We start from the raw sequence: 72089 nt of genomic DNA on the forward strand, positions 1-72089 counted from the left end.
ATAATAATAATAATAATAAATACAAAAAAAAAACACCAAAGCAAGCCTGTGTAAAGTGAAACCCTCTGATAATATTTTCTGAAAGACTGAGTAAAAAAAACAAAAACAAAAACAAACAAAAACAAACAAAAAACAAGAAGAGAGATATGCCCTCTGTGTTTGCCTTAGTCCAGGTCTTTAAAAGATAATTTGTTGATGTAGAAAGAATACTATAAAATATGAATTAAATAACTGATCCATAATCCCTCTCCCATGCCTGTTTTGAAGAAATCATCTTGAACTGACATCCAAATATTTATTGAATGAAGAAATGCAGATTTGTAACTGAGGCGATATCCTTATGGCACAGGTTAGGAGGGATTCAAGAGGTCATTTCAGTGGTGGTTGTAATCAATCATTAAGAAATTAGTTGAATCCTGAATGGCTGATATAATCCAGCTAGCAAGATGATCAAATAAATAAGACAGCATAATTTTTAATTTAATAAGATGGCCTCTTTAGACTACTGTAATTTGATCAGTCAATTATTTAGTGGGAAATCAGCAAATGGCCTGTCAACAAAATCCGGTAGTCCCAACTTGTGCCACTAGTGGCCCAATCTGTGGATGCAGACATTAAGCAAAATCTGTGGATTTTTCAATTTACACCTAGTGTTAGAATGTGTTTCCTATATGTGAATTCAGAAGAGGTATAATAAAATAATTTTTACATCTAGTAAAAACTTAGCAAATAATGTAGCCCAATTAATATAAATACACACCACACACACACACACACACACACACACACATACACACACAGAGTAACTCACATATATAACCAAAAATTGGAATTCAGATGTCCCAAAATGTGTATTACATATGTACCACATTAGTGTGTGAATAGGAGTACCCAAATAAAATTAAATAAGATAATATATTGGATGAGTTATCAAGGAAAGTTTCTTGATGGTGAGCTACAAAGGCTGTAGTTTAGAAACACCATAGCTTCAGCATTTACATCTGGACTGGACAAAGCACTGGAAAATATGATCTGGAAAACAATACTATATTACAGTGGAGAGATGAAATGATCCCAAAGGAATTTTTCCATTTATTTATATACATCTCATTATCAATTTTAAAAACTTTTCAAAATCCTTGACTCTTTGATTGTGGATCTTAAGGTATTCATTATCTCTTATGATATCTTGGTGATTCATATAAAGGTACATATTATCTTTTGTAAATCAGAGAAATCTGAAGCAAAAAAGGAGAATTGATTTGCTTAAGGCCACACACCAAGGCAATGAGCAATCTGGGAATTGAACCCCCAGCTTTTGACTCAAGGTCCTATGTGCTAACCCCAAACACTTCATTCCCACCCATTAAAATGCACTCTGTCTGCATAAAGTCTATTCCCAACTTACTTTACTTTCCCATCTCTAACACAATGATAGCTTAATCTACAGAATGGTCACAAGATAACTTTGGCAGCAGAACTACCCAAGAGAGCAGCCATCTTTCCAAGAGTTTGCTGCAAATAAAGACCAGATGTGCTATAATCTTCATCTTAATGCTTGTGAGTAGTTTTAGATTTACCCTGAATTTGTAGTAAATCACTAAAATTATTAGTATAATTTAACTCAGTTTTGACAGTAAAGTTAGAATGCTGTAGTTTTGAAAGAATACACACACACACACACACACATTCAAACAGAAAGAGAAGAATCTAGGAACCTGAAGTTTGACCCTTATTTGAAAAGCAGGTTGAAACATCCATTCTCATTATATTGATTCATTGATTAGTTCTCAGTCTTTTAGCCAATTATGATGATTATTCTACTAAACTTACAAACCAAGTCTCCTGGTCTCAAAATACAGATACATATGTAAATCTACCCAAGTTAGTCAAATCTGCCCATACAATATATTAATAAAATATGTAAAGCCTAGATCAGGAATGGAAGATGAAATTTGAGAACAAGAGCAAATCCACCAAGAGGAAGTAATATAATGTAAAAACAATAATCTTATCCAGTTACTAGAATAGATATGGACATATTTTGGCATTGACCCATTTGTGATTAAAGGATTTCTGGAAAAGATTAGAGTACAAGGAAAAATGAAGTGTATTTATTTCTCATTGTACCTTTGTTATGAAGGAATAGAAATATGAATGTGATGTATAAGTCCATATATGTGTGTGTATGTGTGCATGTGTACATATATACATACATAAATATATATGTATATATATATATATTAATGTATGCACACTTTGATAGTTATTGGTGCTGATCTATGGCCTTCTAACCCCTATGGTGACATAATCCTAACATCTTAGATCAGAAATGAAGGAAATAGAAAATAGGAATCTGAGAAGCTATTTGGATTTCTTTGCCTCCAAAGCTCCCATGAGTGTGTATGCTTCTACTTGGACATATGGACAAAAGGGAACCATTAAATGATGAAAATTAATAAAAACAAACATTTTCTGATAGGATTATGGCATCAAACGAGCACATGTTACACATACTTTTATTTCTTTTGAAAATTAGAATGTATCTTTGCTTGGTGTATCCTGTAGGGCACTAAATCAGTGCTATTATACCATTTCTTGCTTCATAAAGAATTTCATTTGAACTATGAACCTTTTGATAGGTAATTATATGCAGGAAGCTGAGCACATATGAATTTTATATTTATGGTCTACACTGAGGTCACAATTTAAATTCCAAAAACTGCCTTCAGAAATACCAGTTAGCGTGTAGTTTTTATTTTAATTGCATTTCCTCCCCTCTGGTATGGCATGATCAACTAAAAAAGAGCAGAACACATGTTTTATGTAACATATTTAGAATACAGCAATAAAATCTGGTCATCCTGATTAACATGACATCTACTTATAATACTAAGGAAGGAAGAAGAAGAAGATATAGAGATAAGAAAGTATATTACCTACAGAACCTTTTTAGGTATATGTTATATACTTTCCCTTCCAATTCCCAGTTTTGCTCTGGATTGAGATTATCTGTTTCATTTTTTTAAAATGTAGTTATGAAAGTTTACAACATCTATTCAGAGTTATTATTAATATTCCAATAGAATCATTGGCATGTTAGCAGGTGAAGCCATTTATCCCCAAAAGTTCATCAAGAGAGAATATTTACTGTCTCTTCTTCCTCTAGTAATACTGATTTCCACCCTTACTCATGTCATCCCATGGAAATAACAGCTAACATTTATATAGTGCCAACTAACTATAGACTAGGCACTATGTTTGGTGCTTTACTATTATTTGAGCCTCATAACAACTCTTGGAAATAGATGCTATTATTATTTCCATTTTACAGATGAAAAAACTGAGGCAAAGAGAGATACATTAAGTCATTAAGTGAGGAGCATATAGCTAGAGTCTGAGGCTGGATTTGAATTTAGGTCTCCCAGATTATACACTTAGCATTCTATTTACTTCATCACCATGAAAATGTTGATTTCATTTCTCCCAATGAAAATCTCCTTTCTATTCCTAAGTGAAGTATATAGTCTGGAGATTAACTATACATTTTTTCCATAAATTTTGAGGGAATTCTACCCTATAGAGAGAATTTTTGGCATTCAAATTTGCACACTTGTATTTTTTAAGCCTTCCTATTTGAAGATGTCAAGTTTATACATATGTATAAATATGACAGAAACAGACCCATATTTGGCATTTGCCTTTATTTCCTATATGTAAAGGCTTCCCTAGTGTTTCTAGCTGGGGAATGGGATGCCTCTGTCCTACCACCTTTTGGGCTGGCAAGTCCTCTCCATTTCACAATAAATCACCCCATACCTGATTTCTTAACAGTAGGGTTTAAAATAAAAACAAGTTGAGCTAAGAAACTAATTCACTTCTTTTTAAACATCTTGAGACACAAATTAGCAGTTTTGCCACAAAAGACACTGTCCACTCTAAAACTATATCTCCTTTCTGTATAAAATAATACTACTCATGAATCTTTTCTCTTTCACCCCATTTCAGTGAGACCACTGAATTTTTTTCAAATCATTTCCTAGTTACCATGCATAGTTGGAACATGTCCATGAATCCCAATTTAAATTTTGCTCAACAAATAGCAATTGCTTTGCACTCAACTCACATTCTCTTTAATGAAGTTGAATTTCACAGTGAGCAAGAACAGAGAGAATTACTTTAGCCCAATGCTAAAGGTCCTATTTAGATGACTAATCTTGTTTTTAATGAATATTAAATAACGATGATTAATTATAAGGCATGATTTCTGTGTCAAGCCTAAATCAAATGTCATGTAAAAATTTGGTCAGGACTTCTGCTCTGTAGAAGTAAGCTGGTCTGGAATTTGATCCTACAATCTGTCTGCATGTCTTCTAAAAGAAAGCATGGGTTTCCTGATTCCATTTCCTATGTCATTACATTAGCTCATACCTGTTACTGTACTAAGGAAACCAAGATAGTTTTGTGAGGTAGCAATCAGCAGTTGTGATAATAACTGAGGACATTTTTAGAGTCTTTCTCAATCTGAGACTGCTGAAGATAGCAGGAATAAGCAAATAGCAGAAGTTCTGGTTGTATTTCTTAGGTTAGACTATCCCATAACTGTTGCAGAGATATTTGTCTTGCAAAGAAAAAGAATAATAAGTAGTTAAGGGGAGACCTCTTTGTGGGGGAGCAGTATCATGAGGCTGTTGATATTGGATAAGTATCTCCATATGTTATCATATTATTGTTCATTGTGTTTGATCTTGTGTACATCTTGCATGCTGTGCTATGTCAGGAACTACTCAGTGTTGTAGGCAACAACATCAGATAGAGTTTTAAGATTGTGTCTCTAGGTCAACAACATCTGGATCTTTCACAATACCTTTATAATAAACTGTTACCTATTTTATTGAATTGGTCTGTGTCAAGGAAGGGTTAGGGTTAGGGTTAGAGTTAGGAAAGTAAGAAGAAGAGATTGTGAGATACTGAGAGTACCCTTGCCTTGGACAATCTAAACATAGCTTATAAATTTCATTTCTCTGACACGACACATTATACTTGAAGGTTTTCCTTATGTAGGCTGTTCTTTTTCTATTTGGTCAGTGCTCTTCTGGTCTATTAAACTGTTTTTCCATTCCTTGAAACTCAGATTACAATAGTGGTTTCACTGAAAATTAAAGTCCATGCTTTCAATCTTACCATTTTCCTTTATTTAATGTCATCACCTTTTTTTCTCTAATTTACATGCTTTTAATAAACCTGTTTAATATTTTGATTATTTTATCCTTGAAGGGTGAGGCAGGCCCATGGGAGAGAAACAAACTAGATAATAGTATTCCCAAGGGAGACTTCTGGATGAAGACAATGAGCCATGGAAATTATTATGTGAGACAAATCACCAACATTGAGCCCAGAGGAAGGGGATCTAAGGGTCGCGTTATCATACATTCTGTTTTTAAAAACTATTAATCTTGGAGATCCAAATTCACCATCAAGTAATTATAATATGTTTGGAAAGACAATGATGTTTGGTTAATTAAAATATCTTTTTGCCATTACTTTATTAGGTAATGGGTCTATTTTTCCTCTTCTTTCCTTTCTTCCTTCCTTCCTTCTTCCCTTCCTTCCTTCCTTCCTTCCTTCCTCCCTTCCTTCCTTCCTTCCTTCCTTTTTCCTCCCTCCCTCCCACCCTTTCTTCCTTCCTTTTCTTTATTTCTTTCTCCCTCCCTTCTGTTTCCCTCCATCCCCCTCTGTCTCTCTCTTTCTCTCTCTTTTTTCTTTTTCTCCCTTTTCCCTTTCTCCCTTTTTCTCTTTCTCTCTCTTTTTCTTCCATTGCTTCTCTCTCTCTCTCTCCTTCTTTCTCTCTTTCTTGGCTTGCAAAAGAGAGTAAAATTAGAATCTGGCCTAGTGACGTTTATGTAATGGCATCTGCAAAAGAACTCCAATATCCTTTAAAAAGTGCACTTGGATATGATGGAATAAATGTACCACTATAATTGGAATTCTTTGAGAGCCCATTTAAACAGCATCAGCTGTTGGTAGGGGGAGGAGTAGTTAAAGCAATGACTATCAAAGGCTTCTGATTTAGTGTAATTTACCATGGAGCCATGGATTTGCCCAAAGGAATCAGTAATATAAGCAAGACAAAGAATCAAAGCCTGAAATGTGCTATATAACCCTGATGAGACTCCCTTCAATTACAAATTTGAGAACAAGATTATTGATCATTTACAGGCCAGCATAACTCCATATGTACAACTGGGACAACATAGACTACATTTATAAAGAGTAGGTTCCATACTCAATCTTGATGAACTAGACTGAGATAATTACTCATAATTCCTGGTTAAGTATAGAATACAATTAATAGTTTCTGAACTACTACTTTGAGAGGATGGGAGAAAATAGTGAGTGATTTTGATTTCTTCTCAGAAGTATCTTTTAAAACAATTCTTCCTTTTCTTGGCTCTGTTTGTGAAGCATGTTGACAAGCCCAGATGAAAACAGACTTTGAATGTTCCTTTAGGGGATTTGGGGCACTGATCATAGCCCTGAGGCAGCTATATTACTGGCAAACAGCATACTCAAGGGATGAAATGTGGGTGTTGTGGGGAGGCGTGGTCAAAGGAGGAGGGAGGCAGGGTAGTAGTAGAGCAAAAATGTAAATAGCAGAGACCTTTGGTCTTTCCAGATTTGACCACCTGCTCCTCTGGTCTGTGTAATATTTGTATTGTTTTTCTGTCTTTCTCTCCGAGACTGTGAGCCCCTGGGGTAGGGATAGTGTCTTCTTAATGTCATTGAGAGTCAAGCCTGTTGTCAATCCTCTATAAATAATAAAAATGATTAATTGTTGATTAATGTTTCTTTTTTCATATGTGCCCAAAGGCTTTAATTCTGAATATTTTTTTTATTATTAATCAAAATCTGATATTTAGGAAAGATGATTAGCCCCCAAATCACAAAACTTTACAAAAAGCAATTTTTGTTTTAGATTTTTATTCTAAATCTTAACAAATTCCAACAGAAAGAAAAGAAAAATAAATAATTTCATATTATTGAACAGATTGAAGCATATTTATGAAACCATGAGTTGCTATTACATAAATCTTACTATGGAGAAAAAGTACATAATGAATTCAAATGCCAATTTCAAGCCTTTACTGCTTATTTGTGTTTCCTCCGAACTTCTGTCTGTTTTCTTCTGTGAATTATTTAAATGTTTCAATGATCCCTTCTTTTGTTTTCTTTTTGACAGTAATATCACTGACTACATTTATTTCCTGAAAGTCTTTCCAAACTAGCAGGTGGGTGGTGCAGTTTCTAAAAAGTTTGGCTCGGAGTCAGAAATATCTGAATTCAAATTTGGTCTAGATTTTTACTAACTGTAAATGAATCAACCTCAGTTTCTGCAACTGTAAAATGAGTATCATAAACATCTACTTTTATCATATAAGTTCTTATGAGTATCAAAGTAGATATTATTTGTAAAGCTTAGCATATAGCAGGCATTATATAATTCACTTTTCTTATACTTTCTGCAAACTGAAGAGAAAGAAAACCCTTGTAACCAGGAATGATAGTTAAGCAAATAAATTTGTCTCTTTGAAAAAAGTTAATTTATTTAAAAAATTAGCATTGACCATAAATCTACCTAGCCAAATTTCCTTAGTAACTGGTTGCATTTAAATTAATTTCATTGTATAAATAATAATGAATATTTTTTCAGTCACTAAATTCTTATAATTTGGTGTTAACTCAATTGTTCTCACTTTGCCTCTTGTTTACAATTAATGGTTTCTTCATTCTGATGATCTGTCAGTTTATCAGCTCTTTTAAGCAACTGCTTTCAATATTTTTAACAATACTCTCCTGGTTTTTCATGATACTTTGTTCCTTTTTTTTGACCTGCTTTTTTTTCTCTCAATTGTTGGTTCCTATACCATATTCTTCTCCTAATTGTCATAACTCTGAGGAGTTCTGTCCCTCTTCTCTTACTATATTGTGTCTTCATAACTCATCACTTCTAAGCAAGTGATACACAGACCTACAGATGGTCACTGTCTCTCCCTTGAGATTTATTCCTACATCTCTTGTTGCCCATTGTTTGTTTCAAATGAAAATGTTCCAGAAATATCTCAAACTTAACATGTGCAAAACTGAATTTTCCTTCCAAAATATTCCTTTTTCCAGATTTCCCTATTTCAATTGAAGACATCATCTATTTTCCCCAGATTTGTAATCTTAGTGCTATTCACTTGCCCTCATTCAAAATATCTAATTAGTTGTTACATTGCTATTTCTATTTCCATATTTTTCACATGGTACCCTTTTTGATAAATAATTACTACTTTAGTTCTGACCCTCATCACCTATCATCTATTTTAATAAAAGAGTCTCTGAATTGAATTCTCTGCCTCAAATTTTTCACTACTACATCTCATTCTACAGGTTACTACTAAAGTGGTTTTTTTAAGCACAGATTTGACCACTCTATTCTAGTGGCTTTCTATAGTTCTCTGCTTAGCTTTTTACAAATAAGTTGTATAAAATGTTTTTATTGATATTTTCTGGGAATTTTATTTTGCATCCCTATAGTAATCTCAAATATCCCCCCTCTTCTCATATCACAAATAAAAGTTTTAGAGAAGAAAAACTTCAGCACAACTGATTGATATGTTTAAAAAGCATGAAAGCATTGCAATGTATAATGTGGAGTGTCTTTTCATATCTCTTTATTCTAGTTCTGTTTGATCTTTGTAATTTTGTTTCTTTTTTTGTGTGTGTGTGTGTGTGTGTGTGTGTGTGTTTTACCATGTAGTTTTCTTTCTTTTTATACTGATGAATGTATATTGTTTCCTTGGCTCTGGTTATTGTTATTTTGTTTCTGATGTTTAGCAATCACAAAAAAGTGTTACCATATTTTAGAGCACATGGAGACTTTCTTCTTATTGATGGCTTCCTTGGGATATAAATCCAGCAATGGACTTTCTAGTTCAAAAGTGTGCAAAATTTAATAATTTTATTTGAATAATTTTAAACTGCTTTCCAAAATGATTATGCCATTTCACAGCTCTATCAACAATCTAATAGTGTGCTATCTTTTTATAATTCCTCTCATTAATAATACATGAAACACTAAAACTTTCCTCATCCATTCAACTTAGGTGCCTTTTCAAATTACATTGAATTCACTTTTTTGCCTTTATTCTATATTTGTTATCTCTATCTCTCCTAATAGATTGCAAGATTGTTGAGGACAGGAACTATTTCATTCTATGCATGTCCAGAAGACAGTGCCAGGCACATGGGAGTGCTTAACAAATGCTTATTGATTAATTAAATCTGGTCCACCTTTGTGCCCTTTTGAATGATTTTGTTTAATTCTTATCAAGTTTCTTTAAATGTGAGTCTTACATGTTTTCTCAATTTCCACTACCTTAATAGGCAATTTTTATTTATGATTCCCTCTGTTTCTGGACATTTATATTAAGAAAAAATTATATACCTCAAACTATAAATCTGAGGTGTTCATCTAATACAATCGGTTTAGTCTCCACACACTAAACTTTAGAAGTCTAGTCCTTACTCATAATGTTGTTTTATGAGTCACCAAATTTTGCTTCAAGTATTTTCCATGCAAGAAAGAAACATTAACCTTATTGAACTCATCTTGTTTCAACTTTGAAACAAGGAAGACATAATTTTTTTGGCAGAAATATTTCTGTCAACCTTGATAAGAGAGTTTTGTACAATGTATTACTAGGTCTGCATATCAGATTTAACTAGTAAAATAATCTACATATGAGATCCATATTGAGATATCTGCTCCCTTTAGGGAGGGAAAGCTAAATGTATTTAGTATATGAGGTACAAAGGAATTGTAGGAGACGTTAAATTCTGGCAGAAAAGCTAATCAGAGAATTCCACAGGGATTGGTATAGGATGTAATGACTTCCATAATCTTAGTTACTGTTAACGGAATATTTTAAGAAATTCTCTCATCTGGATAGAACTATGTAGAATTAAATGTCCAAAATTCTTTGCCTCAGGGAATCAACATGTTAATCATTCCTCTAAGAGGAGTTTAGGGAAGTAGACAAATTGCAGTTTGGTGTCTGGTAACTTAATGTCCCTTCCTTCAAAGTTTGTCTCAGGTGTTAGCTTTCCCTGATATGCCTAACCATTACAGGTCTCTCATACTTATATTATTTTATATTGATACATGTTTATATATCACTCAATAAAATATAAGCTTCTTGAGGATAGAGTTTGTTTGATTTTTTAATTATTATTTTTATTTTTTATATCTATAACCAAGTGCTTTACATCATGTTAGGTAGTGGACCTATTTGTTAAATGAATTAAATTATACAATATAGTATAATATAGTTATTAAATGATTCAGGTTCTCTCTATGTTTTTCTTTGTCTTGTGTCTTTGTCTTTATCTCTCTGTGTTTGTGTCTGTCTCTCTGTCTCCTTCTGTTCTCTTTCTTCCTCTCCTTCTCTGTTTCTATATCTCTATTAATCCATCTATCTAAAAGCAGTTTTACCTCCCTTTTAAGCTGTATTCTATACAATCATAAAAAACTGAATAGAGGAATAAAAATAACATTCAACTCTCTTTTATACAGTTTGTGCAGGAATGACAGGTAGTACCAAACTCAACTGTTTTTTGTTTGTTTGTTTATTATTGTTTAAGTATTATTAGACTGGTAAATCAGGGACATTTTTCTTATATGTGATTCTTATAGATGAGATAGAAAGATTTGTAGGTTAATACCAACCTATTGTGGAGAGGGGAAGAGTATCTTTAGTTCAGATCTTTTTTTTTGGTGTTTTTCAAGGCTCTTGGATATCTATCCTTAAATCTGTACTCTTAACATGTTTGTCAATGAATTGAATAAAGTCATGACTATCAAATTTGCAAATGACATAAAGCTAAAAATGATTAATGGGTTGGGCCAGTATCACCTAGTCCATTGGTACCTTAGGTATGAAATCATAACAAAATTGATATTTATAATCAGTCTAATTTTTTAGAAAAGGAAGTTTGGGTAGCCATAGAAAGGGAAGAATATTCAGAGCTAAGAAGGATATTCATCCAAGAAAAAGCTGTGATTCAGTGGAGCAGTTTTTCCAGTGTTCATGTTCAATCTATGATCTGAAGTCTCAGGATGGGGGACCCCAGCTATTTATGTCTTAATCGTTTTGTATCCTGGTGAACATGAAGTGATCTCAATAGTTTGAATCTTAGTTTTCCAAGCCAAGTGGGTCTCAAAAATTTTTTTCAATATCTCTAAAATTTTAGCCTGTTACATGGAAGGCAAGGAATCTTACTCCCAACAGAGAAAGATAACTGACATATTAAATGATAAAATAATTATCTTAAAAGGTCCCAACAGCCTAAGAATTTATGCTAAACCTAACAAGATGAAATGGAGTAGGGATAAATGTAAAGTCTTAATTCTGAATTTTTAAATAAAGTCAGTTTTACAGAGATGTCTAACATTAAGCTACACAATATCTCAATGTGAAAAGAATGTGGAAATTTGAGGGATAAATAAGATCAATATAGGCTAGTTAGCTGATGCAGTGGAGCACACATGACTTGTGGCAAGAAGATTCATCTTCGTGAATTTAAATCTGAACTCAAATACTTGCTACCTGTGTGACCCTCAGCAAGTCACTTAATCCTGTTTACCTCAGTTTGCTCAAATGTAAAAAGAACTGGAGAAGGAAAGAATGAACCACTCCAATATCTTTGCCAAAAAAAAAAAAAGAGTTGGATATAATAGAAAAATGACTGAACAATAACCGAAAGATACATATGAGTCAAGAGCATGGCATGAGAGACAATGTCAAAGAAAAAAAGCTACAGTGATCTTTGCCTGCTTTAATAAAGCCATAGTGGTCAAAACAGGGAGTATTGGTAGTTCTGCTGTAATCACATCATGAACAACAACAACAACAACAATAACAAACAGAAGTATTTTCTTCAATTATGAGGATGATATTTTAGGAAAATCATTCAGACATATTCAGACATTAGAACATATTTAGAGGTATGTGACTAATGAAGCCAGGATAGTGAGAGAATTGGCAATGTCAAACCTAAAGAAGAGAAATTTGGAACTAGGGAAGAGTTCATAGATTGTCATCTCAAGTATGTGTAAAGCTCTCATATAGAAAAGCAAAAGATAACATTTTCTGACCCCAATTGACAAAACTAGCACCAATGCGTGGAATTTACTGCTTTGTTGGGTTTTTGTTTTTGTTTTTGTTTTTGTTTTTGTTTTGTTTTATTTTTGGCTTGCTATACGAAAAATCTAAAAGTAGCTAGGTGGTATAGGTTTGGAATTAGGAAGATGTGAGTTGAAATCTCATCTCAGACACTTATTAGTAAGTCATTTAACCTTGTTGGCTTAAGTTTTTTCATCTATAAAAATGATTTTTATAGAAGGAAATGTCAAACCACTCCAGTATCTTTACTAAGAAAACCCCAAATCATGAAGAATCCAGGAACAACAAAAAGATTGAACAGCAACAAAAGGAAAAACTGATAGAATTATCTATCAGAGGAATAAATAAGCTTGTCTGCAAAAATAAAGTATCTCCCATCACTGGAGACAAATAGACATTTAGAAAGTACTAACAATTAGGAAATAAAATTGATTGAAGGTTGTTATCTAATTGCTAGTATCTAGTTTGTCAGTCTACTACATCCTTCTCAACTTTTCTGTGGCCTCCTCGCTTCCATCTGAAAATCTCTAGCTTATTTCAGAATTCAATTCAAGTGCCACCTTCTCTATGAGGTCTTTCTTGATCCTTTCAGCTATAATTCCATTATTTAATTATTTTGTATATAATTTATATTTATTTGTACACACATATATTTTGATCCTGTTAGAATGCAAGCTCCTTCAGAGAAAGGATTGTTCTACTTTTGTCTTGATATTCTTAATACCAGCTACAGTACCTGGCACAAGATGGTGGTGTATTCTCCAGACATTCAAGGATTTAGAAAGGAAAAAGGAAAAAGCCCAATGACAATTAAGCTTTGGAGCAGAAAGGTTTTCTAGGATTTAGGTTTTCTAAAGGATTCTAGGAGTACAGATTTCCATAAAGAAATTGCTTAAACTAATTAACTGTTGAGTGAGCCAGAAGAAAGGGAGGGTATCCTTGACAAATAAGACACCTTGACATCATAATGAACTACTTAAATGCTGAAATCTGCTTTTTTTATTATAATACCTTGTTGTCAATAATCTGCTAGATGCCCTATCTTCATCCAAAGATAATCTCTCAAATCCAAATCTCTCCTGTCCTAGTTGAATATCAATATAATTCATTGGAGACAATCATAAAATTGAGCTGATTTTACTCCTTACAATATCATGATACATAACTTTAGATGAGACTTCTCTACTATCAAGTAAAAATTATATTTTATTCTCCCCAACAAAAGGAAGCAACCATATAAAAACCTTATTTTTTGTATTCTCAAGCTGCCAAATCTACACCACTCCCTGCCACACTGCCCCAAAGAAAACATGTGAATCCCACATGATCTCCCTTTAGTTCCCTACTTTAGTCTTTAAAATTTCTCAGAATCATTTCCCACATTTTTCTTCTTCTCTCTGGCTATTGACATAGTTATTTGTACCTCCCACTGAGAGTAATCCTTCTATTTGTGCCTTTCTTCCTATTTATTACCTGACTCTTCCCTCAGGATTTTGGACCATTTATCATGCTCCCTTTCACATGCATCTTAGACCTCTTCTACATTCCCTCCTTACCCATGTGCTTATAGATATTCTCAGGTCTCCATGATTTAAAAAATGCCTTTCAGTCATTATACTATCTTTCTCTTTTATTTTTCCTAAATTTCTCATAAAACATTTTTATACCTAATTTTTTAAATTTCTACTTCCTCCTTACTTTTAGTCTAGCACTTAGTAAGTATATATTAAGTGTCTCAATTATTTTGCATTACATAAATCTTTACAATAACTCTTGTTCTTTCAGAGAAACCTTCTAAAATTACCTAATGCTTATAAATCATTTTTTTCATCCCCTCTTACTGAACTGTAAGGACTAGATTTAATATTTAATTAGATATATAGTTTTTGTTACCAAAATACCTTTCTATAATCTTTCTTGTACATCATCACAAATAATTAAACAAAATGCAGAATAAAAGAGGAAGATAAGAACAATTTTAGCGAAACCAATGAAAAACATTAAAAAATGTTTGACATTATGTGAAGTATTCCACATCCATGAACTCTTCAAATTCAGAAAAGTAGTAGAGATGTCATCTCATATCTCTTCTTTAGAGTCAGTGTTCTTTGTACCTTTGCAACATTCATTTTCAATTCTTTTAAAAGCTTCTCTTCTTTCACCAGATTTCATATAGCTAGATAATTTTTCTTTATATGTGTACAAGAAAGTTTGTTTAAGCATTTCACAGTTGATGGACATCTACTTTTTTTCAGTAGCTTTCTACAACAAATGCTGCTAAAATATTTTGGTTTATATAGAGCATGTCTTTCTTTCTTCCTTTCCTCCATCCCTTATTACCTCATTCCCTTCCTCCCTAGTTCCCTCTCTCCTTCCTTTTTCCTTTACTTCTTCCCTCCTTTTGACCCTCCCTGCTCTCTTCCTTCCCTCTATTCCATCCTTCCTTCTTTCTTCTTTCCTTCCTTCCTTCCTTCCTTCTTGCCTTCCTTCCTTCCTTCCTTCCTTTTTTCCTCCCTCCTTTCCTCCCTCCCTCCCTCCATCCCTTCCTTCTTTCCTCCTCCCTTCCTTCTTTCCTCCCTCCCTTCCTTCTTTCTTCCCTTCTTTTCTCCCTTCCTCCCTCTCTCCCTTCCTCCCTCCTTCCCTCCCCCCTTTCTCTCTTTTGTTAGAATTATTACAAGGTGCTAAGTCAATGGAATTGATAGAGACAATGGTTGTTTAGAAGGGTGCTTAACAGTTTTCTAGAAGTGCTTAGTACTTATTAGACTTCAAACCTTTAAGAGAGCATATATAATCTAGGAGCCTCAACCAGGATGCACTTCGGGAGATTCACAAGGCAGGATTCAGTCGAGGAGATTCACAAATCAGAGAAGGCAGTCGGGCAGAACGAAGGAAGACAGAGACATGGTGGCAGGCTGTCCTGTGGAGAACACTGAAACCAAGATCTGGAAGGCTTCCAGAAAACTAGCCCAGCCCCAAGTGAAGGAGATAAGATTGTGGAAGAGACAATAAAGGATTTGGACTTTAACTCCTAGCTGCGTTTGGGGTGATTATTACACTGAACTGAAAGGAAGGCTGCCTCCAGAAGACCGCCAAGAAACCTACTCCCAGAGAACATTATATTTTAGAAAAGAACATTACACTCTTTCACATTAATTTAGTGAAATATTACACAGCAATCAAGATTGATAAACATGAGAAACATCAGAGATCTAGATAGACTTTTCTGAAATAATGCATAGCAACAAAAGTTAGTTGGGGGGGAAAGTAAATAAAAGAGTAAGAGAAATAAAAGAATGAATGAATCAAAAAAGAATTCTGGTTGAGATTTAGAGGGATAGACTGAAAATTCTGATACATTATACTTTGAAATTAATCACTTTAATAGTAGTACATACTGCGTTAACTTCCCATTAAGCTGCAGGTTCTTGTTTTCTTTCCTGAACTTGCATATCTTCACGTCCCAAATAAAATATGGAAGACATAGTAGTACCAGGTTCAAATATCTTAAAAGAGAATGGTTAGGGAGGAGAATCTATTGTAAAGTAAAGCAAAATTTAAAACAAACACAAACAAAACAAAACTTTTTCTCCCTCCCTCCCTTCCTCCTCCCCTCCTATTCTCTGTCTCTCTGTTTGATTCTGTCTCTGTCTCTATTTCTGTCTCTCTGTCTTTGCTTTTCGGCTTTCTCTTTGTCTCTCTGTATGTCACTTTCTTTCTTTCTTTTTTTTTTTTAATTTAATAGCCTTTTATTTACAGGTTATATGCATGGGTAACTTTACAGCATTAACAATTGCCAAACCTCTTGTTCTAATTTTTCACCTCTTACCCCCCACCCCCCCCAGATGGCAGGATGACCAGTAGATGTTAAATATATTAAAATATAAATTAGATACACAATAAATATACATGACCAAACTGTTATTTTGCTGTATAAAAAGAATCTGACTCTGAAATATTGTACAATTAGCTTGTGAAGGAAATCAAAATGCATGTGTGCATAAATATAGGGATTGGGAATTCAATGTAATGATTTTAGTCATCTTTCAGAGTTCTTTCTCTGGCTAGCTGTTCAGTTCATTACTGCTCCATTGGAAATGATTTGGTTGATCTCATTGCTGAGGATGGCCAGGACCATCAGAACTGGTCATCATATAGTATTGTTGTTGAAGTATATAATGATCTCCTGGTCCTGCTCATTTCACTCAGCATCAGTTTGTGTAAGTCTCTCCAGGCCTTTCTGAAATCATCCTGTTGGTCATTTCTTACAGAACAATAATATTCCATAATATTCATATACCACAATTTATTCAGCCATTCTCCAACTGATGGACATCCATTCAGTTTCCAGTTTCTAGCCACTACAAGAGGGCTGCCACAAACATTCGATGAACATACAGGTCCCTTTCCTTCTTTATAATCTCTTTGGGATATAAGCCCAGTAGTAACACTGCTGGATCAAAGGGTATGCACAGTTTGATAACTTTTTGAGCATAGTTCCAAACTACTCTCCAAAATGGTTGGATTTGTTCACAACTCCACCAACAATGCATCAATGTCCCAGTTTTCCGCATCCCTCCAACAATCATCATTATTTTTCCTGTCATCTTAGCCAATCTGACAGGTGTGTAGTGGTATCTTAGAGTTGTCTTAATTTGCATTTCTCTGATTAATAATGACTTGGAGCATCTTTTCATATGACTAGAAATAGTTTCAATTTCTTCATCTGAGAATTGTCTGTTCATATCCTTTGACCATTTTTCAATAGGAGAATGAGCTTGATTTTTATAAATTAGAGTTAATTATATATTTTGGAAATGAGGCCTTTATCAGAACCTTTGACTGTAAAAATATTTTCCCAGTTTATTGCTTCCTTCTAATCTTGTCTGCATTAGTTTTGTTTGTACAAAAACTTTTCAGTTTGGTATAATCGAAATTTTCTATTTTGTGATCAGTAATGATCTCTAGTTCTTCTTTGGTCATAAAGTCCTTCCCTTCCACAGGTCTGAGAGGTAAACTATCCTGTGTTCCTCTAATTTATTAATAATTTCATTCTTTATGCCTAGGTCATGAACCCATTTTGACCTTATCTTGGTGATGCGGTGTTAAGTGTGGATCAATGCCTAGTTTCTGCCATATTAGTTTCCAATTTTCCCAGCAATTTTTATCAAACAGTAAGTTCTTATCCCAAAAGCTGGGGTCTTTGGGTTTGTCAAAGACTAGGTTGCTATAGTTGTTGTGTATGTCACTTTCTATCTCTGTGTCTCTCACTCTGTCTTTCTTTGTCTCTCCTTAGCTTTCTCTGTCTCTTTGTCTGTGTGTGTGTGTGTGTGTGTGTGTCTGTCTGTCTGTCTTGCTCTCTCAGTTTCACTCACTCTCTGGATTGGGCCTATAGTCTGTGCTCAATGGGTGGCTCCTCTTTGACTAGTGAAATTTTTCTAATGATATAATTTATTCAAAAGTAGATGTTGCCATCATGTAACACACTATACCATTAAGTATAAATTTGTTCTTTTCTTTGTATCTTTAGTACTTAGGAAAATGTCTTGTAGGCTCTTAAGCAGTTCATAGTTATTTGGTTTTTACATAAGAACTGTACTTAAAAATTAAATATAATTTATTTTAGGACTTGGAGTTTAAATTTCACTAGTGAAGTTTTCCTAATGCCCTAATTTATTTAAAAGTAAATGTTGCCATTATGTAACACACTATGCCATTAAGTATAAATTAGTGCCTTTCTTTGCATCTTTAATACTTAGGAAAGTGACTAGTAGGTTGTTAAGCATTTCATAGTCACTTAGTTTGGTACATAAGAATATGTACTTAAGAATTAAATATGATTTATTTTAGGACTTGGGGTTTAAATTTGACTGGTGAAGTTTTTCTAATGCCCTAATTTATTTAAAAGTAGATGTTGCCATTATGTAATACAGTATATCATTAAATATAAATTTGTGCCTTTCTTTGTATCTAGTACTTAGGAAAGTAACTAGTAGGTTCTTAAGCATTTCATACTCACTTGGTTTTTATGTAAGAATATATACGTAAGAATTAAATATGATTTATTTTAGGACTTGATATTTTACTTTGATATTCTAAGGGATCCATAATTTCACTGATGTGAGTCTTCTCTCCCCCAAGGATGCATAACTAAAAACCTGTCCTCCCTTTATGATCTATTCATCTCCTGTTCATGCTATAATAAACTAGATTTTCCATAGAGAATTAACTATGAGTTAGAGACTTTCTTCTTTCCTTTTAGCCCATGTATCAGTCAAACTATTCATCAATTGTGTTTCATTCTTGGTGTATAATCAATCTATCATCTTTTCCAATCTGTGGAATATATATATAATCTGTGCTATACACAAATATGTTTGGATGTGGGTATGGGTGTGTATATGTATACATTTAAGACAACTTGCACATGAAGCTCATCATTGGCAATTTGTTGTAGGTGTCACAGTCCAGAAATAGAGTTAATGTGGCTAATGTGAACTTAATTCAATGTAAATCAAGGCATTTGCTAAAGATTATATCCATTTCATCTTTTATATTCTATACCTGACCTACCAAATTAAACATTTTTGTAAAGGTTGAGATGATTCAGCAACCTTTGGGAATACTTCCTGCCATGTAAAATGATTTTTTTCGTAAAAAATATTTTTAATTTATTTTCAAAGATGACAATTTTCCTCAGGAATACTTAATTTTAGTATCCTGCAGTGTTTGAAATTTCTCACTTGGGCCCCTTAGGTAGCTCAGATACCTAGCAGCTCTGAGATGATGAAGATAAAAGCACAATATATGTTGCAATCTTCTGTTTGACATAATTACCCCATGGGTATACTTTAAGTTTTATCAAGGACACATTAATTTTTTATGCTTTTTAGTACTTTCTGTACAGTAAAAGCCACTGAAATCATAATTTACAAGGTTTAGCCTGTCAGTACAAGAGAGGTAACATTCTGTTGGAAGTGCTTCATTTCTGGTTAAGATTCCCTTTGTCTCATTATCCTCATGTTAAACACAAACTAACTCTACTTGATCTATTTAAGGCATTCTCTGATGCTCTGATTCTCTAGACTTATCAGTAAAAAATTAATAGTGTATATGTAGTTCCAAATTTCCCAAAATAATGTAACATCTAATATATCCATGGCAAAAGCAACAAACAATACAAGACCAAAAACAGTAAACAAGCATAAACCCTGCCTGCCCTCCAAAATAAAGTAAGAGAAAACTTGATCATCCTAAGTAGTAAGTATTCCAGTTTCGTAGGTAAAAAACCTTGATTCTGAACCCAAGTCAAAATGTTCAGGGCTGCTAGACTTAAAACTATCTATTGTCAATTTGTTTTTTTCTGAGTTTCTAGAACTCTCATAGACAGTATGGAAGAAAATGAGATAACATATGTAAAGACAAAGTGTGCTTAGCACAGTGTCTGGCACATATTAGGTATTATATAAATGCATATGCCCTTCCTCTTTCTTCCTTTCCTGTGATGAACAATGAACCCAGTGGAATTAGAATGAGATTATAGACTGATTAAGTTAGAAAGGTCCTACTGTATCTAGGCCATCTTTTTTTCTTTTTTTTTTCTTTAGATAAAGAAATTGAGGCCCAAAGAAGTTAAATATCTTACTCAAGATCATAAGGCTAATAAGTGGTCAAATTAGAATTTGAATCCAGGTCCTTTGATCTCACTGCAGAACTATTTCCCCCATATGTACAATGTTGTTTTGAAGGTGAAGTTCTAGCAAGGTGACTTTAAATTAATCCCTTCACTTTTTGGGGCTTCAATTTTCTCATCTTTTAGTAAAAAGTATTGTAATAACTATTCTTTAAGGTTCTTTCCAACTTTATATTTTATGCTTCTGAATTTTAGCACATTTTTTTTTTTTTACAAATAATTGATTGTCTATATTTTTGATGTTGAGAGTCCAAACATAATCTCACGTAGATAAATAGAAAGTCACAAAATTCTACTTTTACATGTACAAATAGTTTTTGTTGAGATTGTAAACATTTGCTCTGGATTAGAAGCAGTCTTCAACTTTTTCAGCATTTGCAATAGTCCTGAGTAAATTTTTTTAGTATTTCACTGGATCTGTAATCCCATAGGTTATGATATTTACTTTCTGAGAGCTCATATTATTATTGCCCAAGTCTTCTCTTCTTCAGTCAATAATGTGTATGTCCTTCCACAAATCTTCCATCAGATTACCTGTATAAAAAAGTAAGTAAACTTTCTTTTTGTGGCTCATTTTAAAATTTTCTCCCAATTTAATAGAATTCTAAATATAATGTTTCATATGTTTCCAGGTTTCTGTGTTATATAATTACAAGGAATCTTCAAATTAGGAATGTAGATGTAAACAATGAATTAAGCCTGATCTCATTTCTCCATAGGCCATCTGATAAATGTAAGCCATGATATGGATCACTTTTGCCAGACATTTGATTCTTTTCTTTTAATTTTGTAAAAATCAGTTTGTAAGTATTTATCAGCTTTTCATTGTAGATGTCTTCTGTGTATTTTTAATCTCATTTCAGTTCATAATTTTTCAATTTTCAGTTGATTTGAAAGATAGATATTTAAATCTAGTTCGCAAATACATTACAACTGTATTTTCTTTGGTCCAATTAAATGCTGCAAACAGACTATTTTCATTCAAATTTTGTACAACATCAGTAAACTGAAAAGGGGGAGGGGGAGAAGAAAAGATCATCCTAGGATATCTTGAGTGCTTCCACAGAAGACTCAAGCTATACTAACACATATATGTGTATCTATTTATACATATGTATTATGTGTGTATATGTGTATATAAACATCTAAACACACACATCTAAAAAGAGAATGAAGGTTGGAAACAACACATATATGTGCATAAATATGTATAGGTACTTTTTGGGGTACTGTATAAGGGAATAAGGAAATAAAGTTTGACACATCATGAAGTCAGAAGGCTTTGAAAACAGTGGGAGAAGTAGAGGGGCAAAGTATTTTATCTGTTAAATATCTACAAATATTCTCTCAACATAAGGACTAATGAAATAATGCTGTTTGATTTCAAAGGTGGTACCGCCATTGCCATTTTTTGTAAATAAAGGAGAGAAAGTTGCTGTGTCAGTTACTGAGCATTCTTTCTGCCTTTCATCACTGGCAAGATCCTGACATAAATCCTTTTAAATGTTATTATCTACACTAAGCTCCATGATCACCATGGGATTTAGATCACTATGTAGTACAATAACAAATGATCTCTGATATCTGTCAGATACAACAAGAATTAAGGAACAACATAAAGCTATCTGTTGTGCATTCAATGATTTTATAAAACCATTAGTTACTTAAGTAAAATAAGGTTATTGTGATTACTAAGCAAACTAATTATTCACAAAAATTCTCATCTGAAGACTACATCATAAATAGATGTCAGCTTTCCCTCTTAACAATGGAGTAATGCAAGATTATATACTATCTTTTGTGTTAGTCAGCTTCTGTGCATAGTAAAGCTAAAGAGAAACCTAGAAATTAGAGTTGATTTTTTTTAATCCCAGAAAATATTCTAATCCTACAACCAATGAAACTCAATAAAAGCCCTGAGAAGATTATCATGTGTCACAGATTTAGAAACAGAATAAATCTCAGAGGTAATCCATTCCAACCCCTTCATTTGATAAATGAGAAATTGAGGCCCAAGGAAGTTGGGACATCTCTAAACTCCCACAGATTGTAAGTAACTGCATTAGAAAGGAAACCCAGATTACTCTGATGAAAAACCCTATTCTCAAGAATTGCTCATTACTTTAATAAGCATGTTCTTGAAGCACATGTGCAAGAATGAATAATAATGAATAAAGATTTATTAAAACATTTATTATATGCAAAGCAAGCATGGATACAAAGAGAAAAGGCAAGAGACACTTTCTACTCTCCCTGTTCTCACACTTGTTGAAAGGAACCTTCCCAAGGCCATGAGCTAATTTGTATTATCAAAATAATGCCATCATAGCTTAGGGGTTAGCAAACTGTATTTAAAGGCCAAATTTAACTTGCTGCCTGTTTTTGTGCAGCCTGCAAACTAAGAATGCCTTTAACATTTTTTTTTTTAAATACACAAGTTTATTTAAAAATATAAAAAGCATTCCTGGTTCCTTGCCTATATGTTGTAGTTTACTGACTGTCATAGACCAATATGATTCTGAAGATAAGTTGGATTTCAATTATACAATGGCAGCAAGCAGCTTGAGAAGTGAAAGAATGTAAGAGGTGGTAATGATATTAGTACCATTTGCCTAATATGTACCTATACAAAGATCCTTGTCACAGGGCTCCTAACAAGAGTTCATCCCCATATGAGTTTAATAATGGGAAACCTGTTACCAGCCTATAAAGTCCATTCCAACTTTGGACAGTTTTTTATTCTTTTTTTTATTGGGATTTTTTTTTTTTCAACTAAACATACCTATCTCTATTGTCCTTTTATTGTTCTTAGTCTTGTTTCTGGAGGCCAGTAAAATAAACTTAATCCTTCTTGCTGTCATGAATCAACCTAACTACAATTATTAGTTTTTTTCTTATCTATAAGGATAGCAAGAGACTTTGCCAATTGCTTTGCTAATATAGAATATATATGATATATACATATATAATGTGTATAATATAGCATATGTAATTGTATATATATCTATATATATACACACACAAACATACACATGCACATTTCCATACACACTTATACATTCACATGCACATATACATATATATATATATATCATATATATATATATATATATATATACACATACACATATACCTACATGTGAAAATCGCGTATCTTAAAATCAGCCGGAGTCAGTAATTCAGGTTAGGGGAAAATCGTCAGTCTTTATTCTCAGTGAAGAAGGATTGGAGGTGGAAGAGAATGGGCAATAGCAATGTGTGTAGCTGAGTCAAGAAGCTAGCTAGACCAGCAGCCACACAACCAGCAGCTAGGAGTATGGAACCCAGGCCAATCTCTCCCAGATTCTCTTCCTGTCTCTCTCTGCCTCCACCCACCCAAATCGTCATTTCCTATACAACACATCAGGACTTGCACAGAGAGTGGGCAGGGACCATTCTTTATCCAATCATGTATATTAATAGAGTATAGACCAATTACTATTTAGTCTCACGTACTTGAGACCTCAGTGCATCAACTCAAACCTCAGCCCATTACACCTACATGTATCTAATCCCATTCTCCACACTAGTGTACACTATTTTTTTTAGAAATGAGGTTAGTCTGGCATGACATATTTTGGGCCAAATCCACTAGCAAGAACAGGAGTTTATAAAAGCTTTAGAGCTCAGAGAACCATAGACTTTGAGCATGAATCTGTTCCATGATTATTTCTTATTCTTTAAAGTCTGTTTTGTATTTCTCTCCACCTACTCTCTAAAAATCATAGTTAGCCTAATATGTTAATGATCTTTATGTATTTCATTTGCTCAAAAGCAGCTCAGAGGGAGGTTATGGTTGGTTACACAGAGAAAGAGCTTTTCTTTCTAATTTGTTGAAATTACCAGCTGGGATCTCAAGAAAAACCAAAGAGAGTTCATTGATATATATCATTCAGCTCTTAAAAAGCATCAGACAGATTAAAATAATTTGTTCCAAAAAGAAACCTAGACATCATCAGAGCAAACAATGTTCTGGTATGAGAAGTCTTAGTTAAAAAAAAAAAAAAAAAGAAAGAAATGTAGTCCTTTGACCCCATGGCAGTGGTCTCCTGGGACTCCTTATCCTGTTTTTTTCAACTGAAGCATGTTTAAACATACCTCTGGTCCAATGGAGGAAAAGGAAGCAGGAGACTGAAGGTGGTTACTAGAAAGAAAAAAAAGAGAAGAATAGGAAAAAGAATGGGTTTGCCCACAGGAGGGTGGGATCTATCCTGGGAGTAGCTAGTCCTTAACTGTTAGTTCCCTCAAATTCAACTAAATTGACTTGCATTAGTCCATGCTGACTTTTAATGATCACACTTTCTCTTTCTAAAGGATCAGAAATCAGCTCTTTAGTAGCATGTTCCAGAGTTTTGCCAGAATTAGAAGTCAAATTTTTTGACTCATAGTTTGCAGTCTGAAACGTCTTCCTTAAAAATAAATAAATAAATATAAATGAATAAACAAGTAGGTAGATAGATTAAAAAAAAAAACTCAACATTTTCAAGGCCTATGGAAATTCTTTAAGCATCATTATTCTTTCACATATCTCCAAGGACACCTTAGCAATTTCATCTTTTAGCTCTTTCAATACTTTTGAAATTTATTCCTCTGGGACCAGGTGGTCTTCTTGCTTCACCTCTCCCCTCCCCAATCCACACCCTTACTGTACCTCCACCTCCCCTCCCCCCCAACTTCTGCCAAAGGAATATTTTTAAAGAACAAGTCTGATCTTATTGCATGCTACTCTGAAAAGCCCTTTCCAATCTGATTCCAGCTACCCTTTCAGGCTTACTGTATATGCATGCACACTCACATACACACACATCACATATCATATCACATATACCATTAAAGTCACATATGTTATATAAGCATACATGTAAGTGCATGTACATGTATATATTAGTGCAATTTTAAGCTACTAAAGTTATAGAGGATGGACATTACACAGAAAGACAGACAACCAAAGACAGAGACAAAGACAACAAGATAGAGATGATGAGACAGAGATAATGAGAGACAGAGAATTAAAGAAGAAAATGGAGGGGAAAGAGAGAAATACAGACAAAGAGACAGATAGGAGATAGATAGAAAGAGACAGTGACAGAAAAAGAGATAATGAGTGGTGAAGAGACAGAGAGAGAAATAGCCACAAAAAGAGAAATATTGAGTCTGTCTCCTGAGCTCTTTACTAGTATAACGTTACTAACTGCCTATTGGACATTTCAAAACTGATGTCCTAGAGACATCTCAAATTTGCGACATCCAAAAAGAACTCAATAACTATGTTTGTCTCCAAACGCACCCTTATATAGAACTTCCCTCCTTCTTTTGAAGGTACCATGTTCTTCCAGTCAAACTTCAGCATTCTCCCTGGACTCTCACTCATCCCACTGATCTAATCAGTTGCTGGATTTTAGCTCTTCTACCATCTACAACTCTGCTCACATCAGATCCTTTATTTTTGCTAACTTAACCATTTTCATAGTTTAGGTCTGAAGATCTCTCAGTTGGACTATGCATCAAACAATCTCTGTGCTTCAAGCCATCTCCTACTCAAGCCCTTCTTCATACATTTGCTAAAATGATGTTCCTTACCTTTGATCTATTTCACTTCTTTATTCAGTAAAATCTGTTGGTTCCAAATGCCTTTAGGACAACATATAAACTCCCTAATTTAGGCTTTTATAACCCTTCCCAATCTATCATTCCATCCTCTCCATCTCCTGTGGTCTAGCCAAACTGTTTTCCTTTGTTCCTCTCATGTGGAACTTCATTCCTGGTCTTTGTCCTTTGTTCCTCTGTCCTCAGTAAGGTTATAAGAGAAAATTTCTGCAGATTGCCAGCCTTTGAATTAGTATTAGAAAGAAGATTTTACTCTTGATTCTACTATTTACCAGTTACTCTTTACTATTTAGTCACCCCCTACAAACTTATACTGTCATCCTGTAACACTTGTCTGCTTGTTCCTCATACTCCATCTCCTGACTCAGACAGCTTTTACTACCTGTCCCTTAGTTTTGGAATTCTTTCCCCCTTAATCTCTTTCTCTTGGCTTTCCTGGTTTTCTCCAGTTCTCAACTAAAACCTTTTCTGCAAAACATTTCCCAGTTCTTCTTAATGTTAATGCTTTCCATCCTGATTATCTCCAGTTTATCCATGTTTATGCATAATTGCTTGTATGTTGTTTCTCTCACAGAGGTCCTAGAGAGAAGAGACTTCCCTCCTCTCATCTTTCTTTCTTTCTTCTCTTTCCTTCCCTCTCCCTTCCTTGCTCTCTTCCTGTTTCCTTCCTTCCTTCTTCCTTCCTTCCTTCCTTCCTTCCTTCCTTCCTTCCTTCCTTCCTTCCTTCCTTCCTTCCTTCCTTCCTTCCTTCCTTCCTTCTCCTCTTCCTCCTCCTCCTCCTCCTCCTCCTCCTCCTCCTCCTCCTCCTCCTCCTCCTCCTCCTCCTCCTCCTCCTCTTCTTCTTCTTCTTCTTCTTCTTCTTCTTCTTCTTCTTCTCTCTCTCTCTCTCTCTCTCTCTTTCTTTCTTAGAACATGGAAGGTTCTAGCCCAGGTTGAGTACAAAGAATCTGTATGATCATTTGGAGTGGAAACATTTCCAAATTTGCATGTCTCACGTTTCTTTTGAGCTGCTGCAAGTCTACTTGGTTCATAAAGAACAATTTCTTCTTTGATATAAACACACTATACTGAATAGTCCTATGCCAATATCACCCAGGTACCACAATTACAAAATGCTTCAGAGAGACCTTGAGAATGTTCTTATATTGTCTGACACAGTAAACAGGTAAGTAGGCATATAATAAATGATTGACTAAGTATGAAATATACTGTCTAGTGAAAAACAGTGTGGTTTAGTAGAAAGAAAATGAAATTTGGAGTCAGGACTTCACAGTTCCAGAGTATAAAAGTACTTACATGCTATGTGACCATGGCCAAAGTCAAAGTGAAAAATGTAAATGATGTAAAAGCAAAAGGTCTCAATGAGAATTTATTTAAAAAAAAAATGAAAGGGCCAGATTAGATGATGTATAAGGTCTCTTTTAATATAAACATTATGCAACTCTGTGAACTGATGTCTTTTTATGCACCTATTATATAGAGAATTTTAAAAACACACCTACTCTATGGAGAGAATAGGAAATCTAAATGGCACAGGAGATAGACTACTGGGTTTGAAGTCAGGAACTCTCTTCCTTGTGAGTTCAAATCCAATCTTAAATATTATGTGACCCTGTCCAAGTCACTTAATTCTCTTTATCTCAGTTTCCTCATCTGTAAAATGAGTGAGGAAGGAATAGCAAAATATTCTGGGATCCTTAAGAAAACTTCAAATGGAGTCATGAAGAATTAGACATGACTAAAAAATGATTCGACAACAAGAATAATATAGAAAATACTATGCTTAAAAAGCCAAATCCTAAATATCCAAAAGTGAAAGGAGCAACTTGGGAAAATTTTTGGTTCCTCTTTCCTGGAGCTCTTCAAGCAAAGGCTAAGAAATGATTACATTGTTGGACTATAGAGGGAATCGGTCAATTTTTCAAGTAAAGCTTATATTAGATAGTTTCATAGGTCCCTCCCCATTTTGAAATTCTTTGATCTTAGATTATACACAAAGATTACTAAAATGTGAACCTTTGTCCTCTAATTTTATCATTTAAGATTTTGTTTCCTACTAGATTCAGATTGTAATCCCTTAGTTTCAGTAGTGACTATCTACTAGCTTTTATAATTCTCAATCACAAATTACATTTTTACAAACTTCCTCTTTAATCTTGTAATTCTATTTTTGATTTCACAGAAGCAATAATCATCGAGTCGAAATTTATTTCTCTCTCCATTCATGATACATAATAATAAGCATTCCCATCCTTAGACAGAAGCAAATGAGTTTGGCTCTTTTAGTATGGTTTCAGGCTTGTTCACTTTCTACCAAGTCAAACCATATAAGCGTTGCTACTACAGCAGCCTCCTTCTGCTCAAGTTGTAAGATTAGTAACAAAGTGAGCCCGTTTCTTTTAAGGAAGGGAAGCCATAATCCCTGTGGGCTTGCTCTGAAAGAGGTGCTGCTTATAAATAATACAGACTTCACAATATTAAAAGCTACAAAACAACAATATCGCCGAACTTAATAGAATCTGGAGAACATTTTGATATATAATTTATATAAGTAAATTATTTAGTCTTTATGTAGATTAGCCCATTATGAAGAGCCCCTGTGTTGTGAATGGCACTTCAACCCCCTGTACCCTTCAACAGCTTCTAAAATAAATATTGAAATAAAATGTTTCTAGTACAGATTTATGTATAGAGAAGGCATCAAGCTTCAGAGAAAGTATGAAGGCCCACTACGGGTTTTCCCTGAAGAGGTTTTTCAACCAGACATCACTGAAAAGAGAGCTGGCATTATGAACAATCAAAGCATGAGGTTTTTTAATTCAAAAAGTTGAAAATAAGAAGAGGTCTCCAACTTTGTTCTGCTTCTTTCAGTATTGCTTTTCTTAACTCCTTTTTCTGAGCCTCAAAGGCCTATCAGGGTTTGCTCTTCAATAAAGCGTCCCAACAGAACATGGTTTCCAGAGTACATATGGACCATTCACCTTTCCCTCTCTTACCTTTAGCCAGAGTACTTTCTTAATCCTCTCAGACAAGAATAATTTTTTAATATTTAGCCATTACCCAAGATTCTTCAGTATTCCTTGATAATATAATTCAGAGATCAATGATCATTTCCAGCCTGGAAGATACTCATCCTTAGGCACCTGGTTCATAGTTTATATGAGCAAAGAGTAAAAAAAGAAGAGACAGCTATTACTTCTGAATTTTCAGTTCCTGTTTATTTGTAGCAAGACCTAGTTAAATCAGAGGCAGTTTAGAAGTAAAATGGATAGAATACTGGAGTGGGAACTAGAAAGACTTGGGTTCAAATAATTCCTAGATATTTATCCCTAGATAAGACACTTAACCCATCTCAGCTTCAGTTTCTTTATTTTTATGATGGGGTAAATAACAGTACCTATCTCACAAGGTGTGATGAGAATAAGATGTGAAAATATTTGTAAAGTGCTTAACAAATCCTAAAATATTTCTCTCTCTCTCTCTCTCCCCCCTCCTTTCTCTTTCTCTCTAGATAGATGTTTATATATATGAAAGCTTTTATTAACTATTGAAATTTTAATAATAATGTGTTACAAGAAGAAAAATCAAGCCCTCCTTTCTGCTTTATGAAACCTTGAAAAATCCTGAGAGATAGGGAAATTGTCTCTACTGAAGAGATATATTGTCACCACCACTGCTGTATTATATAGCAATAGAAGCTGATAGAAATTTGTACTATGTTCTTGATTCTCTGAGTTATTCTGCATGATCTTGAATCTTTCTGGTAGAATATAAATTTCTCAAGCAGGAACAATTTTATTTTTTGACATGTACCATCAATGAAAATTTGTCGAATTGAAATTTACAATTATATCATAATTTACAAGATGGGGGCCAAAGAAAGATGCTTCAATTTCTATTAAATATGTACCTCTATCAAAAACTTCAAGAAAAGAAGGGAAATATAGGAAAAACAGGCTCCATTAATAGTGCTATAATGTCTAAGAGAGCTTGCATTTTGCTGAGTCCTCATGTCTACAGAGATGGAGAACTGAGTTGGAGAGGTCTTATATCAGCAGATACACTTTTTCAGTCTACACTTTGCCTCATCATGGTGTGTGTGTGTGTGTGTGTGTGTGTGTGCGAGAGAGAGAGAGAGAGACAGACAGAGACAGAGAGACACAGAGAGAAATAGAGATAGAGAGACAAAGAGAGACAGAGATAGTGACAGAGAGACAGAGGCAGAGAAACAGAGAGATACAGAGACAGAGAGATAGAGACAGAGATAAGCAGACAGAGACAGACAGAGACAGACACAAGACAGAGAGATAGAGAGACATGAAGAGAGACACAGAGAGAGAGAGAGAGATGGACACACAAATGGACAGATAGACACCAGATAGAGATAAAAAGACATACAAACAGACAAAAAGACAGAGTCAGAAAGAATGTTATACAAGGAGAAAGACAAAGAAACAATTTATCCAGATATCTTCTTTTTCTACTATTTTTGTTCCTTTTCTCAAAACCACTGGATTCAGGCAGATAAGAAAAAGCTGAGGCCTCCCTTTCACCAGGGAGAACTATGGAACAATTATTTCTCTTCTTTCTAACACATCTTTAGCCCATTTCTCTGGCTTATACCCTTTAGTTTCAAATGATAAATCCAACTAACCCTTTCCCCCCACTTTAAATAATTGTGCCTAGGCTCCTGCTCAGCCATCACAACTCTTCTAGCCTAAATTTAGGTCCTATTATGTCTCAGCAGAGATTGCCTCTTAATCTCAGCACAAGGCTCAACACCAGTCTGACTTTTCTACTAGTGTTGCCCTTAACTCCTTCTAGGGCCAACATTAGCACTCTCCCAATCCCAGCATTAACTACTACTAGGGTCAACATATCTGCCCCATCCACTAAACCTAACAAACATCATCATAACCTTCTTCCCTCTTCTCACAAATACAGCCACATTTCCTATAATATTATCTACATTTTGGCTCAATGCCCATTATTAAACTTGGCCTGTACAAAGAATAGGGAGATATTAAAGCTACAACTCTATAATTGGAGGGAAGGGGGCTGAAAGGATATCAAAGGCAATAGCATCATTTCACAGATAAGGAAACTGAGATAAAGGGATTGGGGCACCCACCCAGTCAGTAGAAGGAAGTAGAAATCTGATTCTGAGACATCTTCTTTTACCTCTTGTGTTCACATCTCAATCATGATCTCCCCTAATCCCCATTATTTAAAAAAAAAAAAAGGGATGGCATCTCTCAGTTCTTACTCACTCAGCATTTATGAAGCACCCGCTGTTGCTAGACCCTTCAGAAGATCCAGGTTGTTGTTCTTATGGAACTCTCAGGCACTGATGCAACAAAGTCTTGTTTGGTCCCTAGGCTTCCTTCTCAGAAGAAGAGCCTTGTGGGCTAAATGCTCTCTGTAGGCCCTCTTAGGACCCCAAGATCTTAAAACTCTCTTAAGTGAAGAATAAAATTCTTGGGGAATTCAGAAGGAGGAAGGACTCAATCCAGGAAGTCTTTATGGAAGAAGAGTTCCCTAAGGCTGGGTAGTGAGGAGTAAGTAATTATAGCCGCAGGGATGCCATCATTCTCATTAGAATTCATTACCAGGCCTTTAAGAAACCTGTAGAATTGTCCTATGTCTTGGAGTACAGTGGGGATTCCTTGGAGGCAAGAACAAACATGATTTCATTTGATCTTCATAACCACCCAGTAAACTTGCTGGTGTTATTATTCTTACTTTATGGATGGGAAACTGAGGCAGACAACAATTAAAGACATGGCTACTAAGTGTCTGAGACCATATTTGAACCCAGGTCTTAGGTCTCATGTTCCATCCACTGAGCTCCCAGTTGTGTATATTTTTAGCTATATATTCTGAATGACTCAGATTAAATTTCTACTTTGGCTAGAAACACTGAGGGTCTTCCCTTTACACATTTAGTTAGTTAATTAGTGTTTTTGTTGTTGTTGTTTGTTTGTTTGTTTTGTTTTGTTTTTGACTGGGTGAAAGAGAAAAAAATTTTCCCTCAATGGCTACCTAGCCTTTATCACTGAATGGGTGGGGACTCATTCAAACTAAGATCTGTTAAAGATGTGAGGTTAAAAAGGTCAAAGTCTCCTACAGCATCCAAGTCCATTTCCAGTTGTCCTGACCTATATCTGCCCACTGGACCCAGATGGCTCTAGAGGGGAAAATGAAGCAGATGATTTGGCTCAGTTCTTCCTCACTTAAATTCACTTGCATGTCATGATATCATGGTACTCTTTGAGAATGAAGAACAAATAATATTTTGGTCTATTTTTTTCATGATGTTAAAAATATGTAAATATTTTACATGATTGCACTATATTAGGGGGAAAAGAGAGGAAAGGGGAAGAAGGGAGGAAGAGAATTTAGAACTCAAAATTTAAAAAATTGTTAAGCTTGTTTTTACATGAAATTAGGAAAATAAAAATTATTCACAGAACAAAAAATTAGAATTCTAAATAAATTAATACAGAGTTGTCAGATTTATGCTATATAAAAATATTATATGAACAAGATAGAGGTAAGGTTAATAAATTAACAAATCAATAGTAATATAAGTGTGTGTGTGTGTGTGTGTGTGTGTGTGTGTGTGTGTGGAGAGGGAGAGAAAGAGATTTCAATTAAAAATACACACCCTAAAAAAGAAATAGAAAAAAAATCTTGCTTATTACTCAATTGATTGATTTATAGAATTAATCTTAATTTTAGTTTAAAGCTTGATAGTCATAAATATGAATGGATATAGAACCCATTATAATAAGGCTATAGGATTTATTTATTCTTGCTTCATTTGAGTTATTAGGATTAATAGAATTGTCTGTATAATAGTACACTGAAAGAAATATGAATCTAAAATCTCATGGACTTGTAATTTTGTTGGTTTTCAAACAAAATGATGTCTATTTTAGTAGTATTCATAAAATATGATTTGTGTGAAATAAGGTTTTTTGCTATGGCTATCATAAAGATCTTGATTAGTGGTTATAATAATTATAAATAATGATGTTATTAGTAATAGTTAAGTAATAATCTAATAGCTATAAATATGTATACCAAGTATATATAAGTACATAAATACATATATATGTTTATATTTATACTTGTAAATATATATAATAGTTTTAAGTAATTATGTGACCAACAAAATGGAAGTCTAGACATTTTACTGATCCTCACAAACTCTCAAAACTTTCCATTATAAAAATGCTTCATACAAAATAAACTAATTGCTGATTATTCAACATAAAAATATGTCAAGAATACTAATAACATAAAATCTAATGAAGTAATAGCAGGGAAAGCTAATCCCTGATCCCTGTTAGCCTTTACATCATAATAGCAACAAGAAAATTGCTTCCAGGATCCCAGAACACAAGTCCATCTCTGTCAGCAAATCCTTCCCTGACATTCATCCCACCATTCAATGAAAATAATCAGTAGCATTTTACTTCTCCTCCCTATCTCCTATGAGAAAAAGTTAGAGGTATGGGAAAGTGGAAGTAAGATTTCTTTGCAGCAGAGTTATCCATCCTGTGCAGCAGCAGTTCTCAGCAAGAAAATTTAAAACAGAAAGAACAGGAGGAGGGCACCAGCATGTGTATGTGGCTTCACTAGTCCTGAAGAAAAGAGGACTGGTATCAGCTGAGGTCTGTTCTATCCTTAGAAGTCACTTGGGACTTCTGAAAAATTAATTCCTCTGGAGAGAAGAAGATCGATATAGTTTTTAAAATCTAGTCTTCAGTGTATCCTCCATGAAGGAGTAAGAAAGTAATTAATTAGGAATTATTTTTTAAAGACTCAAATTGTCAAAGATCTAAGGTTGAAGGAAACTCGGCAAACAATGGCTTTCAAAACATTGAAACAAGTCAAAATATCTCTAAATAAATACTCCAAAATAAAGGATCCACTTCTTTCACATCTAAGATCCTAGGATTTTATGACTCATTTAGAATCTCCTCTATGACTTTATGGATTTCTATAAAACTGTCAGTAATAAAGCACTATAATTTCTGTGGAAGAAGGTGAATAACACAAAGGGCATCAGAAAGAACCCTGATAAGCATGTTTCCAGTGGTGATCTGCACAAGGTAACAAGGACATCTTATGAGAAATAAATGATCTGCAAAGTAGTAATCTGCCCACACAATCTGTTAGCAAGGTTAACAGATGGGCATTTTGAGTACCACTCAGGTACTCCTGAAATGTCAAAAAAGATCTAGAAAAAAGTCATTATTTTTGATAGATCCTTTACAAGAAATGGGGTTCAACCAGTTTGATAGGGCAGTAATTCCACTAACTACAACATACCCTGGCAAAAAAATGGAGAGAAATGATTATACTGGAAGTTAGATCTATGTTACACTACCTAGAATTTTCACTTTTTAATGGAAACCAGGTAGTTTTAAGTCTGAAAATAAAATGTGGCCTTAGTGGCAATGCTACCAACAAGACAAGGAAGTACTTAGGATCATTTACCTTTCTCTGCCTTTGGTGGCTCCACCCTACTCTGTTGCAAGCTGGATACCGCAGAAATAAAACCAGAGAATGATTATCTTTCCACTATGACTTAGGACTTGCTCTGGATTTAATAAATTCTGACTCACCCACCCTCCTCCTACAGTTGTTTTCTCACCTTCCCCTTCTTGTCCCTGACTACCTCTAAAAAGGCAGAGGGATTTTTTGTTGTTTTTTTTTTTTTTTTGATGTTGTTTGTTTTGTTTTCTAAATAATTATGTAGAAGTGCTAGGCTCTCTCCTGCAAAGTTTTACTAAGGAAAATTCTCCCTCTTTGTTTCTTTTCTACTCCTTCAAACAATGACAAGAAGAATGGCAATTAATTCTTTATTACAAAGTGAAAGTGGATCCATTGACTAAACATATTCTCTGTCTGGGTAATATTAAAATGGTAACCTTTAGAGCTTTGCCTGTGGATCTCAAGATTGCATCAAAAACATATAATTTGGAATCACGACAGGTTCAAATTTTAGCTGCTCTTCTTGCCATCTGCATGACCTTGTACAAGTCAATTTTTCTCTATGAATTTCAGTTTCTTTTGCTGTAAAATGAGAGGATTGACCTATATGGTCTTTAAAGTACTTTCCATCTATTACTTTTTTTGATTCTATGATCTTTGGAGGGACTATAGTAATAAAATCACCTGGCATAAAGATACCAAAATAGATATAACTTATTACAAATTCTGCTTTACAACAAATATAGCTATAGTGAGCTTGAGTATAGTTGCCTACAACAAAGAAAAGAATTACCATTCCAACCATATCTTTTGCTGATACAGATATTTGCCAACAATAACATGTGCTTCCCTGGGACTCTTATACTGGTCTAGACATAATCAGGGCAAGGAGGACTATGAGTTTCTAATCTATTTTCCTGATCACCTACATGATTGCCTTCAATATTGTATAACCTTCAAAGTAGATTTCTTCTTTATGTGGTGAAGAGATTCAAATAGGAAGTAGTTATGGGACTTGAATAAACCACACAGACTCCATCTTGTAACTCAATTCTGGAGCTAGCTCAGTTATCTTTCTATTTAATTATGAGTCTATCCACTTTCTGTGTTTTTAGAAAGCTTTATCAGTTGTGGGTATTGAGAGAAAAACTTATTGCTTTGTTTGAACCTCACCCTGTGTGTCGGGGAAACAAGACAACCTCTACCTGCTTCTTAAAGACCCTTACCTAAAGATGTAAGTTTTGTGACTAGAAACTCAATTAGATCCAAAGATAAGCATGAGGACTTTTCTCACAATTTACCACTCATTTCATCTTTCACAAGATATAGTATTTAGCCACATTAACTGCTCTTCCTGATTTTAAAGTTCTAAAAGTCATTGAAACTTCTACTTAGACTACACAGAGTACTGATAGTAGAGTCCAAATGTGGTAGTCCTACTGCCATTGATGACAATAAGAATTGCCTCAAAAGTTCACAGATATGTTCACTTTCCTAGTTTATGTAGGGATTTGGAAGGCTCTCCTTTATATTCCTTCTGTTGTTGTTATTATTGCTCATGCTTCTCTACCTCCATATTTCATTGGATGTATTCAAATAAGCCATGTGGTATTGCTTTGAACACACTAAATAATGTTTAAGTTAAACCTTGGTTGACAAAATTCCTGTGAATCCTGCTATTGAATATCAAACTTCTTTTTGATAATACAAATTCCTCAAGCTGTTGGAAATCAAGGATGCTCACTTTGTATCTCTAAAGTTACTGAGCCTCTGTTATTAGGGTAGAGAAAACAGGGTTGAGGAAAACTTGTTTAGTAGAGAAAGAATCAGGTAAAAATAAATATAAGAATTCCAACAAATTTAACCAGCAAAATTCTGCTTCGAAAATTGACTTCTGTGGACTAGTTAAGAGGGCACTGGGAAAGGCCATTGTAAAAACTCAATGTAAATACATTTTCCAGCTGAAACCTAAAAGCACACAATGGAAAAAATGATAAATATTAAATAAAATTATTGTAAGCTTTTCAATAAAGTCCAGAATCTTACAACATTACATTCTAAAACCTATGGAAACTGGGAAGAGACTCATCAAGGAAAGTACGTTTGAGGACTAAATCCTAACTAGAGACATCTGCCAAGAGATATTCTCCATAGGGCTAGATGCCACATTTTTAGAAGTGAGCATCCATGAGTGTGGAACATTTTGTGTAATACCAGATTTTGTCAATGTTTTGCTTAGTTTTACTGATTTAAATTTTTTATTTCTCTTTTTTGTAAGTGATATTTTTTGGGGGAGTGGGACAGATTGTTATAAGGGAACATATCAGATAATTATTTTATAAAAATATCAAAATTTAGGAATATGTTGTTTACAAGAAATGTATTTGAAACTTAAACTCAGTAGAACCGTGAGGAAATGGAAAAAATATACTATGTTTCAGCTACTTTAAAAATAAAAAATGTGCCACTGGACCCAGATGAGGGAAGACCTTGTAATCCCTTGCACACTTAAATCCGTTTCATTTGCATGTCATGGTTTCACCTCCCTGATGTCAAGGTCCTTTTTGAGAACAAAAGACAAACAAACAATAAAATTAGACATTGTGACATAAACAGGAAAACCACAATATGCTTAAAGGCAACATAGATAAAAAAAAAAAGTATCAATATTTCATGTGAAGGTACCAAAGGGCATAGTATCTAAATATTTTAAGGAAAAGATAATCAAATTACATAAAGCAATAGATCATTAGGCTATGATAATTGGGGACCTCAACATGATCCTTTCAGAACTATACAAACCTGAAAAAAAAAAAGAAAAATGGCAAGTCAATAAGTTAGTCATATAAATAAAAATAGACAGGCAATAAATTTAGAAAGAACAAAAGAGAAAATAAAAATCTAAAATCAAAGAAATAAGCAAAAATGTTAGCAAAATGAAAAATAGTCCATTGAGTAAGCTAGAAGCATTTAAATGTCTAAGGAAGGAAGGAAGGAAGGAAGGAAGGAAGGAAGGAAGGAAGGAAGGAAGGAAGGAAGGAAGGAAGAGAGAGAGGAAAGGAAGAAGAAGGCAAGTCATTGCAGGAGTTTTGGAAGATACAATAAGACATTGTTGATAGAATAATGACTTGGTCCCCTCATTCTGGAAGCAATTTGAAACTGTATAATAAAACAACCACAACAATGACAATGATACAGCTAAAATTCATATATTGTTTCAAAATTTGTGAAGCACTTTATATATATATATATATATATATATATATATACACACATATATATGTATATGTATGTATGTATACATAAAATGTGTATATGTATATTCAAATGGCTATATTTATAAATATCTGTATATATATATGTATATACATATATACAAAAATAAGCAAACATAGATATATAGTCATTTGATTCTCAAAATAACCCTTTGAGATAGATACTATTTTTATTTCCAATTTGGAGTGTGTCTATCTTTGATTCACTTATCCTTCTATAAAGCATTTATCCCATAGAGATCAAAGAAAGAAGGGAAAATACATGCACGTACAGAAACACTTATAGAAAGATCGTTTTTTATAATAACAGCAGCAGCAACAGCAACAACAACAAATCTGGGGCAAGATGGAGTACCCATCAGTTTGGGGATAGAAAAATCATTTAATATATGGATCCAATAGAATATTTAAAAAACTAAGTAAAATCTAGAAGATTTTTATGGATTGATGTAACCTGACAAGAGCAGCTCCAGGAGAACAATTTAAACAATCAATAAAACATTGTTAATTCTTGGAAGATCCAACAAATTTGAGAAATGTAATGAAAAATGCAACTACATAGCTCCTGTTTCCCATTTCTTAACATAGAGGGGGCAGACTGTCTCTCTCTGTCTCTGTCTCTCCCTCTGTTTCTTTCTCTCTCTCTCTCTCTCTCTCTCTCTCTCTCTCTCTCTCTGTCTCTCTCTCCACACACACCACACACACACACACACACACACACACACACACATATTCATTCTAGTTGTTATTTTAGTTTATAATTTTAAATTGCTGCCCAAATTAGGTGGCCAAGTCACTATTTCATCAACAGTGTCTTACTGTACCTTCCAAAGTTCCTCCAGTTGTTTACCTCCTCCTTTCTTCCTTTTTTTCTTCCTTCCTTCTTTTTCTTGATTATATACATTTATTACAAACATGGACTTGTAATTCATTGTGAAGCTGGGGGTAGAGGGAAAGAGAAGGGCAAAGGTAAGTAGTAACAGTGATGCCAAAAAAGAAAAAAATATTTAAAAGTACACAGAAAAGTGCAAAATAAAGCTGAGGTAAAGACTAGAAGAACTTTGAACTACCATTGAATTGCTTATATACTAAGAAGAAAGCTCAGAATCTCAGTAAAACTTTTCAAATACTTTGTACAATCTTCTGCTCTTCTTTGCAGGTTGGAATTATTGTGTTTATTGATATTTTTCAATCTCACAATAAAAAATAAAATTTTATTAAAAAAAGAAATTAAGTTCATGCCTATTTGCTACAACAAAATATCACTGGAATGGTAAAAGAAGTTGTGTCATGTCAAATATTTTAAAGAAATAAGTAAGGCAGGGTTTCTTTATGGGGCTGGCAGTAAACACACACACACACACACACACACACACACACACACACACACACATACACATATCTGTGAGAAACTGAGCAAACTAAGCATTGCAGTTTATGACTAGCCTAAAGCAGAATGGCCTGCTTTCTCCAAGGAAAGTCTAGATGAATACTTAACAGTGATATTGAATAGGATTTTCTTGTTCAGAATCTGATTGGACCAAAGAGCAACTAAGATTCTATGAGTTTATGTGATCTTTGTGCAGACCTCTGGCCCTATCTCTTATTCCACTAGTAAATCTATGAGCTTGACCCTCTAATTTGACCTTCAGAAGATAATAACTCTAATTACTCATCAAACTCTACCTCTGTGGGATCTCAGCACCAATTCCTGTTTATGATCTAAAGAGCTGTTTTTGGTTCTTGAGTTTGGCAACCTAATTACTGGCTCAAGCTCTGCATAAATAATCCTTTCTTTTTTCTAATACTAAAGGTTAAGTGTTTTATGATGATAGTGATAAGTTCATTGATTATTACAAAAATATTACTTACTGGTGTATGTATATAATTGTACATAATTCAGCATTTAACAAAATGGAGATATTTGGCAAGTTTTGATTCAAAGGGTTACTAATAAATAATAGCCAATTTTTGACAACTCCAATGTCATTATTTGCTTTAGCTATATTTCATTATTTACATGCTATTCTAAGTATATTAAAATGAAACCGTTGGATTACGAGATGTAAATTTTATTATTTATACACAATAAATGCATTCATTAATAATTGACTGAATTACAAATACAGCATACAAATAAATATTATGAATTATAAATTTATAACACTGTAGGGATTTATAAAATTCTGGTAAATACTGTATTTAATAAACTATAAGACTAAAAAAAACTTTATATTAGGATACAAATCTTGTTTATCTTTATTCTCTAATTGAATAATAATATAATTTATGAATCAGTAGACATAAGATAAAAATGTTTTGAAATTGAGAATTAGATATAATTTATTCCCAACAAAGAGAAAATATTAACTGCCTACTGAATACAAACCACTGTACAAGTAGTGGGGTGAGATAAAAATTTAAATGAAACATGCCTCTTATCACATGCAGTTTATAGTGTAGAAAAAAATAAAATTAAATAATACAACAAGAAGAGGTTGATAAATGAAAAAGATTTAGCAAGACTTCAACAAAAATACTATTTTTGTCATCTGTAAGATTGGAACTGCTATCAAATCACGGTCTCCAATATAAAGGAATAGAAATGGCACTAGTAAACACTAATAAAAAAAAGCTGGATAAAACCAAGGATATACAGAGGAGGTCTGTGCTGTAAGTGACTCATTTTGAGTGCATTGTGGGATTGAATGTTGATTTGTGACAGAAAAAGGAATTTGTTGAATTATTGTGAAAATTATGTTATTATTACAAAAACGGCATGGAAAATAAATAACAATTGACCCACTATCAGTAAAATTGGAACTACTACATTTAGACTATTAAATCACTGTCTCCAACATCAGGGACTAGAAATTGCATTGATTAACACTAATAAGAAAAGCTGAATAAAACTAAGGATATACAGAAGAGGTCCATGTTGTCAGTGACTCATTCTGAGTGTATCATGGGATCGAATGCTAAGATTTGTGATAGAAAAGGGAATTTGTCCAATTATTGTGAAAATTATACTGTTATTACAAAAAAGGCATGGAAAATAAATGAATTAACAATTGAGTTCTATGTCTCATGTCTATAAAATGTAAGTCTTTAGACTATCTTTGACTCTTTAGCTATTAGATTCTGATTCTGTCATATTTCTTCTGGAGAGTACACTCTGACTTCCAAGATTTCTCAACCCCATGATTTTTCTTCCTGGGTGACCTATCTTAAACTTAACTCCCTTAGACAGACTCTAATATTTGAATGCCCTTGATGGTCACTGGCACTTTGATAAGAGGTATGTAGCAATTAATATTTACAGCTGAGCATATTAGATGAGAATATAAAATAGGAAAATCCATATACTCCCTTCGAAATCTCTCTAAGGTCTGGATTTCTTCATCATCATTAAACTGAAACTACTCTCTTCAAAGTTTCCTATGATCTTTTAATTGCCTATTCTATAGGTCTTTCCTCAGTCTCCATCTTGATCTTACTGTAACCTCTGACATAGTCAATATATTGACTCTCCTCTTTCCTAAATTTCATATCATTTTTTGTTTGTTTGTTTGTTTTCTTCTGACTTCTCAATCTATTTTTCTATATTTTCCTCTAGGTTACACAAACTATATGAGGGTGTCCTTTGGTTCTCTCCTGGAGTCTCTTCTGTTTCCCTCCTCTTTATTTTTTGCAGGGCTTCCTTTTTCCACTTATAATCCCTTTTCAATAACCTCAAATATATAGTTATATAAAATAGGTATACAAATCAAACATTTACTACTAATAAATCATAATTTTGTGAACCCTACATTCAGTTGCATAACCCCATATGGGATCACAAGCCACAATTTAAGAAAATTTGCATACTTCAGTGATCATCCCTATGCATTATAATTCGCAGATCCACTCATTCATCCCTAACCTCTCTTTTAACATCCAATTTCTCATTAGACTACTCAAAATGGATGTCCAGTTGACATCACCAACTCCAACAGAACTCATTATCTCCTCCCCCACACAACCTCTGAACTCCTCTCTTTGTCCAGATTTATAATCTTAGTCTCATCCTCAGTTCTTCATTTATACTCAGTCCATTTATTTAATCTGTTACTAAATTCCATTATTTGTATATCCTCAACACTTCCTACATCTTCCCACCCCTAACTCACATAACCACTAAACTTGGTGGAGACCCTTATCATCTTAAGCCTTCACTGATACAGAAGCTTAAGATGATCTCAAGTCTTATCTCACTACAGCCTATTTTCTGTTTAGAAAACAACAAATATCCAGAAGTTCAGTTTTCACCTAAGGAACTAGAAATTCCTTTGCATGGCTCTTGTCCTGACAAAGGAAAGAATATTAGCCATCAATAATTAGAGGACTTCTGATGTTTAGAAAACTCCAGAAAGTGTAACAATTTTTTTTTTCTTTCCAGAACACATTGACTGAGGGGAAAATGCTCTCTTCCCACCCCAATCTTGGAATAATCATTGAGAGAGTGTCTTACCCATCTTTCTTCCCTATTCCTCTGCACCCCCAACTCTTGTATGTATAATTTTTAAAGTAGGAAAATTTGCTTTTTTTATTTTTTTAAATACCTACCACAGTACCTGGCACACAATAGATTCTTAACAAAAGCTTGTTGGATAAATGAAAGAAGGAAGTCAAGACTATTAAAAAGTATTAATATTAATCAGTATTTAGCATTTGTTCCCTTCAGGCACTGTGTTCTGGAAGTGAAAGAATAGGCAGGTTTTCTGGATTTTGCTAGACACAGCAAAGATTTTTTTTTTTAAGAGGTCTAGTTCCTTGTAGTTAACATTGGAAAACTTGGATTCACTTTGTATGTATGTGTGTTGAGGCAATTGGAGTTAAGTCACTTGCCCAGAGTTACACAGCCAGAAGTGTTAAATATCTAAGATCAGATTTGAACTCAGGTCCTCCTGATTTAAGGACTGGTGCTCTATCTATTGTACCACCTAGCTGCCCCTGGATTCACTCTTAATGTCAACACTGTATGCTCTTTAAGGGTGAGAACTGCATTGTTTCTCATCTTTACATCTGTACCACCTAAGACAGCATATTTCCCATAACAGATAGTTAAACTACTGCATAATGTATTATTTTTTAAGCTTATAACTCTTCTTAGTTTATTTTTAGAGCAGTAAACCTAAAGGAACAAAACTTGAAAATGACTCTCTACTATTGTTAGGAAATCTGACTAGGAAAAAAAACGAAAGGACCTTTTCTCCCACTCTAGTTAGTGCAAGGTCCAGAACCCAGAGAGGAGAGGTAGTAGCAATGAAAAAATCCAGTAGGGGGAGACAACTAGCTAAGACCTGAAATATTTGGGTTTTGGTTTTTTTTTTTTTTTTTTTTTTTTGGGGGGGGGGGAGTTTGGATGGAAGAAAAAAAAGGACATCCCAAAGGGTCCTTGAATCATGACATCAAAAAAGGGTTAATTACCTTACCTGGACACAAAGTTCTCCTTCCAAAAAGTATTCATTTCAGTTCACCACAAAATCAAGCTTAACAAGAATTTATGAAGCTTTTATGTGAGAGGCAGAAGCTTGTTAAAATTCAGATCACAGGAGACATCACATCATCACATTATGGACTGCTGCATTTATAATAAATTGCTCCAACACACCATGACACGCTCATGGTTCTTACTCTGTGGGCAGGGGTGGGGGTAGAATCTAAGAGGGGCTGGGTCTCTTTAGTGAGGCTTCCTCTCCTTACAAAATGATTGCTTGTCACTAGGACACATCACAGAATTATCAGTCTACTGTCCACAATCTGATAACAAGAAAGGCTCTGCTTCACTTTAACATTTGCAAAGAGTTAGTTTAAAATGAAATTTAATATAACTGCATGTGAAGGTTAAAGGAAATTTAGTCCTTAGAACTTAATCCCCCCCTTTTTTTCAGATGATAAGAATTTAACCAGTAACGAACAACCCAGAAATATGTATCTGTCAAGAAATGATGACTTCATAGAGTTATTAAGGAACAGCTGATATCTCTCATACTTTTTATTAGTAAAGACATTTCCATGAAAACTAGTTCTAGGTTAAGTGTTTCCCTGTGTTCTGTTTACAGGCTTTACAGTGAAATATGCTCTCCAAAGACCTATTTATATATCCTGATTCACCAAGAATTATTAATGGGGATATTTCCCTTTCTCCTGCCCTCTCTCTGCCTCTGTGTCTCTGTCTCTCTCTGTTTCCTCTCTGTTCCCTCTCTGTTTTTTTCTATTTAATTACATATTTAAATAATAATCACAATTACAAGAAGTGTATCATCTAGCTCATGGTAGACTTTTTTTTTTTTTGACTGAAGCAATCCGGGTTAAGTGACTTGCCCAGGGTCACACAGCTAGGAAGTGTTAAGATCAGATTGACCTCAGATCATCCTGACTTTAGGGCTGGTGCTCTATACACTGTGCCACCTAGCTGCCCCTCATGGTAAACTCTTAATAAATATTTATTCAAGAATTCTTATTGATTTATTGATTGATATTAAAATGATCATATCAAAAATATTTTTTCAAAATGATAACACTGTAATATTAATATTAAATAGTGGAATAAAAATTTTCATATTAATCATATTTACTTTTTAAAAACTAATCCGAGCACAGAAAAAGAAGTGTCCTAAAATGGAAAGAGGACTCATTTAAAAAAAAAAAAAAAAAGAAGAAGAAAATGGATTTTTATCTTGGAAAAAGATCATAGTTCATAGTCAGGAAAACACTAAACCAGACAGCTAAATTCTTTAAAGTTTCACACTTGCTCAGGTTTCTTTAGCCTCAAGCTCATAAATGTTCAAGACAGCTCTCTTTTCCCATTATCCCCTCTAGTTCCCAAGTGAACTTTTTTACCTGGGTAGCATTAATTCCATCCAGGAATAACTTTTTTTTTTTTTTCTGGGAAAAAAGTGTTGTGATTCCATTGCCATAAGAAAATTTTCAGTGTGAAAATCCTTTGACTGATGTAAATCCACAGCTAATTGTTTTACCTGTTCTTACATGCAATTTCAGGTACCATTCAAATGTGAATTCTTTGTGAATAAGGATTGTTTCAGGGGCAGCTAGACAGTACAGTGTAAAGAATACTATGCCAAAAATTAAGAAGATCTTAGTTCACATTTGGCCTCAGATAGTTTTTAATTGAGTGATCCTGGGGAAGGATTAATTTAACCTTTGACTGTATGAGCATCCCCATCTGTAAAGTGAAGATAATAATATTACCTACCTTCCAGAATTGCTTAATCAAATGAGAAAATATTTTTAAAGTATTTAGCACAATGCTTCTTAAGAATTTAATAAATGGTTATTTCCTTCCTTCATTATTTTTTTTCTAATGCATAGCACTATTACTGCCTCATATAAGTTGTTTAATAAATGCTTGTTGATTGTCTTATATCATGAGACTTATTTTCCCCATTTGTCAAGCTTCCTCTTTTCTTCTCATTCAAAATCTTTATCTCGTCACCACTATTTCATAAACACACACACACACACACACACACACACACACACACACGGATCAAATCAAAAACAAATGTCATTGAATATCTGCAGCTTTTATGTAGACTCCAGGACTTAAATGAGATGTTAAAAAAAAAAAAAAAGACCAATAAAAACCCTTTAAAAATGGAATTTAAATAGTGGCTAACAAGCAGCAGCTTCTATATGCAAATTGGTCTGAAGTTATCAGAAAGAAGGCCTTTGATTTGTAAAATTGTTCAGATTGATGTTAGTAAACAGACATTTAAGAGAAAATCAGGCTGCCTACTTTATGTGTCTACAAAGATAGATAAAGATCCTCTCTGGGCAGAAAGTGCTGATCAGAGGTTAGAGGAAACTATTCTGTGTCAGGTATACAGGTATCTAGTCATTAAATGATCTCATTTAATTTATGCTCTCTGAGCTTCTCCTACTCATTCATCAATAAAAGTATGCCATTTCTGAATAATTAATGTCATCAAGAAAAGCTTTCCACTGGGCCTAGTTTCTTTCTAAGTATCACTTGGATGATATATTGAGCTTTTATATGAAGTTACATCTGTCAGTTTACTACTCTACTTTTGTATTACTGGAAGTTTATCAGTTTTTAAAAGTTTATAAATTCTGCCTTTTCTCACTTGTAGGGCTAATGACATTCAAAATTTATGTTTCTTTTACAAAGTTCTCATCATGTTGACATTCTAATGGGATATCAATGGAAGAGAGTCAAACATTTAGAATTTTAAGGCATTAGAGAAATTTACAATCCAACTACTTAATTTTATAGATGAAGAAAGTAAGTCCCCAAGAGATGAAATCTAATATAATTTTCCTAAAGTTACATAGTAGAAAAGTCAGGATTCTAACCTAGGTCATCAGACTAAAATCCATTGTTTTTAACACTACATTATCCTATTATCCTATCTTTCAAGATTTTATTGCCTTTTAGACAAAACTTAGTTATCATTCTAAAGACTATCATAGAGAAACCCAATCATTGTTTCACTTTTTGCATCAACAAAGATGATATTTCCACATTTCTAAATTCATGCTTCTATATTTTTAAATTCAAACCTTTTTTTTTTGCCATATCAAAATCAAAGTTTAGAAGATATCAATGACACCTCATGCAATTTCAATTTGAAAATAAATATTTTTTTTACTTTAGATAATAGAAGAAATTCTGGTTTCATAATCAGAGACTATAAATTTCAATTTCACCTCTCATTTATTATCAGTGTGATCTTGGAAAATAACTTTCTGGTATCTATAAAATAAGAGGGTAAGACAACATGGATTCTGAGTTCCCTTTCTTTCTAGAACTATGATTCTATATAAGCAAAAACAAACAAACAAACAAAAAACCCAAAAAAACAAACAAACAAAAAAAACCTCATATTTCTTGTTCCTCAAAATACACAAAAGCATGAAGTATTACATTTTCAGATGATACTTTGGCTATGTTACTACCTATATTTCAAGCATGAGTAAAATATTGATCCTGAATCCCATCCTTTTCTGCCAGTTTTACCAGTATTTGTTCTTGTCTTTTATTTCCTTCCCATTTATCTTTCTATTGGACTTTTCAGACTCTGGCAGAAGAATGTTAAAACCCCTAGAATTAGTTTACTCTTTATGATTTTTTGAAAACTTCATATAATTTCTCTTAACATCTCAATTGCTAAGCTATAAATTGTATTTTTAGTTATTACATTATTGTTCCATTCTCTATAATTATTTAGTCATAATTTTTCTGCATATCTTTTTAATGTTTTGAATATGTTATTACTTTATCTAAAATATTAACAATTCCTGCTTTTAAAAAATCAGCTGAAATACATTATATTTCTGCCCTTTGCTTTGAACTATATGAGTGCTATGTGTTATATTTGTTTCTTGAGAGTCTATTAATTGTTGAATTATATTTCCCAATATTTTCCTCAATTTACTATTTCACTTCTTTCACATTCAAGGTAATACTTACTAAGTATGATTTTTCCAACCATTATTTTATTTTATTTTACTTATTAGCAGGTATTAGGTATCATCAGATTTCATTTGTAACTACATAGTCTTTCTGTCCATTTTTTCCCCTGAAAGGCTTTTGTTCTAAGACTTTTTTTTCTTCCCTCATTTTTGTGTGATGATTTATTTTTAAGTTGATACATTTGTCAATTTTTAGAAGGGAGATTCAATTTGCCACTACTTCTTTAGACATCTCGTGCTACCGCCTCATTTTTTTCTTCACATATTTATTTCAAACTGAGAATTATAATAATTCAGGAAAATGTTACCATATGAATTTACAATGTGCAGGAGGTCATGGTCTGAGGCCATTTGCCATGAGCTACCTGTTCTCCCATTTTTCACACATCAAAATCTTTCTAATGCTCCCCTCTTCATTCTTTTATTTGAAACTCTGAGTTGTGGCTTTTTCTTTACTAAAATCTCTACTTGTACCTTTGATGTCATCCCCTCCTGTCTTTTCCTGATGTTTTCTCTCATCTATTTTCTCTGTCTTTTTTTCATCCCCTTTTTATTCATTGGATCCTCTTGGAGATGGTCACAACAGCAGCAACAACTTTAGGAGACCTCAAGCCAGACATGTTGAAGGAATATGGCAATTGGTCATAAAGTAATTACAAAGACACCTGTGTTATCAGTGGAAGCAAGAAAGGATGCCTCCACTTTAACAATTCTCCTATGTCATTGCTTATACTCATTTTTGGATCACTATTCTAGGGTAGAGAGGAGTTTTTTAGGTTCCAAGGAACTAGGAGTTAAAAAATAACAATTTTTGTTATCCCAAGGGAGCAAAGACTCTGAAAATCAGCATCACCTTCAGACCAAAGCCATAAACATTTTACATAAACATTTAACAGAAAGTTCAAAGTCAATAAATAAACTGAAAAAAATGAATAAATAAAAAAAAAAAGAACTTTACCATTACAAAGCTACTGTGGTGATAAGGAAGATCAAAACATAAAAGAAGGCTTAAAAAACACAAAGGAATGATAAAACAGTTACAAGCAAAGACTCAAAATAAAAATTCAACTTGAATTCAATAAGGATTTTTGGAAGAACTAAAAAATTACCTTCAAAAGAAAATAAAAGTGATAGAGAAGAAACTTCTAAAAAAAATGAAAACAGGAAGGAAAATTATGAAAAGACAATTAATAGCTTAATAAAAGATGTCCTAAAAAAAAAATATATATATATATATTTAATAGCCTTTTATTTACAGGTTATATGTATGAGTAACTTTACAGCATTAACAATTGCCAAACCTCTTGTTCCAATTTTTCACCTCTTACCCCCCACCCCCTCCCCCAGATGGCAGGATGACCAGTAGATGTTAAATATATTAAAATATAAATTAGATACACAATAAGTATACATGACCAAACTGTTATTTTGCTGTGCAAAAAGAATCAGGATGTCCCAAAATATTAAAGAAAATAAAACCTTTTAAAAATAATGATACTAAAGGGAAAAAAAGTATAAAAATGCATTGATGAAAATAACTCCTTAATAATTAAAAGTAAGTGAAAGACATCAAGAAACAATAAAACAAAGTTGTAAAAATAAAAAAGAGAATAACAATATAGGAATAATTAGATTTCTTTAAAATCATGAACAGATAAAGAGCCTTTATATTTTGAGAAATTATCAAGCACAATTACCCCAATATCCTAAAATTAGGAGACAAAATAGAAATTGAAATGATTAACTAATGACCTCTGTAAAGAGATCCCCCGTTGAAAATATCAGCAATAGAACAGTCAAATTCTAGAGCTTACAGATCAAAGAGAAAATATTTCGAAAGCAAGCAGAAAAAAAAAAATATTCAAGTAGTGTGGTCATAGACAACATCACATTGGATTTAGCAGCTACCATGTTAAAGAAGTGGAAGTCTTGGAATATAAATATTCCAAAAGGCAAAAGAACTAGGATTACAACAAGAAATAATCTATACAGCAAAGCTGAATATAATCTTCAGGAAAAAAAAATGGATATTTAATGAAATAGAGGATTTTCAACTACTCCCGATGAAAGGACCAGAGATGAATAGAAATTTTAATGTTTAAGTATGACTGTAAAGGTAAATATGAAAAATTAGTTAAGGTTAAACTAGTTATATGGGAAGATGATATACATATATAACTCTGAAGAACTTTCTGATAATTAGGGCAGTTCAAAGGGGTGAGAGTCAATGACAGTGGGATAATCTCAAAATAAAAAGTAGATGGGCAAGAAAGAAGGATTCAATGGGGGAAGGAAAAGGGAGAGTAGAATGGGAAAATAATGGAAAAATCAATAGAAGAGATGAATCATTGGCTACATTATTTTTAAGAGGGAAGAAAACAAAGTTACCAGTCTCAAAACTGAAAAGTTTGAATGCACAACCAATGAACATGAAATTAAAACAAAATTTAAGAGTTATTTTGCCCAACTATGTGTTAATAAAAATGACAATCTAAATGATATAAATTAATAGTTACAAAATATAAACTGCTCAGATTAACAAAAGAGCAAACAAAACACTTAAATAAATCTATCTTACAAAAAGGAATTGAAAAAGTCATAAATGAAGTCTAGGAAAAAATCCCCAGGACCATATAGGTTTAAGGAACAGTTAATACTAATACTATGCAAACTCTTTGAAAAATAGGTAAAGAAAGAGTTCTACCAAATTCCTTATATATGTGAATTAGATTTAAGTGAAGCAGAATATTGTGAAGCTATCAACTTTACTCTTTCTTCTAGACTCAAAGAAGTCCAATGGCAATGTAAAGGGCTGAAACTCTTAAAAGGTGTGCTTGAATCAGACAACCAAGTACTTAAGGCTAATTATCTATTCCACAATGACTCTAATAGCATATGTTTGGAATTGCTCTTCTCACAGTTAATGTTGGCTCAATGTTTGGGGTTAAGAAGATGGGGTGAGAGAGGCAAGAGATCTTTACTTGGCCACAGGACAAGGAGGAAAAAGATGTGGAGAATCTGGACTCTAGAACTGAAGAGTGATCCTTGGCAAAACTCCTGGCAATTTTGTCCATCTCCTTCATTTCTCTCCCTAAAGACTAAGGACTTTTACTTATCCTGACTGGCTGTTTCTGAGGCCTCCAAGGAGCTAGCCTGGACTTTATACAACAAGACAAATGTCAAGATGAATAACAATGGTTTGGGGTATAGTGGATGATCTTGCTGTCTTCAGTATCTGAACAAGCTCTAAGTATTCTACAGTAATTCCTTCATATAGTTCATAACTTTTGGAATAAATTGTGCTCATTCTCCCATATTCCTAGGAGATATCTTAACATACTTGGAGTAGATACTCCCTAAATCATCAAATGACTTAAGGTCCATTGGTTATTCTCAAACATTAGTCTATATATCAAGTCAGTTTACTGGGGTATAATTACTGAGCATGCTATGGCTTCTTGAAGCCACAACTGAAAATTGAGTCACCAAAGATGGATGAACAGCCCTTAAAATGGCTTGGCAAGCCCTCACCCCAGAAGTGCAAATCCTCTTTGAACATCTCATATATCTTATAGTTTGGCTATAAACCAGGGAAAGCAAAAACAGAGTAGGAAAACTATAAGAAAATTTCCCTAATGAATATTGATGCAAAAATTTAAATAAAATACAAAGAAGACTCTAGTAATATATCACAGAGATCATACAATATGACCAATATGACCATACAATATGAGCATTATGTGAAATTCAGGGTTAGTTCAATGACCATATCAATAAATAATAACAAAAATTATTTGACTATCTCAGTAGATGCACAAAAAGTTTCTGACAAATCGCAACATCTATTCCTATGAAAAACACTAGAAAGCATAGGAATAAATGGAACATTTCTGAAAATGATAACGAGTATTTCTTTAAAACCAAGAGCTAGCATTGTCTTTGCTGGAGATACATTAGAGACCTTCCTCAGAATATCAAGGCTGAATCAAGGATGTTCAATGACTATTATTCTGTATTGAATGAGAAAATCTAGCTACAGCAATAAAAGAAAAAAATAAATTGAAGGAATAAATAAACCATGAGAAAACAAAAGTAGTTCTTTACAGATGATATGATAGTATTCTTAACAAACCCTAAAAAAAATCACTAAAGTAGAAAGACATAAAGTAAACCCACACAAATCATTAGCATTTTCATTTATTCACAACAAAACCAAGCAAGAAGAGATAGAAGGAAAATATATTTAAAATAACTACAAATAGTATAAAATACTTCAGTCCCAAGGATTACGTGAACACAATGAAACACTTTTACATACAAATAAAGACAAAGCTGAACAACCGAGAATTATTCATTGCTCATGGGTTGACAAATCCAAGGCAATATAATAAAAAATGAAAATTCTACTCAGATAATTTACTTATTTTGTTCATAATGGTCAAATTACCAAAGAATTATTTCACAGAATTAGACAAAATGACAAAATTCATCTGGAAGATCAAAAGGTTCAGATTAGCAAGGGAATCAATGAAAATAAGTGTGAAGGAAGACAGCCTACAGAACTAGATTTCAAACTGCATTATAAAGTGGTAATTATCAAAATCATCTGGTAACAGCTAAAGAATAAAGTGGTAGATCAGTAAGAGAGATTTGGCATGCAATACATACTATGTACCATAGTAATCTAATGTTGATGAATTCAAAGATCTGAGATTTGGGGTCAAGAATTCACCATTTGACAAAAATTTCTGGGAAAATTTAAAAGCAATTTGGCAAAACCTAGGCAACACTTCATACTATACATAAACCTAACATAAAAGTGCATAAATTATTTAGATATAAAGAGTAATAACATAAATAAATGTGACTGTCATATTTATAAGTAAAGGAAGGCTTTATGACCAAACAATCAACACAGAGGATTATAAGAAATAAAATGAATAATTGTAACTATAGGAAATTAAAGTTCCTGCACAAACAAAATCAATGAAACCAAAATTAGAAAGAAAGCAGGAAACTGGAGGAAAATTTTAGCAAATTTCTGTAACAAAAGATCTCATTCTTCATATATATGGGAATCTGAGTAACATATATATTTAGAAAGGGTCATTCCTCCACTGATAAATGATCAAAAGATATAAGCAAATAATTTTCAGAAGAAGAAACCCTAACAATATTCACGTGAAAAAAATGATCTAAACCACCACTGATTGGAAAAAATACAAATTAAAACAACTCTATGATACCATCAAATTGGTTAACATGATAGAAATAAAAATGCTTTATAGCGGAGAAAAATAAGAGGTGATTTAAGGGAAAATAGTTCTAGTAGACCTTATTTGTTTTGGAAATTGAGGGGTTGCCCCTCAATTGAGAATGGCTGAACAAATTATTATATTTGGTTATGACAGAATACTATCATACTATAAGAAATGATGTGCATGCAGTGTCAAAAAAACCTGGGAAGACTAATATGAACTGATGGAAAATGAAGTGAGCAGAATGAGGGGAACATTTTACATAGTAATGACAATATTGTATTGATAATAACGATCATTAAAATGAAAGATTTAGTTATTTTGATTAATACAATGAACTAAAAAAATTTCAAAGTATCCATAATGAAAAATGTTGTCTATTTCAAGGGAGAGAACTGATGAGTACTAAGTGTATATTGAAGGACACTTTAATTTTTTTTGTTTCTTCATTTTTTCACATGTCTGACATGGCATATGTTTTTAATGAAAAATTAGTATGTTGTGATTTCAGAATGTTGTATTTTTAAAAATTAATATATTATGAATTCAGTACCATGTCATGCAGAACAAGTAATTGCAAAAAAAGAAATATATATTTAAAAGTTGTTTTAAAATGCAAAAAAGTTGTAAAGTTTATTTCAGAAGTCAATTGTTAACATTGTTAAAAATTTAACAATATTTTTTGTTCCAATTAATCACTACATGACTTTAGATAGCCTCATTGCTAATGGAAAGATACTGGAAGAGCTCAAAAAGAGACTGATGAAAGTTTTAGATTGACTAAAGTGCTTTTATCTGTAGCTATGCCTGACAAATGTTTGCTTTGAAGAGTTTTTCTCAATTATGTGCTTCTCATAGTATCTCAAGGTGTGAGCCTAGTTCCAAAGAAGGAAGAAATGCTTTTTAATTGTGTACATCTGTAGAATATTTGATATCTTAAGACTTTTTCTAAGGTTATTTTAAATTAACTAAAAAACATGCTGCTGTATCGGTAAACTACTGAAGGATGTTACTTATGAATATACCATTGAAGAGGCCCATAAATCTATCTGGAGAAAACACCACCACCAAAAATCACCAAAAAACATTAAAAGACTTGATTAATTGATTTATATAAATACTAGTATTGGCCTTTGTAGTTCCAAGCAAACTTTTTGCTCTTACCATAGATGTCTGTCTGGAGGACTTGTGAGTTAAACCTATAGAGTATATATAGGTCACAAGAAATTGAATGAATACACTAGCACACAACTGACATATTAAGACTCAAACCCTGTTCACAAGTTACAGTTATTGACTTTGAAGTGAGCTGTCACTGAAATGGTAAGGATTTTTTTTAATCCCTGCATCCCCAGTTCTGTGGACTCAGGGAAAACCATTATCATACATACTTTTGGAACAACTTTTTCATTCTTTAGAACTGAACATTTTAAAGGAGTCTCATGGCTAGGTCTTTGCCATAAAAAAATGTAGAAAATCCTCTTATTCAAAAGAAAATTACCATGAAGAATAAATAGAATCAGGAAAGTCCTGAAATTTGCCTTCTTAATGCCAACATTTCCCATATTCCTACCAACCTACACCCAACTAGCACTAACAGTAACATGTAGAAGTTCTACAAAGCATTCCCTGTGGGAAGCTTTCAGTATCTGACCTTGTGTGGTAGATTGTTAGCTGAGCAGCATAAATGCTTTTACCTGGATTCAAACTGAAATAAAATCAAAGTTAAAATGTCAAGAAATTCAACCTCATACAGCAAATCTTACTGCTCGTAACATAAATCATGATGTAGTTATTTCTCTTAGGTTCACAATGGGAGCATAACACAGGACTACCATTGAAAATATCCATCTGTGGTACTCATTAAGCTTGCAGAAGATCCTTTATAAGAGTTTCCATTCATTTTCTTTTCTCCCTATCATGTAAACAAGAGGCCAAAATCAATTATCATAAAAATTAAAGTTACTTTCTGGAATTTTACACTGAAAATGACCACATGACACTTTGCTCAAAGCCAGGACATTTGTTAAAGTTAAATTAAACATCTTAACCTCTCTGATATTATGGGGTTGTATATCAAAGTTAATAAGCACACATTTTTAAAAGATTTTTATTTAAAGTTTTGAGTTCCAAATTAAATTTCTCCTTCCCTTTCTCCCTTACCCTCTTCTTTAAATGATAAACAATCATTTCATATAAGATGACTGGAATAAGAGGACAAAATGTATAAAATAGCATGCTTCAGTCTTTTCTCAAACAATATCAGTTCTTTCTCTGAAGAGAGATAATATGCTTCATCATTAATCCTTTGGGATTGCCTTGGATGATTGTATTTGCTGAGAATAGCTAAATCATTTACAATTCTTCAATCAAATAATATTGCTGTTATTATGTCAATGTTCTCTTGGTTCTGTTCATTATACTGTGTATCAGTTCATGTAAGTCTTTACAAATTTTTTCTGAAATCATCTTGCTTGTCATTTCTTATAGCACAATAGTATTCCATTATAATCACATAGCACAGCTTGTTCAGACATTCCCAATTGGTGAACATTCCTTCAATTTACAATTAATAACTATAAAAAAGAACTGTTATAAATATTTCCATGAATAGATTCTTTCCCTTTTTGTGGATGCTTTTGGAGTATAGATCTAGAAATGGTATTACTGAATCCTAATTATGCACAGTTTTGTAGCTCTTTGGGCATAGTTTTAAATTGAAAAGCAAACATCTTTTATGAGGGATTATGAGAATCCAAGTTTGAAAGTCTTTATTTTTGGCATTACTGTTTGTGATCTGGAGTCCTTGATGAGACATTTTTCAAATCAAAATCTTTAGGCATAATATCCGCATTTTATGGCAATTGACAAACATCATATTTAATGGTGTGAAAATAGTCTGCTTTTGCTTATATTGCCTCATTTCTCAATAACATATGGTTGGCAGATGGGACAAGTAAGAGATTTTGGAGAATATCAATCTGTTTATAATAGTTATCTAGTTACTCTCCACAAATTTTGTAATAATTAATAATCCATAACCAATAATTAGAAAAGTGATAAAAAAATCCCTAGTATAATATATAAACAATTTTATTATATTCCTCTCCATTCTTCACTATACTGTTTGCAATTTTCCAGAATCTAAAAGCTTATTCTTGAATTTGTTTCCCTATGTGTCCTTCTATTTTACTGGTTCCTCTCTGAAACTCCATTTTAAAGAATTCATCCAGGCCTCCTTTGTCTTTATTCCTTTCCAGAATCACTTTTGGTTTGCCTCCTGAACTTTGTCTCAAGTGCTCCCTCACTTGATATCTTCTCCCTGCTTAGTTAGCCTCATTCTGACTTTATTTTATGTATTTTCTTCCCTCATTAGAATGTAAACTCCTTGAGGCAAAGGACTATCTTTTTTTCTTGAGTAAGCATTTCATAAACATTATTTCACTTTTCTTAAATCTTAGCGACTAAATGCTTCTTATGGGCTATACTGCTCTTAAGTCACACTTTTAACAAAATGCTTAAAAATATACCTGGGGAAAGAGACAAAATATGGCATACATTAGGACATGGAAAACCTTTAACTTAAGCTCCTTTTAAACCCATGATGGACACAGGTGAGATACTCATCTCCAAGAGGCCTGGGATTACAAATGATTCCCAAATACTCATCTATTAATATTAATTATTAATTAACCATCAAATATTATATATATGGAGTTAAAAACTCCATGAAAATTGTTCAGATAAACTATTTTCAAATATATCAATTTATAAATTCTGAGCAGCCTTCAATACAGTATTGCATAAACCTTTTAAAATTCCAAAGTCACTTTCCTAAATACTGTAGTCTAAATTGGGACATGATACAGTCAGGTGTCTTCCTGAATTCAAATCTGGTCTTGGACAATTACTGGCTATGTGTCCCTGGGCAAATCACTTAACCCTATTTGAGTTTCCTCATCTGTAACATTCTCTGGAGAAGGATATGTCAAACCATTCTAGTATTTCTGTCCAAAAAAAAACCAAAACCCAAATGAGGTTATAGAGTCAGACATGACTGAAAAATAATTAAACAAAAATAGTCTAAATTTCTCAAGAAACAAGCTAATACAGATTTTTCTTATTCCCACACATTTCTGTAAAAGTAGTGGTTTATCTTTTTTATTTCTACAGAACTGATAAGGCATAGATTCTCACAGAACTTCTTAAAGACACCCAAGACATTTTGTGCTTCTTCAGAAACAAGTGAAAATGATGGAGTGTATAGATTACAGTATCTATGATCATGAGAAGACTTCCTCAAACTCTGGTAGTGGGTTTTGCTTGTGTCATTGAGCTTTCTATGCAGAGCACTGCTCCAGGTTTACAAACTTCTCTTTATCATTACTCCTCTCTAAAACATCTTTTTAAAATAATCAGTCTTCATTTTCTGGAGAAAAGTGAAAAGATGAGTCTGAGTCTATACACAAATTCTTCAAAATCGCATTTTTATCTTCATCTCAATTTGGAAATCTTTATTTGAAAAGGTTTCATCTCAAGTCTTAAATTAAGCCCCAGGTATATGTGGGCCTAACATATGAAATTCTCAAATTCTGTAAGTTCCTTGGAGGCAGAGACCACATTTGTAAAATACATTGTACAAGTTACATGCAAAAAATGTAAAAGTAAAATAAATTCTCAAAAGGACAAATAATTATAGAACATGGATAAAAATATAATAAAAAACTGAAAAAAGCATTTTGGTTTCTTAAGAATCATGGAAAGGCAAATTAATAGGATTCTGAGATAATAAATAACTTTATACACATTTTTATACACATAAATAATTTGCTTCTCACAAAAAAACAACAAAAAAAACTAAAAGGTTAATATTTCTGGTATCATTATCTCTATTTTTCAGATGAGGAAACTAAGTTTCTGAGAGGTAGGTCAATAAGCATTACAATATAGCAGGCATTGTGCTGAGGAATATAAAGAAACACAAGCGAGTCCTAGCTCTCAAAGAGCTCATAGTTTAATGGGGAAGATGACATGTAAATAACTACTTAGAAACAAAATATATAAAAGATAAATTAGAAGTAATCAACAGTAGAAAGTCACTAGAATTAGGAAGTATTGGCAAGGAAAAGAACTATCTCTTCATGTTATACATGAAGGACAGTAAGAGAACAAAAAAGAGGGGATATGAGGGAATACTTGACAAACAGCTTCAGTTTTTTTTTTCATTCAAATATGAGACAAATTTCTCAGATTGTAGTGAAGAAAGGAAGAGTTATAAGAGCATAAGAGATAGGATGAAAACTTTTGTAAAGGTTTCTATGAATGAGTGGGACAATGAGTCAATCAGGGAATTTAAAAATTCAGTTGCTGCAATTAGGGCCCAGCTAAGATTATATAACATAACTTTGGGATGGATCTAGTAGACATAGTTTCACAATGCTCTCCACACTTTCATTCAGTAGCACATGAATAGAAATGAAGATAGCAAATGATAACAGTAATCAAAGAATGCGGTTCAGGAGTGTTAAATTAGAGGAAGGGGGCAAAAGGCTCAAAGACAAAAGGACAATGTAGAATTAAACTGTTTTACCTAGGGTAAAGATGTGTAAGGGAAGAAAATGTAAACAATATGGGGAACCATGGCCTAAGAAAGAACTCTTGTCAAATAAGGAAAAAACTTTCCTATTAGAGCTGAAGCATCCAATTACATAGTCCAGGTCACCAATGAGACAATGATAGTCCAAAATGAGACAGCATTTCTGGATTGGAAAGAATTTGTTAATGAGGTTTGGGCTCCAGCATGATAAGGCAAAAATTAATTGCCATAGCCTGGGTATCTAGGGAAATTTTGAAGGTAATGAGAAGAGGTTGTATTCTAAGCAGAGGTAGTCTGTATGCAGTGTACCAGGTTAGGTGTAGTGGTCTGGGATCCAGAAATAATAGCAAAAAACAACTGAACTAGGAGCAAAGATTTTGAGTTAAATTCTGTATTATGACACAGGAGATGATAGTCTCAGTATATGTAGAGAGAACAATAGAAACCAATCTGTATGTTTAACATCTGGGGACTACAAATTTTGAAACTATGGCATATGAATACATACCATGTCATTAGAAATAATAAATGTGATGAATAAAAAAAGAAAATAGGGATGTGTGTTTGTGTATATGTACATCTATATGTATCTATATATATATATATATATGTGTGTGTACATATGTATAGTGAAGAAAACAAAAAATAAGAACAATGATATGCATATTAACAAGAATTTTTTAAAAATAATTCAGTACTTTAAGGAATCTGCCATTTTATCAAAGTTGAAGTCTTCTTGAATTGTATGGGATAAAAAGTTGATTATCCTGTAACTAACTTGTTAATGAATTTCTCTGAACAGCTAAAATGCTCCTCCAGTCAAAGATTTGTAGTTTCTTATCAAGAGAACATATCAGAGCTTGTGCTTCATTAGTATAGCTTTTGAGAACCTAAATTCATTAGTACAAGTCAATGAGGTATCAGAGTAGGTACTCTTCAGAGTATAATAAAAATAGTTTATATTTACATCTTTTTAGTTTCAAATATTGAACATAATATTATTATGGGGTAATGATAATCATCATTGAATTTATTTATAAAGGTATCTAATAAGGGTACATGGCAATCATTCCATCAGCCATGCAAAGAACACATCTAGAAAGCAGGAAAAGAATCTAAACTTATGGTAAACTTAAAAGTGAGGTCATAATTTTTATATGTAGTAGAGAGTCAGGAGACTTTGTGGTCAAATAACTGGTCTTCCCAAAACATTTACTTGAGAACATGAATCTATTTTCATCTTACTACTAAGAGAGAGAAATGGAAACTATGTCTGAATAGCTCAAAGTTTGGCTCCAACTCGAGATTGTCTGCTGTTAGAAGACAGCAAGTTTCTCCAACTCTCCCAGGAAGAATCTCAACCTGTTAAAAAGCCCCAATCTTGCAACGTTAACTGCAAATGTATCAGAAACATATGGCTTTATATTTTTGAAAATATATGTGGACTGGAAAATTAGGTAAAGCCCTTGGACAAATGCATTTTACAGGCAGCAGACATTTGCAAAATAGTTTTAAGATGTCTCGTTGACCCCAGAACATTGCAAAGTTGCCCAGCCCTGATTCCAACACAAGATGTCTTCAGAAGTTTCCTGTTGTTCAAATACAGCTACTCTGTCAGGTTTTAAATGTGTTTATTCAGACTTGGCGATGCATTTCAGCAACATTTGCACAGCCTCAGCTAGCTAGAAGCTCACTTTCAATTATGTTACTCAAAGACTTATAATGAGAGATTGAGTATTCAGCTTTGTTTCACAGAAATACAGAACAAGACAAGTTGGCACACTGAGACAAGATCAATGCTCGTTCCCAAAATTTTTCATAAGACTTTTGCTTTTATGAAATGGGCAAGCTGAGAAAATCTGGAGTCCATTTATCAATCCTATTAAATCTTTCTTTTCTCTTTTATTTCTTTGTAATCATCAAGATCTACATGTCCTCCAAGATTAATGACATTTTGGTATGTATTGCTCTCTAAGAGGTCACAAAGATTATTAAAAATCTGTTCAAAATCTAGTAAATAGTCCCTAGACCAGCCAAGTTTTAGGTGGAAAAGAGAGGAAACAATGACCTAGTTAAGTGTATTCATGCAGCTGGCCAATCCAGATGATTTAACCATATATGTATATAGAAATAGACAGATAGATATAGACACACACACACACACACACACACACATATATATTTCTTAATTCTATAAAAAACTATGGCTAAGACATTATCCTATAGATTGGATATAAAAAAATGAAGTTGGTATGGGACAGAGAAGTACCATATGTGACCATGAGCAAATCACTTAATCTTGGTTACTTTATTTATAAAATGAAGGTGTTCGACAAAATGAGCATGGAAGTTGCTGCCAAAATATGGCGCAGTGCCCGATACAAAAATTTAATATAGTCATTACCCTAAAGGAATTTATAATATAATGAGTTTGACTGTACATATAACTTAATCTAAGAACTGGTAAACTATGCCTCATGCGTCAAATATTACCTGCCATTTATTTTTGTGCAGCTGAGTAGATTTTAAGTTTTAAATGGTTGAAAAAAAATCAAAAGAAAAATCATATATTTTGATGCACTGAAAATTATGTAAAATTCAAAATCCTCCAATTCATAAATAAAGCTTTATTAAAAATTAATCACATTTATTTGTTTATATATTGTTTATGGCTATTTTTGCACCATAATGGCAAGTCAAGTAGTTGATATAGAGACCATGGTGATGATTTCATTACTTCACACTGTAGTTTGTGCACTAAAAATCACAGTGATATGACTATAAATCAACAACAGTTCATATGCCATGTAAATCATTGTATTATATTTTATTCATTTACTTATTTGTTTTTATTATAGATGAATTTGTTGTTGTTTAGTAGTTTTTCAGGCATTTCTTGTTAAAGAAACTGCAATGGTTTGCCATTTCTTTTGCCAACTCATTTTACAGATGAAGAAACTGGGGCAAACAGGGTTACATGATTTGGTAAACATCTACTAAATATCTGAGGCCACATTTGAACTCAGGCCTTTCTGACTTCAGGATCAATGCTCTAGCCACAATGCCAACCAAATGCCCATTTACCAATGAATATTCATGCAAAAATAAAAACAAAAGAAGGGGAAAATATACTTTAAAAAAATTCAGGGCCAAGGTTAAATTATTTTTCTGAATGAGAACTACCCTCATCCACAATTATCAAATGCTTTTTTGTGTTTTATAATTTCTGAACTATCAAAACTTTAAATAGAAGTGGCATCTATTCTCATACAGATTTGTAGCAAAAATGTTTTCCAAGTGCAAACTATAGTTCCAGTAGCAATTTTCAGACCTTAATGAAAGTATGAAAGGAATTTTCATATTTCAAAATTTATTTAATTGTTCATTTAAGGAGCTTCCATCTAATTTTTAATTAGAAGTGATTAATCTGTGATGTAATAGCATATTAAATGGCAAATATCAAGAGAATAATTTAATAAAATTTTACAAATGTCTTAGAAGGGATGAATATGCTCACTTATAATCATAGCTGATGAATATTTGATAGTGTCCATCTGTATGAAAATATATTTCAAAGATAAAATAAGTAAAAACTCATTATAGATCAACATTAGCAAAGAATATTTGTTATCTGTTTTGATGATGGGGCAGGTAGGTATCACAGGAGATAGAATGGTGAACTTGAAGTCAGGAAGACCTGAGTTTAAATGTGGCCTCAAATACTTACTACTTGTATGACCATAGAAGAATCATGTAGCCTTACTTTGCCTTATTTTCTTTATCTGTAAAATTAGGATTATAATGGCACCTATCTTGAAGCATTGTTGTAAGATTAAAGTAAGTAATTGTAAAGTGCTTAGCATAGTGCCTGACACAGTGAATATTATATAAATGTCAACTATTATAATTTTCATTATTATGGAACACTAATTTTTACATCAATTAAGTGAAAAGTTATCCCTTCCCTCAAAAGGAATTCTGTTCTTTTCATTAGTAGACTTATATTACCAAAAATAGTACCCTATCATCATCATCATCATCATCATCAATAACATCATCATTATTGAATTGTGTCCTTAAAATAGGGAAATGCATTTTCTTTCTTGTTATATAAGTATGCATTTAATATCCTCAATTTTATTTTTTTGGACTACAAAACCTAAAATATTCACTATCTCGCCCTTTACAAGGAAAAAAGAAAGAGTTTGATGACTCCTGTTTTAATATGACTAAACTATTGAGAAAAAGACATCTATTTCTTTCCACTCAAGGATTATCATTTATGTCAGAACACCCCAACAGAAGAAAGTTACTTGATGGCAAGATCTTAGTCCTTTTTGTTTTTGTATCAACAGTACCAAAATAACATTTTGCATCTATTGTTTAATTGTATCTTTTTGTCTGTTTGACAATTTAATTAACTTGATGGAACACTGTGATTGTACAAAAGATCGAATTCCAGTTGAGGAAGCCAGAAACTTTCTTCACCAAAGAATGAATGATACCTTTCTCATTCTCCACCAAAATCTTTAGCAGTCTGCTTGTGAAGAGGTTGGCAAAAAGATCCTTTGTGGAAATTATGATTTTGGAGCCAGGCAACTTATATTAATATTAACTTTAAATATAACTAAGAATGTCTTGAATATTCCATTCCAATGGATTTTTTAAATTCAATTTTCACAAAATTATGTAACATTTTGATGTTTGAGAGAACTACGATAACATTTGGGTTACTTTTCAGGTATTTTAGTACAGATGGCTATAATTGGTTTTTTGTTTGTTTGTTTCCTTCTCCCTTAACTATTAATGATTTTTCAGGGACTTTTCTTGGCCTTTTTCCAGTTTTTTTTCTTCATCTACCTATCTTTAATTTCTTCTTTTAGGAACATTTGCCAAAAATACTTAATTTTGTGGCAGTGATTTTTTTTTTTTTATTATTTTAATTGGTACTTGGAATCCTGTAAGTTTACAACCCCCCTGTTTGTACTAACTATATTTTAATAAGAAACCTAATAGGTAACAAGAGCCTTGGGTTCTATAAAAAGAACTAATGCAAACAAACCAACCCAGGAGGTCTCATTTACACTCAATGTGGTCAAAAATAGAGAAAGAAGAGTCAGACATCTAGTATTCTCTTATTCTTTTCTTCCTCTCCATGTCTTTATCTCTCTTTTGGTCTCTTTTAGTGTGTGTGTGTGTGTGTGTGTGTGTGTGTGTGTGTGTGTTGCTTTTTGGAATCACTAGTTCCTGTCCATCCATCCATCCCTTATTCTTTTCTTCATACCAATTTTCTATTGTCTTCTGGGCTCACTTTTCAATGTCTCTTATCTTTCTCTATGTCTTCCTGTCAATATCTTTCTGCCTCTTTAAACTAGTTCTTATTTGTTTTTCATTCCTACACTGAGCTCCAGAGATATTTAGGCAAACAACTAGATGATTAGAAAATATCCCAGCATAAAAATTCCCCAAACTCAATCTGCAAAAACCCATATGAGGAAAAAAGGAGTCTTGTTTCTCATGTCTTTCTTTCATTTTTTAATTGAAGTTTAATTCTGTAATTGTAAAAAAAAAGAACATTTTGCTATAAAAGAAGACATATTTAAAATATTACCCAATTGGTCATTTGTGTTTTCTATTTTAAAATGTATTACAATATATTTTGGTAGATATGTTATGTCATGTAATACACTGAGTTTTACATATCTGGAAAATTGGGTCATCTTACAGTATTTTAAATGTATTTACATAATGTCACATATTTTAAGCATATGTGCAGCATATGTTGTGGAACATAAAACACATCTTTCGAAAATATACTGCTTTCTCATACATGAAACTGAGATACCAAAATCAGGAAGTTTGCTGAACTTAGAGCCTTGAGACAATTTAATAGGAATAAATATGCTTATTTAGATAGGATGAGACAAAACTTATATTTACTTTCACATAGTGGATAGGGAATTTTATTTGATATAAAAAGACCCATGTTTGGATCTGCTATTCTTAGTTGATCTTGGTCAAATAATGATTTCTCTAGGCCTCAGTTCCCACATTTATAAAATGAAGACTATATCAAAAGTGTCAAACACGTGGCCCTTCAGTTTTCTACAATCCATAATACTGGCAAGAATCATAGGAACCAAATTAAAATGAATCATCCTATCTCTTATGCTCTTATAACTCTTCCTTTCTTCACTACAATCTGAGAAATTTGTCTCATATTTGAATGAAAAAAAAAACTGAAGCTGTTTGTCAAGTATTCCCTCATATCCCCTCTTTTTTGTTCTCTTACTGTCCTTCATTTAACAAAAAAAAATTAAAAATACAATAATGCTAATATGAAGTTTTCTTAGTCAATATATACCCCACAGGGATTTTGATCCATGATTTAGCAGTTTCTATTTGAAGTATGATACTCCTGGACAAGGTGACAAGTAGCATCTATTATAGATTTAATTCTTATAATTCATTAGAGACATTAAGAAAACACCTTTCTTTGTTTTTCTTTCCTTGTTAGTGGGTTAAGATAGAAAAGAAGAAAGAAAATTCAAAAAGTAAAAATTATTGTTTCATTGTTTATTATTATCCTGTCATTTTAAAAAATTTATGTTGATATCTTTGTGACCCCATTTAGGGTTTTCTTGACAGAGAATCTGGGATAGTTTGTAATTTTTTTCTCCAGCTCATTTTAGAGATGTGGAAACTGAAACAAAATGGAGAAGTGACTTATTCAGGGCCACATAGCTAGTAAATGGCTGAACTTAGGAAGAAAAGTCTTTCTGACTCCAGGCCCAGCACTATATCCACTGCACCTTTTAGCTGCCTAACTGAAAACAAAATAAAACAAAAATATAAAAATACCTGATATATTTCTTACACAATTTTTCATTAAATGACCAGAACGCTTAGGATCACTTTAGATAACAGATTTCATAGTATATTATTTAATAATGTTCTTATGTTACAAGAAAATTTAGAAGTTATCTAGTTTAAATCCCTTCATTTTAGAGAAGAGAAATTTCCATTTTGTTCCCTAGGATAATAATGTAAAAATAGTATTTTTGTTGTTATATGATAGATCTCTTGGTCTTTACTAAACTTGAAAGGATAAAAATGATTATTTCTTCTTTGGTTTGAGGCTCTTCATTGATTTAGAATCCTTCCTCTCTGGATGTTTTAGTTTGTTAGGGCCCTTCTTAAATGAGTAACCCAATCAAGGATGTAATGAAGGTATCTCTCAGATTTACTAAGATGACAGGAAAATATATTAATAAATGTTGGAGGAAATGTGGAGAAATTGGGACACTAATACATTGTTGGTGGAGTTGTGAACTGATCCAACCATTCTGGAGAGCAATTTGGAACTATACTCAAAGGGCTATCAAACCTTTGATTCAGTAGGGTCCTTATAGGGATTTATATCCCAAAGAGGTCTTAAAGGAGGGAAAGGGCCCTACATGCGCAAAAATGTTTGTGGCAGTACTTTTTTATAGTAGCAAGAAAATGGAAACTGAGTGGATGCCCATCAGTTGGAGAATGGCTGAATAATTTATGGTATACGAATAAGATGATTTCAGAAAAGCCTGGAAAGACTTATCATGAACCGAAGCTGAGTGAAGTGAGCAGAACGAAGAGAATATTGTTTTCAGTAACAACAAAATTATGTAATGATCAACTGTGATGGACTTTATTCTTCTCAACAATGTGATGATTCAAGGCAATTCCAATAGATTCAGTATGGAAAATGCCATCCACAACCAGAGAGAGAACTATGGAGAATGAATATAGATCAGAGTATAGTATTTTCATCTTTCTTTGTTTTTTTCTTTCTCATGTTTTTTTTTTTTTTCCCTTTGTATATTATGTTTACTTTTGGCCTGCTTTTTCTTGTACCACATGACAAATATGGAAATATATTTTAAAAAATTATACATGCTTTACTTATATCAGATTGCCTATTGTCTTGAGCAGGCAGAAAGTAAGGGGGGGGGAGTCTGGATCACAAAATCTTACAAAAATGAATATTGAAAACTATTTTTACATGTATTTGGAAAAATAAAAAAATATTAAAAAAAGAAAATAAGGTTAAAAATAACCCTTTAAAAAAAGAATGTAGTGAAGTGTAGACAGTCATTTAAGAAACTGGGTACATTCAGCCTGGAAAAGGAAGAATTTGAAATCACCAGGTTTTTCTCTCCTTTAGGACATTTCTGAATTTCAACATTAAAGGGAAAACTTGGTGTGGAAAATCCTTCTATACATGTAAATCAACACTTGTCCATAACTTACGGTCCTAGAAATCAAGAAGTGTTATTGAGAAATAAGGCTATTTGCTGATCATCACCCAGCTGTTATATGTCAGAAAGTGGACTTACACCCAGACCTTTCTGATTTCAAGTCTCTACTTGAGACTTGAATACAATACTGTCTAGTGGCAGAGAGAAACTAGACTTATTCTGCTGAACTTCAACAAAATTAGGATTAATAGGTAAATATTATAGGGAGGAAGCTCTTTGCTCAATATAAAAAAAATACTTCCTTATAATTATGGATAATCAAAAGTGGAATAGATTCCCTTTGTTGCTCCCTTTCAAGCAGAAGATAGATGGCCATTTGTTGATAATGTCATAGAAAAGATTCATGTTTCAGGGTAAACACTTCAATTCTAAAATTCTATGCTTCAAAGATTTCTTTTTTCACAATGATGTAATCTCTTTCTTTTGAAGATCAAATGATCCCTTATAAACAACAAAAACAAAGTAGAAAGTGCAATGACTGGTGGTGCCTATGTCTATCAGTTGAGGAGGAGTAAAAATGAGATAAAAGAAATTCATATTTCTTCCTTAATTTGAAGTATTAGTCATACTTCCTGCTTCCTTCCTAGCATCTCATTCCTGTGAAAATAAGATCAATTATATAGTAATAATAAATCAAATTGATATGTTACAAAACACTTTCCTTATACAAGAGTATGTGATGGGAAGATATTTCCAAACTTTTACTTGCAAATCAGAAAAGTCAGTAAATAAGAAGCTAATGTACAAGGAACTTCATATTCCTAAAATTATAACTTATAAGCCCCCACAAATATGTTTACCTTCATTTAGCAAACTAGAGAATACAAATAACTCAAAGTCAATGAATTTACTAAAATTTTATATTAAGAAGCAACAAAATCTGGGGTGTGTTCTTCCACAAATATACTCGGCTTTAGAAGGGTTAGTGGATACCCATAGAAATCACAAATAGAAAAGCCCACCCAAAGGCAACATGTGCTACTGGAGCCTTTAGTGCATAACCCACTTCCATAACTCAGCATGTCTTCATACTTTCCCTCTCGACTTTGATCTTATATTTTCCAATTGTTGATCTCATTGGTTTTTAATATTACAGAACCATTATTTCTTCCCATGAGGCTGTGGATAGAGCTGGGCTTGCAGTCAGGACAACATGAGTTCAAATCCAGTCTCAGGCACTTGATGGCTATGTTGTCATAAACAAATCATTTAACTTCTGTTTGCCTCAATTTACTGGAGAAGAAAATAGCAAACTACTCCATTTCCCATGCACATATTGGTTTTCTAAGTTTTTTAAGGTCAAGAAGAGTCAGACAAGGGGTAGCTAGGTGGCGTAGTGGATAAAGCACCAGCGCTGAAGTCAGAAGGACCTGAGTTCAAATGTGATTGCAGATATGTAATACTTCCAAACTGTGTGATCCTGAGCAAGTCACTTAACTCCAATTGTCCTCTGCAAAAAGAGTCAGACAAGACTAAAGAACAACAATGGTTTCCTTATCCTCCCTTAGGATAAGCTTATCACCTGAAATCTCAGCACCTTGGAGGCTAATTCAGTTCTGATAGTCACAGTATTAGCTGGAAGACTTCCTTCTTTCCCGCCCTCCTTCCTTCCTTCCTTCCCTCTTTCCCTTGTAAAAGATACCTTTAAAAGCATTTTTTCCTCTTTTCCACCCTAAATCCTCCCAAGATATCTTTGGAGTTTACTAGCTAGATTTCTTTCTTAAAGACCAGGTCTCAAACCAAAATCAATTTGATTCTATTGGCCACCAATTGGTCCTAGGCCAAGCCCCTTTTGGTCTTTCTTTGGTTCCTGATTGACTCAAATTAAATGTAAATAGCAATGATTTCTGCTTTGGCCAGAAATATTGAGGGTCTTTTATTTGCAGATTCATTCATTCATTCAGTTAGTTAGTTTTTTGTTTGTTTGTTTTGTTGTTGTTTGTTTTTTTGTTTTATTTTGTTTTGTTTGTGACAAGGTGAAAGAGGAGATTCTTGTCTCAATTGCTACTTGGCCTTAGTCACTGAATGAATTTGGCCTCAGTCAAACTAAAGCCTGTTGAAAACCTTAGTTTAAAAAGGCCAAGGTCTCCCTCTGTATTCAGGGCCATCTCCAGTCCTCCTGATCTGTATCTGGCCACTGGACCCAAATGTCTCTGGAGGGGAAAATGAGGCAGGTGACCTTGCACAATCCTCCCTCACTCAAATTCAATTCACTTGTATATCACAGCACCATCTCCCTGAAGTCATTGTTCTCTACAAGAACAAAGGACAAACAACAACCTATGACTGGAGGGATGGATGACTAAGCACCCTGACAGTCTGTAGTACAGATGATAATCACTTTTGAACAAATAAGAAGGCCATCCAAGATAATCAGTGGCCATAGTCAAGGTTTTTATTGTTTTTTGTTTTTTTGGTATAGAATTGTTATCCCTCAGTCAGAGACCTCCATCTTTGTACTTACAACATGTTTGCAAAATTCATAGTTTGCTGGAAAGATCATAACACAGGCAATGGTCATTTTCCCCATAACTATGAATTTCTGGTGGTTGGACTTTCTACCCTCTCACCTAGATGAAAGAATAAGCTAAATTTCCTTGGAATTTTTAGTCTGGTATTTTGCAAATGCTCCTACTCAATGTCTCCAAAACTTTTTTCCATATCCTTACAATTCCAGCAAATGTCAGATAGGTTCTATTTTCTCCATTTTATCTTACAAGGAATTGAGACTCTAAGAAAACAATTTTCTCAATGTCATACCAGTAATTAGAGGCAGAGGCCAATGATGAAGCCAGATTTTTTTGACTCATGTTCTATACTCTTTTGGGTAAATCAGCACCCCAATGCTGATTTATATAGAATAACATTAAAAGAGAGAGAAGATTTTAAAAAAGGGTAGGAATTATAATTATGAGGGGTTTTTAAAGTCCTGTAGAAGATGGAATTTTAGTTAACATCTAAAGTAAACTAAGGAAGCCAGTAAATACAGATAAAAAAGGAAGAAATTCTAGACATGAGAGACAGCCAGAGAAAATGCCTGGAACTCAGAGATGAAGTGTATTATTCATAGAACAAGGAGGCTGGTGTCACTGGAACAGAGTATGTAGTTAGGTCTGAGGTGTAAATCTGGAAATGCAGAAGTGGACTAAGTTATGAAGAACTTGGAATGTCAAATAAAGGGTTTTGTATTTAATCCCGTAAGCAATAGAGAGCTACTGAAGTTTATTGAGTAGGAGGGGTAAAGAAGAGGTAATATGGTTGGATCTACACTTTAGGAAAATCATTTTGGTGGCTTGGAGTTGGAAAACACAAAGTACATAGAGCCATTGGTAGGCTATTGCAATATTTCATATATGAGACAATGAAGGACCTCATCAGGGTTGTGGCAGTCTCTGAGGAGAAAAGGCAAAAATCAACAGGTTTTAGAAACAGAAGATAAGAACTTATTTGGGGAATCTGAGAGGCTGGAACTGGGAGGATAATGTTGCTTTCTATAATAATAAGGAATTTAGGAGGAGAGAGAGAAGATTTAGGGGAAAAATAATGAATTAAATTTTGGAATGTTGAGTGTCTACTGGACATTCAGTTTATATGTATTAAAGCTATTTAGAGATGCTAGAGTGGAGGACAGCAGAGCATTTAGGGTAAGTTAAAAAAATTTAAGATTCATCAACCATAGAAATGATAATTAAATCCATGAAAACTGATGAGATTGCTAAACATAGCCTAGAAGGAGAAGAGAAAAGAGCTCACAACAGAACCCTATGGGACAGCTATGGTTAGAGAACATTTAGATGAAACCTCAATAAAGAAAATTGAGAAGTACTGGACTTATAGTTACAAGAAGAAACAGGAAAGAGTGATGTGCTGAAAACTTAGGGAAAAGGCAATATCAGAGAGAAGAATGTGAATAAAAATACAAAAGGATATAGAGAGGGCAAAGAGAATGAAGATAAAATCATGATTTTAATCTGGCCTATTAACTCAGAAAACAAACAAAAAGAAAGAAAATATTCCTATAACTACAAAACCAGTGGTTTACTATCACCATTTTATCTTTAATATCAACTGAAACATTTTCTTCACTCTACTGGATTTTACTACATGGTTCAAGGAATGCAACTAACTTGCCATCACTCACATACCACCTATGTGGTCAAAGAATTCTGAAATCATCTTATCTATTCTTATTCTATGAAGTTTCTCTCACTCTTCTTTCTCTTATCACACCCTCTCTCTTCACACTATGTCTTACAATCCTTTGACCTTTCAGTTCTCTCCCCTGCACTAACCACTCTCTCTCTCTTTTCCCCCCATATTGCCTTCTTGGCAAACCATTTCAACTTTACATTGTCATAATTTTCCCAATCTGCCCTGCAAAGCCTCAACCTTGGATCACTCCAACCTTCCCTATTCAAATCTTACCCCTTTCAAGTTCTAAAATAGAATAAATCAACTTTGGTATTGTTCCTGAAATGAGGATTTATTGCACTTAATCTATTGCACTTAGCATTTCATAACATTAAAAGAAATTCTTGAACCATCATTCTCTTATGCATATCTTCACATATTAGAATATAACCCTTGATAGTAGGGACTGTTTTTATTTATATATTTATATTTCAGCAATTTGCATAGTACTTGATATATAGTAAGAACTTAATAATTCTTTCTTTCTTTCTTTATTCAAGCAGTTAGTTATTTTCTCCCAGCTTATTCTAAATCCAAATGATATTTACCATAATGATGGATTCCTCTAGGTGTCTCTGCGGTAAAATGAAATTTACCAGAATGTTGGGAAGTCATCCCTCTATCATGTCTATTCATTTATATTTAGAAGGAAATTCAAAACAAAGAATAATGTTAGGAATCTAGGGAAGTTTTCAGAGCCCTCAGTAAAGATGTTCCATAATTTATGGATTATTATGAATGTTTTACATATTTTCTTCATTTTGGGGAGAGTGAAGTAAATAATATCCTTTTTTGTATGTATTCTTAACATTGAAAATTGATGTAGGATCTGTGATTCTTTTAATCCACATTTTTGTAGATGTTAATATGAACTATGTTTCAGACATTTTCTGAAATTTGTCCAGAAACAATTCTGAGGGAGGATAAAATAAGCTGAGATAGAAAGTGGATTTTTGAGAGTGCTTCTACAGTGGTAGCTACAGTGGTAGCTGTATGAGATAATAGAGAACATGTAAGAGAGATTGTGGAAGGAGAATTGGTAAAATTTGGCAACCAACTGACTATGGTGAGATGAGGGAAGGAGATGAGTTAAAGATAGCTCTGAGGCTATCACTCTAGGTGAATGGGAAAATAGCAATGCAAAAATAAAGACATTTTAAAAAGAGGAAGATTAAAGGAGCAAAATAAGGAAGTTCATTTTTGATAGATGCTGGCAATATGAAATAAGTTCATAAGTGGATTAAGTAATAAATACATATTTAGATTAAGGCTTTATTTTTATGTTAATTTACAGTTATAAATTTTGGAGTCATTTTTAGAGAGATGATAGTTAAACAGAGGAAAGGAAAGAATGAAGAGTGAGAAGAAGAGAAGACTTAAGTCCAATATACTTAATAGGCAAGACATGGATGATGAATTTTTAAAGGAGAATGAAATGAATTAGTTACAAGGTAAAAACTAGAAGATAACACTGTTGCAGAATTCAAGGGAGCATAAAGAATCCAGAAGTAGTAGTAATTAACTCTGTCAAAAAAATCTATAAAGAAGTCATGAAGAACTAGGACTGGGAGAAGTTCAAATGAGTGGAAAATGTCAGAACATTTCAGTATTATGATGATGACATGAATCTATTATATAATACACATATAGTAATATAGTAATATAAGAGTTTGAGAATTAAGAAGGTTGTAAAGAAGTAGACAGAGAAGCTGACAACTCTTCTTTCCCAGAAAGATGAAGAGAGAGAGAGAATGACATGTGGTCAAAGGAAGACTTCTTTAGGTATGGAGAAGAACTAGGCATGCAAATAGAAAGCAGAGAAGGAATCAAAAAGGAAGAGATTGAAAAATATAAACAAAAAGGAAATAATGATATCTTGACCAATGTCCCAGAGGAGACAGAAAGT

The 72089-nt window shown here is 33.2% G+C and overlaps 1 long non-coding RNA gene across 2 annotated transcripts; it reads right to left on the bottom strand.

Annotated features, from left to right (window-relative positions):
* Positions 1-15589: 15589 nt before the first annotated feature.
* On the bottom strand, positions 15590-30916 carry LOC116423087. Of its 2 annotated transcripts, none has more exons than XR_004233566.1 (4): positions 30834-30916; positions 24055-24100; positions 20363-20451; positions 15590-15730 (listed from the first exon to the last, which is right to left on the bottom strand). It is a non-coding gene; the product is annotated as an uncharacterized LOC116423087 (long non-coding RNA). The 2 variants fall into 2 exon arrangements; XR_004233565.1 differs by lacking the exon at positions 30834-30916 and adding an exon at positions 30695-30827.
* Between the last annotated feature and the right edge of the window lie 41173 nt (positions 30917-72089).

This window comes from Sarcophilus harrisii, chromosome 3 (assembly GCF_902635505.1).
Source record: "Sarcophilus harrisii chromosome 3, mSarHar1.11, whole genome shotgun sequence".
Lineage (NCBI taxonomy): Eukaryota > Metazoa > Chordata > Mammalia > Dasyuromorphia > Dasyuridae > Sarcophilus > Sarcophilus harrisii.